Source organism: Melospiza georgiana, chromosome 12 (assembly GCF_028018845.1).
Source record: "Melospiza georgiana isolate bMelGeo1 chromosome 12, bMelGeo1.pri, whole genome shotgun sequence".
Taxonomy (NCBI): Eukaryota; Metazoa; Chordata; class Aves; order Passeriformes; family Passerellidae; genus Melospiza; species Melospiza georgiana.
The window spans coordinates 17,813,548-17,874,495 of record NC_080441.1 but is presented as its reverse complement, the minus strand read 5'-3'; the positions used below and the strand labels follow the sequence as shown (position 1 = coordinate 17,874,495).

General features: G+C 45.5%; 2 protein-coding genes across 2 annotated transcripts; one reads left to right on the top strand and one right to left on the bottom strand.

The window, feature by feature from the left end:
• Nucleotides 1-7,880: 7,880 nt before the first annotated feature.
• LOC131088576 (ras-like protein family member 11A-like) lies at nt 7,881-17,940 on the bottom strand. The gene is made up of 4 exons (XM_058032741.1): nt 17,716-17,940; nt 16,310-16,366; nt 14,022-14,104; nt 7,881-8,882 (listed from the first exon to the last, which is right to left on the bottom strand). The coding sequence occupies exons 1-4, from the start codon at nt 17,858-17,860 to the stop codon at nt 8,415-8,417; spliced, it is 753 nt and encodes a 250-aa protein (XP_057888724.1). The 5' UTR covers nt 17,861-17,940; the 3' UTR covers nt 7,881-8,414.
• A 7,136-nt stretch (nt 17,941-25,076) lies between these two features.
• Nucleotides 25,077-56,313, top strand: LOC131088532 (ubiquitin carboxyl-terminal hydrolase 12-like). Its single transcript, XM_058032662.1, has 9 exons — nt 25,077-25,149; nt 38,983-39,063; nt 43,825-44,038; nt 45,221-45,447; nt 46,635-46,711; nt 47,505-47,588; nt 48,210-48,407; nt 50,504-50,582; nt 53,999-56,313. The coding sequence occupies exons 1-9, from the start codon at nt 25,102-25,104 to the stop codon at nt 54,098-54,100; spliced, it is 1,110 nt and encodes a 369-aa protein (XP_057888645.1). The 5' UTR covers nt 25,077-25,101; the 3' UTR covers nt 54,101-56,313.
• The last annotated feature ends 4,635 nt before the right edge of the window (nt 56,314-60,948 follow it).

Below are 60,948 nucleotides of genomic sequence, written 5' to 3'. Positions count from 1 at the left end.
GTCTGTTATTTAAATCTGTCTGAATCCTGGTGACAAACTGGCCTGAGGATTTCCTGCCATTAAAGGAGTTTGTTTTTTTCATGCAGCTTAGGGACGAATGGTGTTGAGCAAGAGGATTTGTCAGCTGATTCCCTTCAGACATTTGTTATCATTTGGTGGGAAGATGCAGAATTTACTATTCTCAGCAGCAGGCTGATCTACTGAATGTCCCTGTGCTCCTGCCATGGGCTGGGGAGGGAGGGAGGGGATGTCCTTACCTCTGCTCCTTGGGGGGAGTGAATTGGGCATCAGTTGTGGGGTCACTGCACTGATGTGCAAGCTGGGGCTGCAGAGGTGACCTCTGTGGAGACCACGTTCCTGTCACACCCCATCACATGCCAAAGCATCAGCCCCACAAAGGAGCACGTGGTGTCCTTGCTCAGATTGTTTAAGGAAGAAAAACAAGGATTTGGGGTGGGCTGAGTAACTCAGGGTGGAAACAGGGAGGTCGAGACTGTTGTGCTTGGCTTAAGAGGGAGGGCACGTAATGCATTTAATTAAGTGTTTGTGAAATTGTTTATGTTTTCTTTTACTTTCAATCCTTGTATCAATGATTAGAAGTTTATGTTGATGGGCAAGAAATGCAATAATTCTCCAAATGAAAACTTCTTCCCCTGGCAGAGTAGGTGAGAATTACAAGGAGAAAGACAAACGTGGTGCACTGATCAGTAGAAACATGGAGACAGCCATGACTGAGTGTTTTGTCCTCATAGGAGGGCCTGCAAAGGAAATCAAACCAGGTCACTTTTGGTGTAAGAAGTGATGGTTGGTCCAAAAAATCAAATTAATTTGAAATCTGCTTTAAATGGAAGTTTTCTGCACTGGGTAGAGCACTTTGGTGCACATAAGGGACCTGGTTGCATAGGAAAGGTCCACACAGGAAGGGAAAATAAATAACAGCCAGCAGTTTCCCCAGAGGAATCCCATCTCTGCATGTGCAGGGTGCAGGAAGCACTGGAGCTGCACTTTGTGTCCAGGCAGAGCCACTGTGAGAAACTCGAGGCACATTTTGCAACGTGGCGTGGGAACGGTGCCCGGAGCCGAGCAGGAGCACAGGGGACAAGCAGAGGGAGCAGCAGAGCAGGACGTCCCCAAAGTCCCACACATTTACCCATGGTTCCACCACAGCCATCCCAGATGGGCTGAGGCTGCTGCAGAATCCATCTTTTTTATTTCTCTGCATGTGTCTCTCTGGATTTAGCAGCTCACCACTCCATGCTCCCCCTCTCCTCTGCCCACTCTCCCCCACTTTGACCTCACACCATGAAACTGTCAGAGTGAGGAAACAGTTTGAGCTGAAACATTCATTCCACATTACGTGATTCTAGATTAAAGGCAGGAAGCATTTAACCCTTTGAGAGCCTTTCCCCTCATCCTGGGATGCCTTGGCTTTCAAACTCCTTGCAAACCATGTGTAAGTGGGTGATGACAATTGATGTTTTTAGATGTCTGTTCTTGTCTTACCAGTGGCTCTTCCTAGAAGCCACAGCACTGGAATTCAGGAGTGTCTGGACTTTGCAAACTGAACATATTCTCCCAGCCCTACTCAAGATTTTTGATTTTTCTAGTGCTGAGATGTATTTGCAGTGTGGTGAAAATGTGCATTTCCAAATGTACAAAGAGATGAACCTCTGGCTCCATGTGCTTCACTTCATGCCACAGTTTGAGGTTCAGGTTCATTCCATTTCCTTCATTCATTCCAGTTTGAGGTTCAGAAGTGCAAATGGCTAAAACTAAAGCAACAAAAACAGATAAAATGAGGACTTTCAATGATTAGCACTCAGGATTTAGAAACAAAACTTCTTGCTTTATTTAAAGCTGCCTAATAAATAACTCCCACAGAACAGCACTTCCATGTAAAATGTATCATTTCACAGGCCTGACACAAATATGTATTCTGGGCTTTAAAAGCTGCTCTTTTGGCAGATTAGGGCTCTCCTGAGAGCCAGCTCCTGCTCTCCAGCACAGGCTGATGAACACTTGTCAGATATATTTGGTATCTGGTGCTAACTCATGGGTTCTGCACTCCATAGGTGGTCTTGGCAGCTAAAAGGGTGGGGGAGAAGGGCAAGTCCAACCCTCCATCCTCAGTGTTTGCACTGGGAACAGCAGCACCATGGCAGCCCTTCAGGAGAGAAGGGACTTTGACATTGTCCTGATGGAACCACTTGGGCTGGAAGGTGATGAAGATGTGGGGGTTTCACCACTGCTCCCAAGGATGTGGATGGGAAACACTCATGGCTCTCCAGCCTGGACTCTGGGTTTCCTTTTCAGCAGAGCATCCACAGAAAGAACATTTTGGTTCAGTTTCAGAGAGTTAGTTTCCAGTAACCTTCCTTTGGACATTTGGGAGGTTCCTACAGATGTTGGCCTCTGCCACCATTCCCAGATGGAGGGATTGGAGCACAGACTGTCAAGGCAGAATTGCCACCATCACCTCCTCCATATCCAGCAGCACCCCCAGCCTGTCACCTTTCCCAGAGCTGAGGGAGGGTCAGTCTCCCTTAAGGGATATCAAAGGCAGAGAGGAGAGTAATTCAAAGATTGGATTCCTCTTCTACTCCCTGATCCCACTGCTCTTTGCTGACAGTCACAGAACTGCTGGGCTGTGCCTTGTACTATTGGGTAAAGAATGAAGAGTCTTGTTCATTCAAAACCACAATCATGGAATGGTTTGGGTTGGAAGGGACCTTAAATCCCACCCAGTCCCTCCTGTCCTTGGCAGGGACAGCTCCCACTGTCCCAGGCTGCTCCAAGCCCTGTCCAGCCTGGCCTGGGACACTCCCAGGGATCCAGGGGCAGCCACAGCTGCTCTGGGACATCTGGTCAAACACCTTTGCTGAAGAGCAGGAGTTTGAGTTCAGGTCCTCAATAAATGCAAAGCCATGACCTTCATCAAAAACAGGGAATCAAGGGAACAGGCTGTTACATTATTAATGTGAGGTTCCAAATTAGCTTTTTCATCATGGCATAGGAAAATATTGAGTTTTGAAGTGAAATACAATGCAGAACACAAAGAGTGGTGGCCTCTGCAAGAATCTGGAAACCTGGATCACAATCAAAAGTGAAATAATTCAGCTCTCTCTGTGAGAGTTCAAAGGCAGCCTCAGAAAAAACCCAACCTCAGCTTATCTGGTGAGCTTTCTAACCATCAGAGAAGGTACAGAGTGTCTCCAGATTCAGCACAAACCCCCCTCGTATCTTTTCCAAATGACCGGTTACTGATTGTGAGAGTTCTGCATTACTGGCCAGAGAGAAGAAAAACATCCTTAGGAACAGTCTCCACAATCATCCCTCACAACAGCACAGACATGCAGAGTTCCACCCATCAGCCCTGGAAAATGTGCAGCTTCCCCTGACCTGCTGGAGGGGATGGAAGTGTCTGTGTGATGAGATGCAGAGGCTCCGTCCTGAAACCCTTTTGGATAAGAGGGAAAATGTAAAAAATGTATCTTCTAAAGAAGAGAGGATTGGTGTGACAGCTCCTGAATGAATTGGATCCCAGAGTTTACAGTCTATCAGCTCAGCTCTGTGCTTCATATTTGGTGTTTTTCCATCTGTAGGAAAAAGCATTATCATTTAGGATGAACTTTGTCCACTTTATGACAGATAGAATTATTGCACCAGCTACAGATGAAGGGAGACGAGAAGTGGCCTTGGTGCATCATTTTCCATGCTCCTGTTTATTCCAAAATCTTCAATAATGGGCTAAAATCTGACAGAGCAGAAAACCACCAGCTGTTGTGAGCTGCTTTCCCAGTTGCACAGCTGCTTAGAGAAGAGAATCTGTCTGATTAAACGGAAGGGATTTCAGAGAGAGCAGCAAAATGTAAGAACTGAACAGGTTTAAGTAAGCAATGACTCTGTAACATTAATAAGCCCAACACTGTAAGCACAAAACAAGGGGAGGAAATATTGGGCTAAGCCAGTGAGAGCTCTTGGGGAGAAGTGGCAGAAATTCAAAGCACAGAGCTGTAGCTGGGCTTTAAAATGCTTTAGGTAAACAAGGTCAAAAGACTAAGTAGACACTCTTCCTTTGTTATAAACCGTGCTTGGAGTTCAAATATTTGGAAATAAATTTTTGGAAATAACTAGCCTGCAAAAGTATGTTTCTAAGGCAAAGGAAGAAGAATTGCAGAAGGTTTTGCTTGCTAAGTGAAATGAGAACAAAGGCATGAATGGAAAGGGGCAAGGAGGGCAGAGCCAGTGAGAAATTATCAAAGGAAGAGTCTTGCTTTGTCTCCATTAGTGATAGATTGGATCATCTGCTCTAGCCCATTGTCCCTGCTTTGGAGCTTTTAAAGTGAAGCTGGAGAACTTTTTTAACTTTAATTCCGTGGTTTTCCTGTGTGAGCCCCAGAGGAGACAGGCACAGCTCAGCAGAGCTCTGGGAACCCATGAACATGAAAAATTAGCAAGAATTTCATTGTGTTCTGCTGCCTCAGGGCTGTGTGCAGGCTCTGCTAACACAGCACTGGGATTCTGACCCCAAATCTGCTTTGCCAGTGGGCAGAGGGAAATCCAGCAGTAACAATCAGCTGTCAGCCCCCAGCTTGCCTTGGAAAACAATTAGACAAGATTGTTTTCTGGTACAGAGCAAGTTTCTTTTGATGTCTCAGAAAATGATTCCTTCTTCATTTGTACACCTGACACAAATCCTGGGAACAGCCAGGCACCCTGGATACAAATATTTCTGTCTGAGCAGTTCCCTGAAATCAGGACCTGAATTTTCTGGTTTCCAGGTGTAAATGTGGATCTAAACAACAAAGGAGTTTTAAAGGATTGCAGAAGCAAGATGTGAGTTCAGATGTAAATATTTCAGCATCCCTATGCAAATGGGGGCAATTCCTTCATTTCTCCTTGGTGATTCTACCCCAGGGATGCTGAAGTGGGTGCCAGCTTTCTGTGACCTGTGGGCAGAGTAACTCAGAGGAAGGGATGTGGCCAAGAACACAGAAATAACCATTGACAAATATCTCCAGTGGCTCCAAGCCTGTCTGGGGTCACTGTGAGCTGCCAGCCTGCCACTGAGACTTTGCTCAGCACCCAACACAGGTGAGATTGAAGAGACTTTGCTCAACTTTTAATTACAATCCTGTGCAACACAACTCTCTGTGCTTTGTGCATACCTTGAGGGAGGTGTAAGGTCTGAGAGTTGTTGTAGAGAGTTGGGAATTAATTACAAAGGACACAGGGTTGGAGTTCCTCTCAAGTACTTGCTCAGCTGTGTAACCTTGGGGCAAATCACTCAACTGCTTTGTGCCCAAGTAAACCCAGCTGTAAAACCATCTTGAAAACCAGATGGTGCACAAAGATTTAAAATGCTCAGGAGAATGATGAGGGATGAGAAAAAAAATTGAAAGAAGGAATTCTACAGTTCACTGCTGTTGGTATTGATTCCAGCAGAGTTAATCTGGACTAAATCAATAGAACTGAGAGGAGAATTTTCTTTGATATCCAAAAATCACCCCACACTCTCAAACCTTTGTTTTCCCTCTCCCCTCTTGACTTTGTGTCAGTACTTTCTCTCTAGAGGGTTAATTTTAAACCTTCAGTAGAATTCATGTTTTCCCCTGGCAGCCTGAAGTTTCTAATTCAGGATCAGGTTCTACATGACTAAACTTTGATCTTGCACAGGATTATTTTTAGGCACTTAATTCTATAGCATTCTTTTCTCCCTGCTTTTTGTGCTGCCCTTCAGCCTTGCCTCTGGGGCACAGTGAGGTGTCCTGGGGCTCAACTGCTGCACCCCAAATAAAAATACTGAGCTTTATTGCCTTCTGTAGATGCTTAGTCCTGGCTTAAAACCAGTATTTGTACTCCTGGTCAATGAACAAAGGAAATACTAACGTTTCTGTAGCAGAATAAATGTTTGCCACATGTTAGTACCTAAGAGAAGACTTAAATGTTTCAATCTTTTTTGGCTTTAGCCAAAATGTAGATTTTTTTTCCCCCCACAGGAATGTGGGAATACTTATTTTCATAAGGAGTATTTCCTTACATAGGGAATATTTCCAAAGCAGGGTATCTTAGGTTGTAAGAAGGGAAAACAATAAATTTTAGTGTAAATAAGGAATATTTAAATATGTGACACATTGAGAAGCCATTTTATTCACTACTCAGTAAGACCTTGCATGTTTTATTAATCACTAATGAAACTAAAATATTGACAGGTTTGAATTTTGGTGACATTTCTTCCTAAATTAGAAATTATTTGAGCTGAAGGAATTGCAAACAAGTCAATGTCAGCAAAATGTCTTCAGCAAATTTAGCCCTTGTTATGCAGTACTGGAGTGGCAAAATTGTTAATTGCTATTCAAAACTGGTGATCATTTTTCCAACACAAAAATACTTCCATTTCTGTGTGTCTTGCAAACTGTTCTATTTCTTGTTATTGAAACTTTAGACTCAATATTTGAGCCATTGAATCTCTAGATTCAATATTTGAGTTATTGAATTTCACATTCAATATTTGAGCAGTGCTATTATTAATTTGAAATATTGAAATTCCATGCCATAAATACCAGAGTGCCTGGGATGGTTAATGACACTGCTCAAACACCAAATTTTTAATTAAGCATAAGCCAAAGTAAAAATTCCCTGATATAATTTGAGTCCCTTTTTGGATGATCCAACTTTTCCCCTCCTAATACCACTTGAAACTGAATTTAAAACCAGGTGCAGAGCATTTGTGGGAATGAGAGACTCTTAAATGAATCAGAACACAAGACATTCTCAGATGAGCAGCTGTGGAAAACAATAAATAAAACAGAAAGTGAGCTGGAGATAAGGCAAATCCAGGTGATAAAATCATGGCTAGAACTGTCTAATATAGGGAAATGAAAAACACAAAGTACATTTTAAAGCCCTGAGCTGTACAAATACTCATCAGACTCCATTTGCATTTTTGCTGCTCCTAATGAGGAAAAGGTTGATTTAGCTCAGTCTTGCCAGATGAAGCTGCAGCTGGGAGTGTTTTTCCATATCCATCAAACTCGGGTTTCCCTCCAGTGTCCCTGAGTATAAATCACTGAGCTTGACTTCATTTCATGGTCCTTGAATTGCTCATCTGCTCCCTTGAAGGAGAGCTTGGAGCATCATGAATTTTTCATGCTCCAAGCCTGTTGCTCCCCACCTCAGTGAGAACAGAGTGCTGGGAGCTCCCTGGGCTGGTGTTGGTTCCATAAATCAGTTCCTGGGATGCAGCCCCAAATCCTTGGACGTGCTGAGGCACAACCAGACACTGCCACTGGGACTTGTCCTGACAGGCTGGGATGCTCTGGGAGCTGCTCAGGGAAGCCTGGGTTTAACAACCAACACTCAAAATAATCAATTCCCAAAGCCAAAAATTTCAGGCATCATAAAACCTTTTCTTCTTAAAAAATCCCTGGATAACCTAATGGGGTAAATATGTTTTGTGTGAAGGCTTTGCTTCTTTAAAAGTGTTTTGAACTTGAAGTCTAACTAGTTTGGGGGGAAAAAATTAAGAGTTTTAGGTGACCTCCTTGCTCTTGATCAGTGAAGCCCATTTTTTGGCAGGTTTTAAACCACTCTGATCTACTTTTCCCTTTTGCCATGTAAGAAACCTTCAGAAAAATGAGAAATGCCATGGAGAAACTACTGGACATTGTGACATTGGTAAATACAGAATGCTGCCCCAAATTTTGTCCAAATAATCACTTTCAGAAGCAGTCACTGTGCTTTTAAACAAAAATAATCTGAAAAAAATAGTGATTTTTAAAAAAATCTCCCTTTAAAGAGACACTGGAAGGCTTAAGTTTGCAAATGAACAAATTTCTCCCCATTGCTCAGAACTTTTTCTTTCAATTAATACTTTTCACTATTTATTCTCTTCATTTAAATGAATTAATTCATTTATTTTCCAGTCTTGCACTGAAGCAGATCTGGTCCATTTTTCTTGCTCAGTACAGCTCCTGTCACTCTCCTCATGCCCTGCTGTAGTTCACTGCCTGTGTTTGGGAACACAACCATCCCCAAGGGAAGTCACATCTCTTAAAAGTAGGATTTCATTATTCTCATTAACAAAACCCACTTTTTAACACCAAGATATTTGACTGCAGCCCTTTCCAAAAAGAAATAAAAAGATAGAATGAATTTGGGATGATTTCTTTTTTTAAACCACAGTTTGGAAATCCTTGCTCCAGAGAACAAATTCTGCGAGTTCCTCTGCTGAATGAGCAGGGGCTTTTTGAGGAGGATGTGAAGACCAAACAAAAGAGTCTCTCACAGGACCTGAGGGTCTCTCACAGGACTGAGAGTCTCTCCCACATCCTGATGGCTGAATTGATGCCCCTTTTCCCCAGCTTGTTGCCCTTTTACCCAGGGCTCCAGAACACAATCCCTGAGCAGGAACATCAAAGCGTGGTGGCAGATTTGCCTTTGGAAGTCAGAGCCTGCTTCAAACGCCTCTTCAAGTCCTGCATGTTGGGCGACTTGGGCCTGACCAGGTGGAGACCTCTCCTCTTCTCCCCGTTGCAGCTGGAGCTGCTCCTGCTGAGCTCCTGGCACAGCTGCTGGAAGGCCTCGTGCACGCCCTCGCAGCTCTCCCGCGCCGACACCTCGCAGTAGGTGCCGCCCAGCTCGGTGGCCAGCTGCAGCCCCTCCTTGGAGGACACCTGCCTGGCCCTCAGCAGGTCCCCCTTGTTGGCCATGAGCAGCAGGGGGATGTTGGCGTTGGGGTGGATCCTGCGGATGTGCTGGTGCAGCGGGCGCAGCAGGCGGAAGCTCTCGTAGTCCGTGATGGAGAAGGCGAAGACGAAGCCGTCGGCCCAGTAGATGGAGCGGTTTATCTGCTCCTGGCAGCAGATGCTGTCTGTGTCATCCTGCAAAACAGCAACGTGGCATGTGCACATCAGGGATCAGCCCCACACAGAGCTGGATTTGAGCACGGGACTGTTTTCCCAGAAACCTCTCTGGAGGTACCAGGGAAATTCCCGGTGTTGGTAGCACTGTGCTGGGCTGTCCAGCCTGGAGAAATGTAGGGGGATAGAATATAAGAAAATAAAGATAGTGGAGAAAGTAATCTCACCCCTAAGGAGTTGCCCAAGCCATCCCACTCCTTTGCCACAGAGACAGGTTTGCTCAATAACAGCTGCTCGTAAGTAGCTTGCTTGGGTTTTGGGATGGCAAACTTAAATTCATTTTGCTTGGTTTATCTTGCTAGACCATGATGGAAAAGGCACAAGGGTTGATCTTTGCTGTTTATAGCTCAGTTTATTCATTATTATTTCATCTTTCCCTTACAGTACGTACTCTCTATCACACCAATGGTGTCTTTACTATTCCTATACTGGGACTAGTCAATGCTTTAGTTGAGTGTTGAGTGGGCCAGTTATCAAAGATTAGGAACAGCCTGACTTTAACAGGCCACAGCTGTAACCAGTGAGAAGAAGATGCTATAGAAGAGTGGGGTGGTGTTGAGAAGGGAGCTGGAGTCAGTTGGCTGCTTTGTGAAGAAGAAAGAGTCAGTGCTTTGAGGAGTTGCCCATGAGAAACACCAAGAAGGTATGAAACCTTTGTGATAAGGAGACAACAGTATGGAACCCCTGTGATAAGATGACAACAGAGAAAAGCAGATTCCGGGGGGACCTGGTTGTCACCATTGAGCCAGAAATGACACAAATTCACTCAAAGGCTGGTTTGCAGGACAAGAGCATTTAATATGAAAAATCCTCTCTTTTAGAGATAGATTTGACACATTCTACTTGATTGGCTAACTAACAAAACATCTTTATCACAAACAGTCCTTGAGAAGAACAGAAAAACTGAGTAGCAAAACAGCACCTGCAGGTTGTTTACACTAACAAGTTATTATTGTTTCTATGACTCCCTAAAAAGCCTCACAAGTCCACTGTGAGAAAACAAACCCCATTTTCTCTCACTCTGACCAGGCTGTTGCATCCACACCTGGTGACTGTAGCCAAGTGTGGGCCAGGCTCTGCTCCCAGGAACAGAACAAGAGGAAACACCTCAGGCTGCACCAGAGGAGGTTTAGGGTGGATATCAGGAGGAGTCTCTCCATGGAAAGGGTGGTCAGGCATTGGCAGGGGCTGCCCAGGGAGGTTTGGAGTCCCCATCCCTGGAGGTGTCCAAGGAATGACTGGATGTGGCACTCAGTGCAAGGTGGGGATCAATCATGGGTTTGACTCATTCTTCCTTTCCAACCTCACTGATTCCATGATTCTCTCATCCCGTACTGCAGGAAAGCAGTAATGTGGAGTGGAGAGGGGTCAGAGCAAAGTGTTTGAAGAGAAAAGCCAAAATAATGCTTTGGAAAGTTAGTTCTGAATTCTCTGGTACCCAACCAGTCAGAAACTCACACTGTTATTGTGGGCAAAACTGTGACAGGCACAGTAAGAGCACTAAAAGTCCATCAGGTTTGTCACAGCATGACAAGTGAACAGCTGTCCCCCCAGGTGACTTTTAGGGCTTTTTCCAATTCTTTATTCAATGTCTCCATGGACAGAGGCTCTCACTAACTCTGTTTGGTGAAGCCTGCCAGGTTTATCTGCCTTGCAGGTCTCCAGATAGTCAAAGTTCTTTTGAAAAAAAGCAATTGGTTACCAAGAACCAATGACTGGAACTGAAAATCAGCTGAAGAGGAATTGGTAATTTGTGGAGCTGTTTATATAATTTTTTTTTTCTGGTGCCACATTTCTTGAGTCCATCACCCCTCCTATTTAGAGCCCCAACAACACCAGCTCTGGGACTACAAAGCTGAGTGCAGCACTGTGGGCCTGAAAAGAGATTAGCTCACTTGTCAGGATGATGTTATTTCCAGCTAATCCTCTCCTCTTTGTTACCCTGCAGGGACAGGGATAGCCCAGCCAGAGAGGGAGATCCCTGCTGCAGTCTGCTTGCTTTGGAAAAGCTGTCACTCCTGTCAAGGTTACATTTCTGCAATGTTGCAATTTTTAAAATATCCTTTATTTAAGTTATATTTTATATAACAAGCATATTCTGTGTACAGCTCTTCATGAAGCTGGTAGAAATTGTGAATTTTAAGGAGAGTTCCACATCAAAAATAGAGAGCTCAACTTTTTATTATTGTTGCTAAATTCTATCCAAGAAATTTTCATTAACTTCAGTAAGACTGATAGAAAACACATTCCATTATCTATAATCTATAGAATGCATATCTGCCATTCACATTAATTCTAACAGAATTTAGTGCTCAGCACTCTCCCCAAACAGAGCACTTTTATTTAGACCTAAACATGAATGATGAAGCCTACCTTCAGATGGCAGAGGTAGCAAAGAATGAGTAACACTGATCAGTTTTCTCCTGGTAGATCAGACAGTAAAAGAACTACTGACAAACTCTTCTGTGAGGAGGAGGAAGCAGAATTTCTGAAGGGGCAGAGTGTAAATTAGGCTCAAAGCTTTCCCCAGGAGTTCTGCCAGCCAAGTGCCCTTTGTAAATATTTCATTACTACCCTCAGAGACACTGGCTCATCACACCTTGAGTATGTCTTTGCCAGCTCATAGCTAAATCCTGTGAGCAGTGACATTGGTTATCAGCTGCTCCTATCACTCCTCCCCAAACCCCAAAGCAGAATGATGCAGAGGGTTCCTCCCCACAGCCTTGTTGGGAGGGTTAATGAGAGTGAACTCCAGCCAGGCTGGGGCAGCCTGTGGGAAGAAGGGCAATTTGCACTGTTGGGGTCTGGGCTGTAGCCAGTCTGGGGATAATTAGCCACTCTCCATGTCCTGGAAGCCTCTTTTCACCAGCAAAACCCTTTCATGGCAAAAAAAAAAAAAACCAAAAAAAAACCAACAAACAAAAAAACCCAAAAAAACCCCCAACAAAACTAATTGCAGTGGCAAGCTTTGAGAATGGGTTTGGAGAAGGTGCACATTCAGAGAGCCCTAAAAGCAGAAATTCTCCCTCACTGCAGCTAGGCCCACCCAGCAGTGAGTTGGATGGATGGATAATCCCAAGTGGAATGCTTTATTCAGGAAATCAAAGGTTAATGGGCTACTTTTTAAATGGAAATCTCTGCTCCAGAATGAATTTTGAAACACACAGGCCATTGCAGTGTATAGGCCAAGCAGCAATGAATCACCCAACAAAACCACTCATCTGCTTCTGTTTCTCTCTTACAATTTCACATTTCTGGGGGCTTGAATCCTCAGGGTTTCCACATGATTTCCTCCTGGAACACTGCACTCAGCCTGCAGAGTGCAGGAAACTCCCATCCTTAAGGATTTTAATAAAAAATCCAACTTTTTCTAAATCTTAACTTGTTCTGTCACAGTCCCTCCAATTATTGCAGATTTATTATTTGAAGCAAACAGACATAGGGGGAGATAAGGGTGTCTGTGGGAGATCTTGGAACAGCACAGACCTTGGGCTGGGACAAAGAAAATGAAACTCATTCCTAACTAATTTAAATCATTTCTAACTAAGCAATATCAGCTGTAGGCTTGGCTAAATTTTGTGCAGCTCTGGAGTCACTGAACTGTAGGACACAGCTTTAATTTAAACAGGAAAATAGCATCTCTGTGGTCTGAGAACAGGAGTTCAATTATGCCATGGCACAGAAGAGAGAGGGGATTCCCTTTGTTAAGTGTTTATCAGGCAATCCCAGCAGTGCCCAATCCCCCCCAGCTCCTCTCTGCAGGGCAAGCTGGCCAGGCCTTTGTGCTGGTAAATCCCACTTGAATATTTGGAGAGCTTCCACTGCAGCTTTTGTTTGCCTCTGAGTGTGCAGAGCAGATGAGGGCTCCTGCCCTCTGCTCTGTGCACCCTGCACAGCAGAGTGGGATTGCATCAAAGCTTCCCCTTCAGCCCACTTCCAGGCAGAGGAGCTGGAAATGGAACTTTGCAAATTGGAGCTTTGCTTATTCCCTTGTGGGAATTCAGGATGAAGAGTCCCGTGGCACAGAGATGCACAGGTGGCTCTGGGCAGGTAAAACAAGGGTGCAGAGCTGTCCAGGGCAGCCTGACACATGAGGAGAGAGGGTGGTGTTCCCATGCCAACATATTGGCCAAATCTAAGTCTAGTCTGAGGTTAAGGCCACACCTAGAAGCTTAAGCTTGGTGGTACAATGAGAATACCTGATTTAATAATGGAATCTCTGCTATTCTGTAGGTATTATTACTCATGAGACTTCCAGCATTCATGTAACCCCAAATTTCACTACATTTCCTGTTGCTTTGACACTATTTTCATCCTCTTGTTCTGCATGTGAAGCAGATCTTCAAGGAGAGACAGTATTAATCCTGCTTGGAAAAATATTCCTAGAAAGAGGTTCCTGGTAGAATATTAAATCTAGAATATAATAGAATCATCAAATCATTAAGATTGGAAAAGGTCTTTAATATCACAATAGAATTCTAGAATCCTTAAGATTGGAAAAGGTCTTTAATATCACAATACAATTATAGAATCATTAAGATTGGACAAAGTCTTTAATATCATTGAGTCTAACTGTCTAGAGCACTGATAGAAAAAGGAGTGTGATAATTGCTAACACCTTAAAAAAAGGAATTAATTACATTTAAAACCAGGGTAAGGAAAGCAGGGCAAAGCACCACAGCTGGAAATGGCAGCTGTTGTGAAGCCTGACCCCTTGGAAAGAAACACTTCTCCAAATCTGAGAGACTTTGGGTGGGCAGGAAGAGACTCTGGGCAGGTGAGTTTCCTGCCATGCAGGGACAGAAACCACTTGACAGAAAATAAAACAATCAAGCTGTTGGCAAGAGGGAAGCAGATTGTGATTTTACTGCTGTTTAGTAATGTGTTGGTAATAAAATTGGTTTAATTTTGGCTCACTCCTGAAGGAGCCTGATTTAACACCTTCAAGAGCTCATTTTGGTGCAGTTTAAGGTACCTTGATGAGTCTTGGGTTTGAGCCCAGGTGTTTTCCTGCTGCTAAGCAGAGTTAATTACAGATGGAAGTGCTGGCAATAAACATGAGACAGAAGTGTGTGGAAAAGCACAGAGCAGTTGTTTTACCTCCAATGAGACAAAGGGAGTGTCCTGCACCTGCAGAGAGATCTGCTCCCCATCTATGGTGAACTTCCTGGAATACAAAGCACCTGGGGGAGAAGGAAGATGTCAGTCAGGGACGGTACCAGGGAAGCAAAATGACAAAGGGAAGGTAAAATGGGACTGTTGAAATCCAGAGCTCTGAGGTTTAGGATGTGGAGCTGCCTGAGGGAAAGTGCCTGGCCTGGAGTGCTGGTGTGGCTGTTTGCTCAGCAGTGGGGCTGTGTTTGCTGAGGGGGGACATGTCCTGAAGGCACAGCCAGCCTGGGGGTGGGAAGGGTCACTCAGGATTGAGTCACAGACACAAAGTGGGCACATAAACCCCACTCAGGTTTCCAGTCCATACTGTCAACTTTATATAGAAGTGCAGTTCACTTTTATAATCACAAATGAAGACATCCAGGTGTGGTTGGTGAAAGGAGTGAGTGTTTCCTGAGGCATTTTTCTGAATGCCTTTAAAAAAGGAAAGTGCTCCAGTTTTGGGCACAGAATGAGGGATGGTATACAAATCCCCCAGGTGCTCTTGGGGTTTGTGTGATTTAGAGCTTGGTTGAAATCCCCAAAGACTGGACACTTCAAACCTGACTTTGGTTAATCTGGAGGAGCCAGTTCTACCCACCTAGGCCTGATCTAGCTCTGATCTAACCAGCCCTATCCTGGGCTTGAACTTTATTTTGTTACTGCAGCTGAGGTAAATGGCAATGAAAATTTAAGTCTTGGTCTTGTGAACTCTCTGTGGTTCAGAGGTGGCTGTCATCCTCATTTTCCTTTAGAACTTAACCCCAGTCACGTGGGGCTGTGAGGAAATGCTAATCCACAGCTGCTGTGTACAGCCCTTCTGTCCTGCCCCAGCACCATTGTCACTGCTGCCTCCAGAACAATGTCAGACGTGGAGAAATCCACCCACTGGAGAGCAAGGAATTCACATGGACAGGGAGCCCACTAGTGACAGTAATGCCCTCACTTCTGAAAATCAGCTTTGTTTCAAGGAAACAAATGATTTTATTCCAGTGGAAAGGACCCTGAGCTCACAGAGCATTTTCAGCACAAGGAAATTCAGCACTGAATCCCACATTACCATGTTGTGGTTTAATACTGTGAGGGGATCCAGGCCTGGTGGGATTTGGTTTGTGTTTAAAAGCAGCCCTGATTTAAAGCTGTAAAGGTGATTTATGAGAAGACACTGCGCCCCAAGACAAGACAACCCACATTCCCATTGCATGATGCCCTGCAGAACAAAGAGCAGGAGCTGCCAGGCAGTGCCCCTGCTCTGCCCAGGGATGCCTGGCACAAGGACAGGCAGGGCTGAGTGATCCCAAGGGCAGTCACTGCCACCTGTTCATTATTGCTGGAACATTCACCTCTCCTGCAGCATGGCCTCGGGCCTGGGAGCTTAATGGGAAAAGCATGTGGCTCCCAGCACTGCTCTGGCAGCCATCACTGCACAGCTCCCAGCTCTCACTTGATGTACAGCCTCCCAGAGAAGAGGTGACACAAGAAAAGGAGCAAAAGTGCAGCCAAGCATCAGGGTTAACCAGGGTCAGGGAGGGGGAGCTGGGAGGAGGAGCTTCCAGAGTGCATTCCCTCACATCAAAGGTGCCTTGTGCTGCTCCCTCCTCATCCTGAGCTCAGCAAGCATCTCCAAAGTGAAGCATTTTCTGAATTCTGCCCACTTTCACCCCAAAACTGTGAGGTGGCAAATGTAGGGGGTGTGCAGTAGGGGTACAGTATTTTCCTGGAACAGTTCACAGGAACACACCCTCTGGATTAAACAAGGAATGAATGGTTGCTTTGCCTTTCTTATGGAGAGAAGGTTTCAATTTCAAGGTTTCCCTGGTTTTAATAGCCCCTGAAATAAAGGGAATGCACAGAAAAGGTTCTGAACTGCATTTACACTCCTCAGAATTCCTCTGCCTTCCCTGGGGTTGCAGGGGGAGCAGCATTGGGTTTCCATGGTTTAGCTGATGTGTAAGTTGTTCCTTGAGACTGGGTTTCACTATAGGTATGTCCCCAAGCAAACCTTTTACTCTGATCCCTTTCCATCAACTTGGAGAAAAAAAAAAAAAAAACAGCTGAAAGGATCATAAATAATGAGCCTTTGATTTATTGCTTTCATAGCTCGAGGCTATTAACTGAAAATATGCACCTTATGGACATCTAACAGCACTTGGCTTCCCTGTAAGGTGCAGCAGTCACAAAGCAGACAGGATTTCTTTCCCACTCCCTGCAGGGCTGCTGGGCAGAGCAGAACTCACCAGTGTTGGCTTCGTAGTCCCCAATAAATCTCTTCGTGAGGAAGCGCACGACCAGGGCTGCAAAACAAGGGCAGAAAGGTAAAGGTGGGTGCTGGGTGAGAGAGAGCCCTGAGCACCCTGCCCAGCTCCTGGGGCATCCCCTGCAGGAGGGAGGCTCACGAGGAACCAGCTTCACCTCTGCATTGCTCACGTGCTGCTCTGCCAGAGCTGCTCTCAGCTCTCAGCTCTCACAGACAAAGATCTGGGGCCAGCCTGGGATACCCAGCACAGAGTTCTTCACAGCTTGTGTTGGAAATGAGCCCTGGGATTCAGGAGGTTGTTTCCCTGTGACTGCAGGTAAAACAATCTGTCCTTTGCTCTGAAATAATTTAGAAGAGTAACAAGGCAGTAGACTGCGGCTAATCCAGATTTAAGCATTTTCTGTCATGCAAGAAGTGAGGCTGATGGATGGAATGGCTCTTTCCAGCCTTAAAACCTCTCACAAAACCCATTAGTGGTATCTAATCACACCCAGCAAACAAACTCCATGTGCTCTGCACCCTTGGGTCATGCTGCAGCACCCTGGCTTCTTATTCACCTTATTCACCTTAACCTGAGCTGCTTTCTTAAACTCTGATAAGAACATTTTCCTTCTTCTGCATAAAACATTTAAATCCCATCATGGCAACAGTAACTTATACTCCTGTGGTGCTTGGATCTCAGTAGATTCCTAGTAACTTGCAACACCGCTTAATTAAGAATTAAACAAAATATCTTATTCTGCAAGCAACATTATTTTATAATAGATTTCATTTCAAGCAATAATTTTTCTCACAGTGATACTGGGTCATCCTTTAACATCCTTAAATGAAATTGCCTGTGCAGCTGTCTTTAAGAAACTATTTAAAAATAATATGAAGATGTGGCTGCTTCAAAGCCAAAACAAACATTTTGCTGAATCCCGTGGAACCACAGATGTAATAAATCAATCTGCTTTTCATAATTCCTGAAATCATGGACCAGATATTCAACAATGCTCTCTTTACCCTCTTTTCTTCCCCTCTCCTTTGGACAATAATAAAGACACATCTTGTACACTGTGATTTGTCTGCAGAGCATAAAACACTTACAGAAAGGAGGATAAAAGCCGCCTTTTGGGGTGTGGAAATGTAGCTACAGTTAAATAATTTGCTCAAGAGCAGCTAGAAGCATTTGGGAGTACAAAACTCACTGCTGGCTCATGTTGGCTTCTCACGCATCTACAGCAAATCTCAAAAATTCTCCTATGCCTTTTCTTTAAAATAAAAGAAGAAAGGAAAGAAAAGAAAACAAAGCAAATTGAAATAGTTAAGCTAAATTTCGCTAGTTTGGGTGTGTCTGGCAGCGAAGGAGCAGGGAAGGAAAGCGGGGCACACACCTGTCCTTACCTGTCTTGCCCACGCCGCTGCCGCCCAGCACCACCAGCTTGATGATTTTGTTGGGCGCGCAGTCCAGCGCAGGGTACTCCGGGATGGGCAGCAGCAGGAAGTTGGTGGAGTACTGAGACATCGTGTGCTCAGGGATGAGGAGCATGCCAGAAGGGATGGCTGCTCGGCCCGGGCTGCGGGAGGAAAGCAGGAGCGCGGCTCCGCGGCGCCCGTCCTCGCCCGGCTCTGCCGGCAGCCAGAAGCGCTCTCATCCCACTGCAGGCGATCTCCCGAGGAACGCGAGAGCGCCCGGCCTCCCTCAGCCAATGCCTCTGCTCAGACAGCGACTTCGCAGAGCCGAGGGGAACTTTTTGATCGGCCCCCGTGAAAGCTGACTCCGGCAGCCCGCAGCCAATGGCGAGGGCAGCGGGACATTCCTGCCCCGGCCCCGAGCGGGCCGCGCCTGCCGCCCCTCACAGCTCGCCCCTCACAGCCCTCCCTTCACAACTCTCCCCTCACAACTCTCCCCTCACGGCTCTCCCATCACAGCCGTCCCCTCACAGCTCTCCCCTCACAGCTCTCCCCTCACGGCTCTCCCCTCACAGCTCTCCCCTCACGGCTCTCCCCTCGCAGCTGTCCCCTCACGGCTCTCCCCTCACGGCTCTCCCCTCACCCTGCCGCCCCTCACAGCCCTCCCCTCACGGCTCTCCCATCACAGCCCTCCCCAGGCCTGCTCCGTGCGCTCCCCTGACCGGCTGCTAAAATCCAGATTTTGGGGCTTTGCAGCCGTCACGGGAGCGCTCGGAGCGCGGTGCGGTCACGGCCGTGCTCAGCTCTAATTCGGCTGTGAATAATCCGGCTCTGCCTGTCCGAGTCCTTCGCCCTTTCCGCGGCCCCAGCCCCGCGCTCTGTTGTTCTCCCGGCGCCCTTCATTGTGTATTGCCCATGAGACCCCGCTCTCCAGGATAATAAACATTTCCATCCCCCTCAGAGCTTTGGGGCAGCTGTGGGATATTCCAAAATCCCAGCTGACATGCCGTGAATCCCCCGGGATACATCTGATCTGCTGCTTTGTGAGTCCTGAAGGGCGGCAGGAACGTGAGGCAGCGTTGGGGTGGGACCCTGCAGGCTCTGCAAAGGGAATTTGGGGCTGCTGACAGACTGGGGCTGGGCGGCTTCCAGAGGGAAGAATGAGGAGAGAATGGCTTCTCTAGGAAAACTGAGTGGGGTTTTAGGGCAGCTGGCAGGGTCTGTGGGATGACAGCCTGGAAATGAACACTGGCTACAATCAGCTCTCTGGGATAGCGGGGAGGGAAGAACACTGGGGAGGGAGTGACCCAGATAAAGCAGAACTGCATATAATACAAAACAGATGTAAATTAAACTTAAAAAAATAATGTAGTTGGAGCATTCATCTTTGAAAGCCTTCTCAGAAGGGAGCAGAGGCAAGGCTGGGACATGGACTCTGTCAGGCTGTGTGGGAGACGTGGATGGGAATGGAGAGCGAGATAAACTCCCAAAGCTCACGGAGACCTGGGGATGCAGATTCTCTGCAGGCAGGAGATGGGCTTGGCTCGCTCTGGAGAGGCTGCAGCCACCAGAAAGGCTCTCTGTGCCCAGCTGCTCTCATGGGGCTCTCATGGGAACCCACAGCACACACCTGAGCCCTCCCCAGCAGGATCCCAGGGAATGGGAAATCCTGACAGGGCTCTGGATCACTGCCCCTTCCCAAAGGATGGGTGCCCAGCTTCCACACCAGCATCTCACAAGGTGTCAACTGCCCTGAGGAAAATCCAGCCCTGGGGCACAGCAGTGCAGTGAAATCAGCACAAGAATGCCAAGATTTATGGACATGTCCCTTTTGCAAGGTTCTGTTTCCCCTCTGAAACCTCGTTGTGCAGCAGTATTTGTGCAGTGATGCTCTGCAAGCTCCCAGCGTTGCTCCTTTGACTATCCTGGCAGCTGATGAAGAGGAGGAAGAAAGGTCTGGAGGCTGATGCAGCTCATGAAACTGGGAGGGAAATGCTGGATCCTCTGTCTTTTGGGACATGGCTCCTGTGGGAATGGTTTGCAAGTCTTCCAGTGACAATTTGCTTCCAGATTTTTGCAAAACCCCAAACACTGATAAAAAAAAAATATTTTCCAAGAAATTTATTTACTGGCGTGCTTTAATCTCACACAAGTTTTGTAAGAAGAGGCAAAATGAGAGGAAAAATAGGAAAAAAGCTCAAAATCTTGTGGTCAATTAATAGGTCAGCACTTTGAAATGTGCTATTGAGCAGGACAGTGATAAATTTGGGATTAGTTAGCAGCAGTAAGTCACTGTCTGCCTGTCTGAGTGCTGGAACCTTTGTTCCCATTTGCTATTAAAAGCATATGTTAGTGAGTAATATAAAACCATTCATCACAATAGTCCTCCTCCAAAACCAAACAATCATAGATCTGTCAGCTTCTAGGTGGCCACAAGAGCTCCAGCCCAGGAAAAAAAAAAAAAAAGCCTGATAAGTTCAGAAAGACCATGAAGAATATTCTATATGAGCAAAGACATTCCAAGAAGAAAACAGCTCTGCTGGCTTGCTCCAAGAGGGAGGCACGTTCAACTGAAAGAAAAAAAAAGTCAAAATTGTTTTGGGTAACCAAATGTCGTGCTGAGGAACACAGAAAGGAGTCAGAGGCACATGAGGGTGAGCTTTGGCCTGGATGAATGTGAGGCAGACACAAAGAATGCAAACTGTGCTCAAAGGATGCTAAGCTTGGATGTGGCACTCGAAAATCAGGAGTCCTAAGCAGGGGCAAGGAGCAGCTGCTGTGTGAGGAGGGACAGGGAAGCTGCTCCATGTGCTTGCAGGGCTGGATCTGCTGCTGACATGGGAGAGGGGATGTGTGGGGGCAGGAATGTGACAGCAGTGCTGCAGGAAATGTCAAACTGCTGCTTTTGGCAGCTCTGAGGGCTTCTGGTTGCTTAAAACAAATGTAAAAGAGTTTCAGGCTGCATGTTGGAAGCAGAGCAGTGGAGTTGGAGCTCCTTGGCTGATCTGGTTCAATATGAATTTCTCCTGCACCAGCCCTGGCTTCTTGTGCTTCTCCCCAGATCTTGTTCCACCACGTGCAGGAATCTCTGTGCAGAGAGAATGGCTTTAGTACAAATAAAAAAGCTGTGCATTCTCCCAAAGTTTTCAACCTACTCTCAAGCTCCCCTCTCCTCTCAGCTTGGAGAATTTACTTCTGAAATTATTCAAGTAAAATACAGAATCAAACCCAAAGCCGTGCATTCTCCCAAAGTTTTCAACCTACTCTCAAGCTCCCCTCTCCTCTCAGCTTGGAGAATTTACTTCTGAAATTATTCAAGTAAAATACAGAATCAAACCCAAAGCCGTGCATTCTCCCAAAGTTTTCAACCTACTCTCAAGCTCCCCTTTCCTCTCAACTTCGAGGGTTTAATTCTGAAAGGATTCAAGTAAAATACAGAATCAAACCCAGAAGTTTTCAAAAGTGGTCCTTGTCTAATTTTCTAGATTCCCAGAGCAGCCTTTTCAGAGACAAGAAAGATTCACACTGTCTGGGGTTGTGTAACCCTTGGCATGTGGAATAACAATTGTTTTTAAAGGAGATATTCATTGTTTGTGCACAATGGACTTATATTTAGCTAAAAACCCCATGTTTTACATTCTAATTCTCTTGGAAAAACAATAGCTTAAATTAGAGGGGGAATGTTTGCAAAACTGAGAGTGACTTTGGAAACACTTGGATGGTTCTGGAGGTTTCACTTTACCACCCCTTGGGTTGCTCATGCAAAGATCTGTGCCTTTGCATGGTGCACAGAGATTGTTATTTCCACACCAAATTTTTTACAGATTTATTTACTGCTCTGTGTTGCTTTTGGCTCTGTTTGTTAGAAGATTTTCTATTTATATTGTTGTTGGCCCTCCTACACATTTTCAGAGACAAAGCTTGCTAAAAATAAAAGTATTTGCCATGACCATTGTGCCCGTGACAGGAGGATGTCAGAGAGCTTTAAAACTGGCTGTAATGATTCCTCCTGCATTGTACAGAAGGAGTAAGAGATGAGCAGAGCCAGAGAGACCTTGCTAAGGTCCCAGCATGTTGGGGAAATATTTCTTCATCTGCCTAGCTCTGGCAGAAATGATTTTTCCTCCAGAAGTCAATTTGTAACCATTACATTTGCCTCTGGCACATCTTTTATAGAATATATTGATGTTAGGGGGACTTGGGAGGAGAAACAGGGCTGGTTTTGGAGCAGAAATGGGAAATGTGGCTGTGGGGAAGTGCCAGGGGCTGTGGCAGATGCTGAGACAGAACTCGTGGCCGGCAGCTCATGCACACGCCCCTGAAGTGACTTGAACCAACAAGAATTGGTCCCTGCAGCTCTCTCTGCCCCTCTTTGTGGCAAACTTGGGGCCCAAAGGTCACTTATGACTTTTCAACAGAAACTGTCTCTGAAGCACCTTTGTGCTCCCAGGAACTGAACACCTCCAAGCTGGAAAAGGCAAAGGGGGAGGAGATAAGAAAGGATGAAAAATGAGTGTGGTGTGCTCAGAGAACCAGCCTTGGCCTGTGTGCTCACAATTCCACCTTGCTGAGTTTAGATGAATTAAAAGTGCATCTCTGTGCTCCAGCAGTGACCTCTGAAGACATTCAGGGACAAGACCACGATTTTAGCCCTGTAATTCTACTCAGCACCAAGTTGTTCTGATCCTGAGGCTAAAGAGCAAGGAAATGTCCTCAGATGCTGCTACAGCAGCTGTGATAAATCATCTTTGACTCTATTTTGGGATGTAAGAGAGATGAACATTTAAATACACACTTCAGTCTGGTCAAACACTGCACAGCTTCCCCAGTTCCTGCATTTCCTGTCCCTAATTTTAAAGCACTGCCATTCATGGCAGCCTTGTGAGGAGCAAGTGGCCCTTTCACTTTGGGGATTTTTGGGAAGGATTGGGGATTTTGTGCTCCTGGGGCCTGTCCCTGGGGAGGCTGCAGCAGATGACATGGGAAGCCCAGCATGGGTAGGAGAAGATCTCTGCAGGCCAGCAGCTCAATCAGAATGGAAACATCTCAGCCTCATAAAGAAGTTTCTGCTTTGGAAACAGAACAGTTCACCCTTCCCCACAGATATTCCCACAAGATCAGGGCTGGAGAGTGGAAACAGCCTGGGCAGAGCTGGGACTGTGAGCAGGGAGCTCCCAGTGCCCTCACAGGCACTCCCACAGCTCGTGGGGATGAGGGGAGGCTGCAGCCTCCAGGCTGGGCACACCTCTGGGTCAGGATCAGCCCCATCCCCATCCCCAATTTCTGCCTGTTCCTTGCTGCTTCCCAGGGCTGTTCCTTCTGAGGTGTGTTTGCTGTCACTGTGCCCTGCAGGATGGGCTCTGTGGTGCCTCAGGAACATTTCCCACTCCTTCTCCCACTGGATTGACAATGGGCACTGTTGTCATTCACAGAATTCACAGAATCACTGGGTTGGAAGAGACCTTCGAGATCATCGAGTCCAGCCCAGCCCAAACACCTCACCCAACCCCTGGCACCCAGTGCCACATCCAGGCTTTGTTAAACACACCCAGGGATGGGGACTGCACCACCTCCACAGGCAGAACATTCCAGAAATTTATCACCTGTCTGTAAAAACTTTTTCCTGCTATCCAGCCTGTATTTCCCTTGGCACAGCTCGAGGCTGGGTGCTCTGGTTGTGTCAGTGCCTGCAGACAGAGCCCAGCCCCAGCTGAGCACAGGCACCTTTCAGGAGCTGTGCAGAGCCATGGGGGCACCCCTGAGTCTCCTTTTCTGCAGGCTGAGCACCCCCAGCTCCCTCAGGGGCTCCTCTCAGGGTTTGTGTTCCCAGCCCCTCTCTCTGGATGTGCTCAGTGTCCCAAGGTCCTTCCCAAGCTGAGGGGCCAGAGCTGGGCACAGCACTCGGGGTGTGCCCTCACAGTGCCAGGGACAGGGGCACAGTGACCTCCCTGCTCCTGCTGGGCACAGCTCTGGGTCAGGATCAGCCCCATCCTGAATTTCTGTCCATTCCTTGCTGTTCCTGCTGAGCTGTGTTTGTTGTCACTGTGCCCTGCAGGACGGGCTCTGTGGTGTCTCAGGAACGCTTCCCACTCCTTCTCCCACAGGACTGACAATGGATTGACAATGGGCACTGTTGTCATTGCAGTGCTGAGCTCTCAAAGAGCCCTTTTGTCACCGTGCTGGAGCAGGGACGTGGTGTGGAACAGCAGAGGATGCCTGGGCAGCACCACTGTCCCACCCTACACCAAAATCCCGCAACCTCTGCAAGGAGCCTTGGGAATCACAGAGTTCCATGGGCACCTCTGAGGGTTGTGGTGCTCTGGGCTGGCCGTGGTGTCCCTTGGTGGTGTTTTGGTGACACCCTCAGTGCCCAGCCCTGCGGGGACAGTGCCTTCCTCCAGTGTCACAGAGCCCTCGCAGAGCCCAGCCCAGTGGGGCTTCCCTGAGCCCTGGAAACCATGGGATATCCTGAGGGAAGGGGCCCACAAGGATCATGGAATCACAGACCCACTGAATGTTATGGGCTGGGAGAGACCCCAAAGCCCCTCCAGTGCCACCCCTGCCATGGCAGGGACACCTTTCCCTATCCCAGGCTGCTCCAAACCCCAATGCCCAGCCTGGCCTTGGGCACTGCCAGGGATCCAGGGGCAGCCACAGCTGCTCTGGGAAAACTGTTTCCCATAATGAACCCAATTCCATCCCAATCCTTTTCCCATCCCTGTCTGTTCCCATTCCCATTCCCATTCCCGATCCCATTCCCATTCCCATTCCCATTCCCATTCCCATTCCCATTCCCCATTCCCGACTCCATTCCCCATTCCCCATTCCCATTCTCATTCTCCATTCCCATTCCCCATACCAGATCCCGTTCCCGTTCCCATTCCCATTCCCATTCCCACTCCCGTTCTCATTCTCCATTCCCATTCCCACTCCCGTTCCCATTCCCATTCCCACTCCCATTCCCGTTCCCATTCCCATTCCTGTTCCCTATCCCATTCCCATTCCTGATCCCATTCCCATTCCCACTCCCACTCCCATTCCCATTCCAATTCCTGTTCCCATTCCCATTCCTGTTCCCATTCCCATTCTCACTCCCGTTCCCATTCCCATTCCCCATTCCCATCCCCATTCCCGACCCCTTTCCCATTCCCGATCCCATTCCCATTCCCGACCCCATTCCCATTCCCTTTCCCGACCCCATTCCCGTTCCCATTCCCGATCCCGTTCCGCAGCCGGTCCCCCCGGACCGAGCACGCCTCGGAACGGTGGTTTCGCGGCGCAGGCGGCGCTGTTTCGGCGGCGCACGGCCCGGGCCGGTTATCGGGTGCGCAGGTGGCGCTGTCAGTCGCGGCCCAAGATGGCGGCGGCCGGGGGCGGATGGAGGCGCTGGTGACGGTGCGGAGACTCGCCGCCGTCTGTACCATGGTGAGAGCCCTGGGGCCGCCCGGCCCGCGCCGCCGCTCCTCGGGGGCTCCCGGCCTTGTGCCCGGCGCCGAGCGGCGGGGAGAGCCCGCGCTGCGCGCCCCGGCGCCGTGCGGGCAGTTCAGAGCCACCGCTGCGGGAGGCCCCGCCGCCGGCACCGGGCTCGGAGGGGCCGGGGCGGAGCGGCTGTGCCCGGGCAGGGCGAACGGAGCGCGGGTGCCGGCCTGGCCGGGGCTCGCAGGGCTTTGGGATAATGGGGTGAAATCCCGGTGGGAAAGGTGCCGGAGGCTCGGCAGGAACGCGAGCCCGGCGCTCCCGGTGGGTGTGTCTGCGCCGCCCGTGCCCTGAAATGTTCTTCGGGTCGGTGGGTGCTGCCTTTCGCAGAGAAAAGGAATTATCGAGCATTAATTGGCCTTGTGCCCAGGTCGTGTCGGGTTGTTGTGATAACTGAGTTCATTTTAAAGCTCGTTCTACTCGTTTGTCAGAGCTCTGCAGTGGCTCCACGTGCATGCGTGTACCGGGACCGGGCAGAGAGGCAGGCTGGTAATTGCATGATTATGCAGAATTCTTAATGAAGCTCCGCTGCTGTGTAAATAGAGCCCGGAGTGGCCGGGCTGGCGCTGGGCACGGCTGAAATACCCGAGCCCGGCCGTGAAACAGCAGCGCTGAGCTCACAGAACCTTCTGGGAGGAGCTCCGTGCTCCGAGCCCGGGCTGCAGGGGGTGCCCACTGGAGCAGTTCGGTGTTCACAGTCCCCTCTCCCTCTGCAGCCTGCACACCGGTCACTGGCTCTGTTTTACCTGTGTGGGACAGGAACAGGATTTTCCTTCTGTTCCGTGCAGGTGCTGCCTCCCAGTGTGAGTCCAGGCCCAGCTGAGCTGAGCCAGTACAACCTGACCAAAATGCCCAGCTCCAAACGGAGCATTTGCAGCCTCACACCCTAACAGGAGGCATCAACCTTTGCTTCTCAAATCCCTGGCCTTGGAGACCTCCCTGGAAGTCTTTGGGAGAAAATTTCCCAGAACTTTATCCTTCCTTAGTGTCACTAAATGGGTTTTTTTCCTACATAATTTGTATTTTTTAATTGCCATGACAGACCCAGTGAGATGAAGGCCATGAGAGGTGAGTCAGGAATTTGCTGGGGAGTTCTGCACCCAGGGGCAGAGATTGACTCAGTCCCTGGAATATTTTGGGTGCATTCCTGGGAGCAGCTGGGACTGAGAGGGCAGAGCATTTCCCTGGGACTGTGCAGCCACACCTGGGCACATCCCTGTGGGCTTTTGGCATTTTTGCTCCTGATTTTGGTTGGGAGAATGGATGGAAGCTGGGCAGGTTCCTCCCATTCCCCTCCTGAGTTTCTGGGAATTCTTTTCCAAGAACTGCAGCAGATTGTCCCCGTTGTGTTTCAAGTGGAGAATTTGCTGTTTCAGTTCTGTGCAGAAATAATTGCATGAAACTGTCCTCCAAATTTCTTAATTAGTCATTTAATCAAGTGCTGTGGGATCTGTCAGCATCAGTGTTTAGGTGCATGTGTAGCTTGGCTAAACTTACTGTCAATATTAACATTTATTCCCTCATCTAGGCCAGGAAATTAAGGTCTGGGTGCTGGATTTTAGAACTGGATCAGTTTATTTGCATGTCCAGCAAGTAAAAATACTGTTAAAAAAAAAAAGGTAGATGAAAAAGCTGAGCTTTCTTTTTTTTTTAGTAAAATATGCAGTTTTTACCAGCATTTCCAGTTGTCATCTGTGCTCCAGGCTGGAACAGTGAAACCCAGGTTTGTGACATTGTCAGACCCTTCAGCATCACAGGGACTCCTGTTCCTGGCTGCTCCTCAGCCACCCCATTCCTCTCCAATGTCTCTCTAAAAATGAGATCCCAAGCTTGAGTTCATTCCAGCCAGGGATGAGGCTGAGCTTGGATCATCTCCCCTCCCTGAAATCACTTCTGGAGGATCAGCTCTGCCGTGCCTCAGGGTGGTGGCATTTCCTTGGTGGGAGCACCATCCCTTTTCCAGGGTTTTGATGCCTCAGGGTTTAGTTTTTCTATTTTTCACATTCTGTGCTGCTTTAGTGTGGGGGTCTGGGTTCATATTATGGGATGGTGAGCATAGGGAGACAAAACAATTCCTGCTCCAGCTGGGCACCACGACAAATGATCCAAATCTCAGCCCAGGAGCACAAACCCCGTGGGCTGAGAGAGAAAAACAAGCAGGGTGGGACTGCAGGGGCTAAAGCTGGAATGGGACAATGAACTACAACATGGAAATGGAGCAGAACTGATCACAGTGAGAGAGCCTGTGACCAGTCAGGGATTTTTGTGACCATTTTGGTTCATCTTGGGTGCACCCTGGTATGGCCCAAGGTGGATCCATGGAGGAGATCCTTTTAATACATCCCTGCTTTATTCTTTAACTCTGCCCAACCTCTGCTCAGCTCAGCCTTCCCAAGGCCTCAGTTTCACCACATCCCTGTGGCAGCTCCAGTCTGGGCAGGACTGGGAGCTGGGAGGGAGCAGGGCTTGTTCCCTGGGATGTGATTCCTGGCTTGGGGAGGCTGTGGCACCACGGGGGAAGCACAGCCATGGCCAGGAGCCACTGCCCCAGCTCTGCCTCCCTGGCACCAGCTTTGTGTCCCAGCCCTTCCCTCTGCTCTGGGCTTTGGGGTTTTTCCTTCTGCTTGCAGGGAGCTGCAGGATTGAGGGAAATGGCTGCAGAGGTGGAAGCAGAGAGCACTGCTGAGGAATTTTGCTTAAACAATCTACAGTTGCTGTTTCAGAAGTGTCTAAAGGGGAGTCTGGGGTGCACAGGTGGGAATGCTCTCTTGGAGAGGGGGGCAGAATTCCTTGGGTCTCACTGCATCCTCTGACCCAGGATGTGTTTGCTGTGCTCTGAGGCAGTTGTAGAACTGAGTTTCTCAGTCAGAACTTGAGGATTTTGTTGAATTGACAGAACTTTTGGAAAAGCAGACCAGAACTTGAGAAGGGAGCAAGGTGCAAAGGCCAGAGCTGGGATTTTCCTCCCTGGCAGCTTGTGAGGAGTCTGTAGCAAGCTGTGAGCAGAATTTTGTTTCTTTTAGGCAATTAGGGCCACTTCCTCTAGGTTCATGTCTAATTGTTGGTCAAACCAGTAGGACATGCCTGAAGAACTCCAATCCAGGCTACAAATTGGGGGTAGCCTTACACAGTCTGAATCAGGACATAATTATTGACTTCAGTGCTGCAGGGGAGGTGGCTGCAGCATTTGTAAGCGCCACATTTCCATTTGCCACCTGAATAATTTACAGTGGGCAGCTCAAGCAGAGCTGTGGTGTCCCTGGTGTGGAATGTCACCTCCCTGCTGTCACCTGTAGCTGTAGGACTTTGCTTTGGCTCTATCAGAGAATTAACATTTATAGCTTTTATTTTTATCACTGCAAGAAGGGAGGGTGGAGCTGGCTAAGCAGATTTCTGTCTCCAGCAGTGCTCTGCTTCTTGACTGACTTGTTAAGCTGAAAGAAACCAAATATTCATCTTTGCACTTAGAGCCCAGCCTGAGAATAACTGAGAATAATTGTTTTGGGGGGAAAAAAAAATACACAACCCTTTACAAAGTAGGGAGGAGGTCACTTCAAGGTTTTCCCACATGCTGTTTGTGTTGTGGTTTAATGCTGTGTGTGATGGGTGTTTGTTGCTGCACATTTGGGGCTTCTGACAGTTTGGGGCTGGAAGCAAAGGAGGCTGCAGTTCAGGTGGACCACACAGGTCCCCTTGGAATGAGCTTTGGGATTTTACAGGAGTCCTGAACACCTGAAGGAGCTTTTGTGCTGTTCTGGTGCCTGCTTTGATTGTCTGTAAACTTTTAAAATGTCATTCTTTAATGACATTTCTCTCAGGAAAATGAGAGATCATGAGAGCTCCCAGCTGTGTTGTGCCATGGGCACTCCATAGTTCATTAGTTCAAAGTAGACACTGATTATATTAGAGAACTTCTGCTTCAGTTCATGTGAAAATGAAATGTGAATACCTGGGGAAAGATGCAAAAATAACAGAGTGTAGCTTGTTCAAGATGTGCTCTGTTACTCAATCTCTGTTGTTTGGTTCTTTAATCAGGATTTAGAGCAAATGCTTTTATTGGAATTCATCTGTTTGCATGCACATCACTTGCTGTCTTGTTGCCATTAAAAAAGCAATGGCTTTCAGTGCTTGCTCCAGCAGATGTCAGTTTGGGGGATTCCTGCACTTGCTGCCAAAAGAAAGGGCAGCACTGTGCATCATTATGGTTTGTTTGTGTGTTGTATTTGCTATTTTCAGCTCCTTTTATAGTGAACACTTAAAGTGGGCTTGTAAAACAGATGGGGAGAAACTTTGTTGTGAAAGGACAAGAGGGAATGGTTTTAAATGAAAAGTGGGTTAATTTAGACTAGAAAGGAAGGAATATTTTTCATTAAGGATGGTAAAGCACTGGCACAGGTGCCCAGAGCAGCTGGGGCTGTCCCTGGATCCCTGGCAGTGCCCAAGGCCAGGCTGGACAGGGCTGGGAGAAGCCTGGGACAGGGGAAGGTGTCCCTGCTGTGGCAGGGGGTGGCACTGGATGAGCTCTAAGGTCCCTTCCAGCCTAAACTATTCCATGATTTATCCACTTAACCCCTCACACACTGAGTTGTGAATATATCTCCTCATTCAGATCCATTGATTTGGCTCACAGCTGAATTTTACTGCTCTGTGCCTGTGTAATAGCTGAAGTTATAAATGAAATATTAACCTATTTATAAATCTTTGCTCTCCCTCAGCATCCACTTCCTCACCCTCCACAGCATTGTCCCTGCCCTGTTTGATGTGTGAGGCTCCTGATAAAATCTCCCTGCCAGCTCACAAAAGAACAATGCTGGTAAACACTGGGCCCTGCACAGCTGGGAGCTGTTTGTGTTTGTTCTCTCAGGGAGCTGCAGAGTCCCTGAGAGCTGAGCTGGCAAAGCCTCCCCTGCTGTGTGTGTTACTGGGTCACTGCAGGAACACAGGGGCACCACGAGGCTTGGGGGGGGAATCAGGGGCATGGGCTGGGAGCTGTGTGTGGGATGTGGGAGGCTGAGGGGACTGGGATGGACTGGGAGCAGTGCTGATGTGGGAGGCAGTGGCTGAGGAGACTGGGATGGACTGGGAGCAGTGGTGATTTGGGAGCTTTGGATGAACTGGGAGCAGTGGTGGTGTGGGAGGCAGTGGCTGAGGAGACTGGAATGGACTGGAATGAACTGGGATAGACTGGGAGCAGTGGTGGTGTGGGAGGCAGTGGCTGAGGAGACTGGAATGAACTGGGATAGACTGGGAGCAGTGTGATGTGGGAGGCAGTGGCTGAGGAGACTGGGATGTACTGGGAGCAGTGGTGATTTGGGAGCCTGGGATGGACTGGGAGCAGTGGTGGTGTGGGAGTTAGTGGCTGAGGATTGGATGAACTGGGATGGACTGGGATGCACTGGGAGCAGTGGCTGAGGATTGGATGAACTGCAAACAGTGATGATTTGGGAGGCAGTGGGTGAGGAAACTGAGATGGACTGGGAGCAGTGTGATGTGGGAGGCAGTGGCTAAGAAGACTGGGATGGACTGGGAGCAGTGGTGATTTGGGAGCCTGGGATGGACTGGGATGCACTGGCAGCAGTGCTGATGTGGGAGGCAGTGGCTGAGGATTGGATGGATTGGGAGCACCATCCAGGTTCCTTGGAATGAGCTTTGGGATTTTACAGGAGTCCTGAATGCCTGAAGGAGCTTTTGTGCTGTTCTGGTGCCTGCTTTGATTGTCTGTAAACTTCTAAAATGTCATTCTTTAATGACATTTCTCTCAGGAAAATGAGAGATCATGAGAGCTCCCAGCTGTGTTGTGCCATTGAGTTGGGGAAAGTGGGCACTCCATGGTTCATTTGTTCAAAGTAGACACTGATTATATTAGAGAACTTCTGCTTCAGTTCATGTAAAAATGAAGTGTGAATACCTGGGGAAGGATGCAAAAATAACAGAGTGTAGCTTGTTCAAGATGTGCTGAGGACAGTGGGAGACAGTGGCTGAGGAAACTGGGATGGACTGGGAGCAGTGGTGATTTGGGAGCCTGGGATGCCCTGGGAGGCAGTGGCTGAGGAGCCTGGGATGGACTGGGAGCAGTGGTGATGTGGGAGGCAGTGGCTGAGGATTGGATGAACTGGGATGGACTGGGAGCAGTGGTGGTGTGGGAGGCAGTGGCTGAGGAGACTGGGATGAACTGGGATGGACTGGGAGCAGTGCTGATGTGGGAGGCAGTGGCTGAGGATTGGATGAACTGGGATGGACTGGGATCAGGGTGATGTGGGAGGCAGTGGCTGAGGACACTGGGATGGACTGGGATCAGGGTGATGTGGGAGGCAGTGGCTGAGGAGGGGAAGCAGCTGCTGCCAAAGCTCAGCCCTGAGCAGTGGTTCTGCTTTTCCTGCCCTTTCTCCCCAATCCTTTCCAGGTGTTTTCTCACTGGAGCCAGCTCTGCTGTCCCTCACAGAGCATAGATGAGAGGGTTTCCCAGGAGCTGGGCCCTGCTGTCCTTTGGGAGTGTGGATCCTGAGGACCTGGCAGGAGCAGCTCCTCACAGAATAAACACGTGCTTGGAGGGGTTTACACAGCACCCTGCTCTCCTTGATTTAAACACTCCAGTTAAGGCTTCCTAGGAGGAAATTCCTTTGGAAATGCAGCACTTTGGAGTTTCCCTGGGTGCCATGGCAGCAGTCAGGGTGCTCTGTGAGCTCTCCTCTCTGCTGGAAATGGACACAGCCTTTCCAGGATGAAGATTCTGTGGCATTTGGAAGGTGGAGCCTTGGATGGTCTGTGACACTGCTCCTTCCAGGATTATCAGTTTGTTTGGAGTGCTTATGCAGGCAAAGTGCTGCAATCCAGGGCTCAATTTACAGTAATTTGTTATGCCTGGAACACAGACAGCCTTCCCAGATCTGTGAAAAGGGATCCTTTCAAACCAGAGCTGACAACTCTTTTTATCTGACTTCAGTGCTCCACAGCCCCGAGTTTTAAAGGATGGGGAGAGCAACATCTAATCTGTGTTTACAAAGCCATACCGGTGTGTTCTATAAACCTGCAGCAATACAACCTCAATCTGCTCCAGTTCCACTTCCCCCCAGGGTAATTTTAATAGTCCTGAAGCTGGAACTATTATCTCAGCAAATACAGCAAGTGCAGGCAGATTCTACATCAGCTCATGCAGATTTCTTTCCTGCAAAAACAGCTTTTTTTGGTTTTTTTTTTTTTTTTTTTTGCCTACTTGTTCTTTTTTCCCCCTTTTTGTTTTGATTTGTTTATTCACTCTTAAACAACTCCTCAGCAGTTGGTTTAAGCAGCTCCTCTAATCTGGAGTGCTGCACCATGGTGTCCCTGGGAGCCTTTCTGCACAACCTGAAAGCTGCTTCCCAGCTTGCTTCAAACCCTCAATCTTCTGCTACTCTCATTTGTTCAAAGCTAAATGAGTAATTAGAGAGCAAGTTGTGCACCAGGCATGTTCTGGACACTGAAATCCTGTAGATTTTTCCCTTTTTTGTGTTTTTTTTTAAGGGAAATGTTTTTTTGCAGGCTGGTTCCAGTCCAGGAGTTAGAATGGTGTGGAGTCCAAGCCAAATATCCTCAGAGATTTTATTTCATCAAGTTTTTACTCCACTGATGCTCCACAGCTCCTGGGTGTGCATCCAGCTGCAGGGAAAGGATAGAGATCCCCTGAGTTATGAGCCTTTAATTCCTTCACTTGAACTGAATTAGATTCATTGCAAAGAGAGAAATGCATAAAAATCAGGTAATTTGAAATTAATATTTAGTACTGAGCTAAAATAATAGTAATTATCCTTAAAGAAAGGCTGAATCTTCCAATTTGCATTTATGGAGAGGGCTTTAAATTGATTATTAAAAGTGAACTAATGGAATTAATTCGTCTTGGGTGTATTTTAGACAGGCCAGAACCAGCTGAAAGGTGGCGACCACCATAAAGAGCTAGAGTTTTAACAGGATACAGTGAACAAATAGAAATTTTCTGAAATTTTGGGACACAAATCCAGATTTTAAAAGTTCTCTTCTGACAATCTGCAACTGTCCACAAATGAGGTGTAAATGGAGCATCTGTTGGGGTGTGTATATTTGTGTGTGTCCATCTAAAGTAGTGGAGTGCCCAAAATAAGACTTTAAGAAAAAAATAGCAGACAGCAGACTTTAAAAAAAATTAAAATTAAAATTGACTTCTTGTAGATTTTGGCAAGATTCATTTTGAAAAAAGACCAAGCTGTAAGTTTGTAGTTGTATTTTTGAAAAGGTTGGGAGGACTGCACCATTTCAGTGAATTCCCTTGTACTTGAAGCAGCTGCTGCATCCCTGTTGAAAACCATCAACTAGAACCTCATGGGGCAGTTGTTTGACAAGTCTTTCTGAATTTCTGTGTCTGTTAATGGCACCAGAGAAATCTTGAGTATTTTTTGTCATTATAGTGAGCCAGTGATGGTTATGGAAAGGCTCTAAACCCACTGGCAATTCAAACCCTGTGTAATTACAGCTCCTCAGAACTTGTCAGGGTGACTGCCATGAGCTCTGAGGGCAGTGGGATCTCCCCTCTCCTGACTCCTTCCCTGCTCTGTGGGTTTTTCCCTCATTTTCCAGCTCACTGTTGGCTGAGCAGCAGCACAGCACTGACCTGATTGTTCTGACAAGAGCTCAGAATAGCACTGAGGGTCCTGCCCCAGAGTTGTGCTAATTTTGGTCCTTTTCTCTCTGGAGCTGCAGCAGCAGCTGCTCCATGCTCTGGTCCCCTCACAACACCCTTCTCTCTGCTTTTCTGACCATCCCCACATGGGCAGAGTGACCTCTGAGCACAGAGAGCAGATATTTGGGAATGGAAATGGGGATTCCAGCCGAGTGGGAAAGTGTGAATTCAGGGTGAAAAATGGGTTGTTTGTAATAACAGTGCACTAGTGGTCAGCCAGGGTTTGTGGTGGGGCAGGATTTCACTGAAACTCAGTAAAACTCATATTGTTGAGAAGGAGAGAGGTTGTAGCTTGAAGCAGGAGCCATGAGGATGCTGGAAGTGTGGAATTCTCAGCTGACAGCAGCTCCTGCCCTGAGCTCTGGGGTTGTTCATAATCACTCCCAGCTTTTATCATCCACAGCTTCACCAAAACTCCTCAACTCAGAGCCTGATTGCAATTTCTGCCATAAAGATAATTAAATATAATACAGACAAAAGTGAGCACTCCTCTGATTCCTGTCAGATAAGTGAACGCAATCTTTTGTCTGTAAGAATAATTACAAATCCAGTAAATTTAAGGTCACCAAGTAGTGAAACTCCTGTTGTTTGATACATTTCTGAAATCAATTAAATCTAGGCTATGCAAAATACTAATTTTCTTTGCAGGAATAGGATTTTTTTTTTTGCTAATGCCTCATTATCCTTCTCTGTGATCTCCTTTTGGTGCTGCAGTGGCTAAGAAACAAAAGTCTACTACTATTTATTCCATTTGCATGGTGCATTGAACTGGAAATAAATCTTCAAGACTTCTCTAGTGAGCAAAAATCACTCAGAGCTTACAAGCTGGAGGAATTGATAGATCTCTCTTCTGGATTTGATGGGTTTTTCAGTTAAAATTTCAGGAATACTGTGGGATCGCTGCCTCAGCATGGCTTGGTTAGACAGCTCCCTCAGGTAAGGGGGTTTGAAACTGCTCCTTTCACATCCCTTTTCTTTAAAAATTCAGCCAAACTTTCCTTGATTGTTCTCTGGGTAGATATTAGTTTGCCTTAATGCTGTTTTCTCTGTGTCTTATCCAGCTCTGAGCATGGAATAGAATCCCAGAATCCTTCAGGTTGGAAAATACCTCCAGGATCATGGAGCCCAAAATGACAATCCCTACCTTGTCACCAGCCCAGAGCACTGAGTGCCACATCCAGCCTTTTCTTGCACTTTTAAATCAGGATATTGGTGTGATGTCCCTCACTGTGTTGGTATGAAAAAGTGAGGAAAACTTGAATATTACCAATTCCTTGTGCTTCAATATTTGGTATATTGGATTTTTTAAGGGTGTTCTTTGTCTTTTCAGCCATGAAATGTTCATCACCTTCTTCTAATTAGCTGATATGCACAAAGTGAAATGACTTCAGCTGTGACAGGAAATATTTTATTGTTGTTCTTTGGGGGTTTTCTTGGCCATTTGTAGCTGTGTGTATTCCTGCTGAGGTGGTGATGGGCCAGGCAGTTTTTCATTTTCCTGTTCGACTGATAATTGCAGAGCTGTGGAAGCACAGCCCGTTCTGTGAGTGGGCTGTGAGCAGGAAAGGGGAGCTCTGAGACAACACTTGAAATCCAGGAATTTCTAGAAAATGGAAAATTCTTCTTACAAGTGCTGAAACTTCCTTTGTCACCTCCCCCAGCACTGTGGAACACTAAATCCACATCTCATTATGTAAGTCAATCACTATTACCACATGGTTAAATGAGAAGTTTTCTTCCTGGGGTAATTGTGTGTTGCAGAAATTTGGGCTTATTCTGCTCACAGAGCTGAGTTTTATGGTCCTGAAGCAGAGCAGCAACTTGAGAGCATTTCCTTGCACCTCCCACAAGTCAGGGATGTACTCTGGGGTTGTTAAAACATTCATTTATTTGCCCTGCACCAGCAGTGAGAAGTCAGTTCTAATCCCCTGCATTAATCTTTATATTCAGCTGTATTTTAGTTTTTTATGGTTTTGCTTAGCTGTTTTACACCAAGCAGGCTCAATTGCTATGGATGAGGGATTTTTTCGTAGCATTTCTTGTTGCTCCCACAATATGTGACATAGTTTAGCAAAACTCTATTGATTTTCTGATGGTTTTAGGTGTGCAAAGTACCACAAGATGCAGAACACTTTGGCTGTGGCACCCCAAAGAGGAGAATTAATTCATTCCCCAAATAACAAAATACATTTCATGTTATGTACACATGCCACTTTGGTTAGATTTTTAATTCTGGACAAGGTGTGACTTTTATATTTCCAGAATCGTGAAGTGAGGATTGTTTCTCATGTTATTCCTGTGGCAGATGGAAAAATCTTTTAACTGGGTGGACAAAGGGATGTGACACCTGTCAGGGTGACAGCAAAGCCTCATTGCAGCAGGACATGGCTCAGGCTGGAGCAGGTTTCAGTGCACTGGGTTAATTGGTATTTGTTAATTGAGTTGCAGGGATCCCTGGTTGGGAGGAGCTGGACTTTGCCTGCACTTCTGGACCTTACCCCAAAACGTGACTGGGGCCAAGTGGTGCCCTCACATAAAGTGAATTTCCCCATGTCCTTGTTCAGTTCTCCTGGCCATTGACTCCGTGGTGAATCATCTGTGCTGCTGCAGGGGAGTTCTTTTTCCATGGAACACTGGGCATTGCATTTCCTGGAACTTTTTCACTGCTTAATTTGCAAGTTTGCATCTTAAGAGCTATTTATGATTCATCTCTGATTTTTTTTTTTTTTATTCCTCCCACAAGTGCTTTGAGTCCTGTTTTGGTTTTTTTATGATTTTAAAAATTTAAAATATTCTCTAGCAAGAAACGTCAGAATCATCTCAGAATCCCAGAGTGATTTGGGTTGGAAGGGACCTCAAAGCTCATCCCATTCCATGGACAGGGACACCTTCCACTATCCCAGAGTGCTCCAGCCTGGCCTTGAACACTCCCAGGGATGAGGCATCTACAACTTCAGTTGGAAATAATACATTAAATATAATGTAATTTATTAAGGAAACCTTAATTTTTAATCTGCCTCTGCAGTTAATTTACCCAAATTTATAAAGTTTGGGCAATAAATACAAGGAAACACTTGGGAAAAAACTCACCTGTGACCTGTCAGGTTAAATGGATACAAGTTGGTGGCCTGGTTTATAGTAGGTTATTCAATTCTTTATATCATAGCTTTAGTCAAAATTACAGTTCTTATGGTTTTATTTATTTGTTCAGATATTTATTCCATGTGTTGCTTTCCAGCTGCAGCATTTGGGCTGTCAGGTTTCACTGGTTTTGGAGGTTTGGTACCTCCTTTAATGGGCTTGTCTCCAGTGTTTCCCTAATAAAATTCTGGAGATCATGGAGAGGGTGAGGAACCTCCTGAGAAATTGAAACTGAACTTCACAAGCTCTCAGGATTTACAGATCCTCCTTTCCTAATCTCCAAACATGCAGCATGGAAGAGCAAAACAACCTCAGCAGGAGCCAATTCTGATTTCCAGGCTGAAAATTCCAGAATTTTCCCCTCCTGTGCATTTCCATGAATTTTGGAAATGTTGAATTTTGAATTTTACAGCATTTCCCAAAGGCAGTGTGGATCAGAGCAGTGAAGAGCTGAGGCAGCCCAGGACAGACCCCTGCCAGCAAATCCTCCTTGCTGATGGTTCTCCTTTTATTTTAGGTTAGATTTGGGTTTTATTGAGGGGAAATATTGGAGGAGAAAGAGAAGCAGGGAATGACTGCAAGGAAACAAATGAAAGGAGCTGCCTGGAGTGGCACTGATGCCTCAGAAATGTTGTGTGTAATTGCTGCTGGAGCAGACTCTGCTTGTAAATCTGTCAGCACCCTGTGAGTGTTTGCTGGGGTTTGGAGTTCCCAGTTCTGAGCCTGCCTCATTTTATCTGCTCTGAGAAATGTAACTCACTATAAATCTGATGGGGGACATCCAACTACAGCTGTTAAACCTGATTGTTTCTTGCTTTCTCTGTTGGTTTTTAGGAAATTTTGAGTTATTTCTCTGTTAAAAACAATCTGGATGGAGCTGTCCTTACAGTCTCTGTTTGTGGTTTATATTAATGGGGAGATGATGGAAATGTTTGCTCAGGAATTGAAAAGCATTGGTAGCTTCAGGGGAATAAATGAATTGAGTTTTGGAAGAAATAAATTGAGTTTTCCTGGGCTGTAATGTTTGGTTGAAGGTTTTTCTGAGGTGTCTGAAGGTGCCTCACCTGTGCAGGAGGATTTTTGTTTGGGCAAGGTTAGAATTGGAGTTACTTGAGCATTTAAAACAGAATTAGGAATCCAAAGTGTGGATTCTGCACAAAGAAGCTCAGGAATGTTGGAGCATCAGCAAGAGGCATTAAAGAACAAGATGGAGAGGAATGAGGGAAGGATCCAACCCCAGATATTCCCATCCATAAGGAGCTGGTGGATTGAAAATGGAAAGAGATGAAAAAACCACTTTGAATATGAAGTGGAACAAGTTAAAATTCAAAATAAAACATTGGAATGCTTTAGTTGTTGCTTTATGTGCCAGATAAGAGCAGTGGTGGTTTTCAGTTGTATCCAAAACAGCAAATTCCATCCTCATTGCACTGTGGAAACTCAAGGATGTGTCAAAATGCACTGTGAGCTTCATACATTGCCTTGAAATTAAAGGTAACCAAGGCAAAGCACTTTCAGGTGATCTGTGATAAAATTCTTCCTTCCATTCTTCTGGGGATTTGTAAAAAAAACTCCATTTGTCCATAGTATTTTGCAAAATAAACCTAGAAAAGGCAGGATAAGTTTCTTTATTTTTACAGTGCATTCTTGACTGAATTAAGTTGCTGATTCTAGATCACTCTTGCCAACCTGGTGTTTTAAGTGAGAACAGTTAATTGTGGTAATTTCTAAATAAACTCACATGTAGCAAACCCTTCTGTTAGATCAGATCACTAATTTTGGCTGAGGGAGTTGAGATTTTAAATGACACCTTGTACATTTGTGATAATAAAGCATCACATTCATTTAACTCTGACAAACTACTGATTTTCAATGGAAATAAATTATTTCCTAAGCTTTGGGGTTTTTTAGGAAATTTCTGTTTTCTCTAACATGAATTTTGTTTTTTGTAGGGCGCCAATGCCTCTGCTTTGGAGAAAGAGATTGGTCCAGAGCAGTTCCCTGTGAATGAGCATTATTTTGGCTTGGTCAATGTAAGTGAATTTTCTATGCTTAAAATGCTGGGGTTTAATTCACATCCTAATTTGGAGCTTAGCAGGATTCTCTGAGAACTTGATTGATGAAACTTCTCACTTGGAGTGGGACTGAGCACAGACACCACATCCTGCAGTGTGCTTATTTACCAAAATAGCATTTCATCTGAAACACAGAAAAATAAATGTATTTCTTGTAAAGTCTCTGAGAGAACTCTTCTTCCTCCAGTACATTTCTACTTAAAAGATTTTAATATTTAGCTGGAAAATTGGAAATAATAAATTGTGTCCATTGTTCATATGCTGTTCCAGAGCAGATTTTCCACTGATGCTGCAGTGCAGGGGAGGCTTTAAAATTAAAATGTGTTACTTTTTAGTTCTAAAAACACTCCTCTCGTGGGAGGAGTGGAAGTTTTGTGCAGGAGATGAATGACATGGACTGGGTGGATATTTCCTTCATGTTGTAATACTCCTTCTGGATTTTTGGTGTAGCCATGAACCCTCCAAAAAGCTGAATTTTTGCAGTTTGTGTGGCTGTGGGGCAGCAGAGCTGTGCAGAGGATGTTGATCCTGGTGAGTTTAGAGCAGCAGAGGTTCTGTGGCATCCTGTTCATGATGGGAAAATGCAATTTTGGCAGAACTCACTAGAAACAATTATTCCTGTTGTGTTGAGAGCTGGGAGATGCTCCATGTCTTCACCCACCAAGTAAGGCCAACTAAACAGTATTTATTGATCTCATTAGAGACCCAGTTAATTGACTTTGTGTGGGTTTCTAGCAGTTTACATTTCAAACACCCAGCTGTCCAAACACCCAGAATTCTGTTCCCTTCATGGGGTGTTGGTGGCCATTCCAGAGCTGCTGAGGTTTGCACCATAATGGCAAAAATGGAACTGTGACAGAAATAGCAGAGCACTGAATGGAGTGAGGAGGAAAAACAGCATCCTAAAAATAACCAGAATTATTAGAACTCATCCATTCTCTGTTTTGAAGGACAAAACATGACTAACACTGTTGTGCTTCATTTCATGCAACTGGTTTCTTGAGGGTGGTGTTTTCACACTGTTGTTCTGCTGAGCTTTTTCTGAAGTTATTTCTGGTTCTTTCATGATTTGGAATTAATGGGAGCATTTTAAGGAGGGCAGTTTCATGGCTTCAGCATCAGTGCTGTTAAATGTGTCATTGCACTGCAAATACAATCAGGTGTTGAACTCGTGGGCAGTGGAGGCCAAAACTTTGGGTTGAATAGTTATTTAATTATTTATAGTATAGTATATTAGTATGTTTTATATAATGTTCTATATTTTATGTATATAATATAGTATATTTTATAAATAGTTCTTTAATTTTTGGATCAGTGAGCTAAAGCAACCTGAATCTGTTAAACTGTGTCTAAAGCCACTGCAGAATATGTGGGAAAATGTTAAAATAGTTTATATTTACTAAAACCCAAGAGGTATGGAACAATGGTGTCATTCCAGAATTTCATCTCAATTTTCATTTTAAGAAGCTCCTATCTTCAAATAAGCTTTCAGACCTAGGATGCCTGTTTTGTGTTGTGTGCAGATTTATTTAGCATGATGATTCTTTGTTTTTCTAGGTCACTAACAAGCATGTGAGTGATTCTCTCTCCTAATTCATGTGTTTGTTTAGTTTCCATATATATTTTCCTCATGTTAATAAGTTTTAACTGTCGTTCTCTGTTGTTTGCATATGGTGTAAATCAATGTTACTGGAGCTATAATCTGTAATCTTTTGAGCTGTATGAATGAAGATGTTCATCTTCTGTTTCAGTCCAAGTGATTATTACCTTGAAACCATTCTGCAGTGATCATACCAAATTTGGGTGAACAGTGGCCATGTCTCAGTGTATCACCTAAAACCAGTCTGCTCTGCAGACAGATTTTTATGCTTTTTTGGTTTATTTAAAATATGTTGCTCTTGGGGTGCAGAACCTTGTTACCAGAACATCTGGGGACTGCAAACCCAGAATTTGTGTCCCTTTTTTGAAGCAGCAGCACAGTAGATTGCAGAGCAGCAGCTCTGAAGCCATGGTTTGTGCTTGTGGGTGATAAGCTGATATCCTGGTGTCCTCCTTGCTCAGCCAGGGGGAGCAGCCCCTGCAGGGCCTTATCTGTGCCTGACACTGCCTGCACCCAGGCCAGATGCAAACCAGCTGCTCTGTGCCTGGCCCTGCATCATGTGCTGCTCAAAACATTCTGTTAGGAGCAGGAAATATTGGTTTTATTATTAATTTATAATAGGTTTTGCCCCTGGGATTGGCTCAGGGTGCTGGTAATGCCAAGGCTGTGATCCCTGTATGGGGTGTTCACTTTGGAGTTGGACTCAGTGATCCTCAGGGGTCCCTCCCAACTTAAAATATTCTGTGGAATTCATTATTTATTTATTTAGTGTCCTTGCTACCTCTCCCCTCTCAGGATGATGAGTTGTGCTGTGTCTCCACAAATTTTGATTCTTTGCTGAACCCTTAATTACTTTATTACTTATTCCCAGTATCCTGTGAGTGATGTCTCCTCTCCCTTGCCTTGCTGTCACAAAGGCTCAACCTTTACCCCCCATCCCAACCAGTATTTCCCCCATCCCAACCAGTGTTTCTTCCCCCATCCCAACCAGTGTTTCCCCTTATTCTAAGCAGTATTTCCCCCATCCCAACCAGTGTTTCCCCCATCCCAAGCAGTTCCCCCCATCCCAACCAGTGTTTCTTCCCCCATTCCAACCAGTGTTTCCCCATCCCAACCAGTGTTTCCCCCATCCCAACCAGTGTTTCCCCCCATCCCAACCAGTGTTTCCCCCATCCCAACCAGTGTTTCCCTCCATCCCAACCAGTGTTTCCCTCTATCCCAATCAGTGTTTCCCCCCATCCCAACCAGTGTTTCCTCCATCCCAACCAGTGTTTCCCCCCATCCCAACCAGTGTTTCCCTCTATCCCAACCAGTGTTTCCCTCTATCCCAACCAGTGTTTCCCCCCATCCCAACCAGTGTTTCCTCCATCCCAACCAGTGTTTCCCCCCCATCCCAACCAGTGTTTCCCTCTATCCCAACCAGTGTTTCCCTCCATCCCAACCAGTGTTTCTTCCCCCATCCCAAGCAGTTCCCTCTATCCCAACCAGTGTTTCCCTCTATCCCAACCAGTGTTTCCCTCTATCCCAACCAGTGTTTCCCTCTATCCCAACCAGTGTTTCCCTCCATCCCAACCAGTGTTTCTTCCCCCATCCCAAGCAGTTCCCCCCATCCCAACCAGTGTTTCTTCCCCCATTCCAACCAGTATTTCCCCCATCCCACAACCAGTGTTTCCCCCCCATCCCAACCAGTGTTTCCCCCCATCCCAACCAGTGTTTCCCCCATCCCAACCAGTGTTTCCCTCCATCCCAACCAGTGTTTCCCTCCATCCCAACCAGTGTTTCCTCCATCCCAACCAGTGTTTCTTCCCCCATCCCAAGCAGTTCCCCCCATCCCAATCAGTGTTTCCCCTTATTCTAACCAGTGTTTCCCCCATCCCAACCAGTGTTTCCTCCATCCCAACCAGTGTTTCCCTCCATCCCAACCAGTGTTTCCTCCATCCCAACCAGTGTTTCTTCCCCCATCCCAAGCAGTTCCCCCCATCCCAATCAGTGTTTCCCCTTATTCTAACCAGTGTTTCCTCCATCCCAACCAGTGTTTCCCCTTATTCTAAGCAGTATTTCCCCCATCCCAACCAGTGTTTCCCCCATCCCAAGCAGTTCCCCCCATTCCAACCAGTGTTTCTTCCCCCATTCTAACCAGTGTTTCCCCCATCCCAACCAGTGTTTCCCCCATCCCAACCAGTGTTTCCCCCCCATCCCACAACCAGTGTTTCCTCCATCCCAACCAGTGTTTCCCCCATCCCAACCAGTGTTTCCCCCCATCCCAACCAGTGTTTCCCCCCATTCCCAGCCAGTGTTTCCCCTTACTCCAAGCAGTGTTTCCCCCATTCCAACCAGTTTTTCCCATTCCAAGCAGTGTTTCTTCCCCCCACTCCAACCAGTGTTTCCCCCCATTCCCCAATTCCAAGCAGTTTCCTCCCCATCTCAACCAGTGTTTCCCCCCATTCCAAGCAATATTTCCCCCATCCCAAGCAGTTTCCCCCACGTTCCAACCAATGTTTCTTCCCTCCATCCCAGCCAATGTTTGCCCCATTTCAACCAGTATTTCCCCCCGTCCCCCCCATTCCAAGCAGTTTCCCCCATTCCAAGCAGTGTTTCCCCATTCCACAACCAGTGTGTCCCCTTATTCCAACCAGTATTTCCCCCCACTACAGCCAGTGTTTCCCTCCATTCCCCACATCCCAAGCAGTTCCCCCTATTCCCCCCACTCCAACCAGTGTTTATTCTCCCCCTTCCAAGCAGTGTTTTCCCCTATTCCAACCAGTGTTTCCACCCATCCCAACCGATGTTTCCCTCACTCCAAGCAGCATTTCCCCCCATTCCTAACCACTGTTTCCCCCCATTCCTAACCAGTGTTTCCCCCTATTCCAACCAATGTTTCCCCCCATTCCCAACCAGTGTTCCCCCCAGTGTTTCCCCCATCCCACAAGCAGTATTTCCCCCATTCCAAGCAGTGTTTCTTCCCCCCCATCCCACCCAGTGTTTCCCCAATAAATGATCTCTGCCAGGTGACTCCTCCAGTTTCACTGTGTGACATTCTTGATGAACTCTTCCTGTGATTCCTTTTTGGCAGCCCTAATGCAAAGGCTTTGTTCTCCCTGTGTTCTGTTTCTGACCAGTTCGGCAATACCTGCTACTGCAACTCCGTCTTGCAGGCCCTGTATTTCTGTCGGCCCTTTCGGGAAAAGGTTTTGGCCTACAAGGTGCAGCCTCGAAAGAAGGAAAGCCTCCTGACCTGCCTCTCTGATCTCTTCAACAGTATTGCCACACAAAAGAAGAAGGTGGGAGTCATCCCACCCAAGAAATTTATTTCCCGCTTGAGGAAGGAAAATGGTAAATGAGGAAATGGTTTTTAAATGTGTTTTTAAGGATGTAAAATGTTAAATTCAGGGAGGTTTTTTTTGAGTAAAAATTGTCAAGTTTGAACAGGTTTCTTGGAGATTTTTGTGGTGTGAAGTTCACCACCTGTGTGCTTGTCCTGTCTCAGTGTCTGTGTTTCTGGACTTGCACATGTCCAGATATTCCACCCTGGCATGGTGCTCCCTAGAGGAACAAAGCACCCTGCAGGTCATTGCTCTCATGAACTCTTACAGGAGACCCAGCTGTGATGGTGTTCACAGGGGTTCTTGGATGAGGGAAGAGATGAGGATCTGACTCCATGTTTCAGAGGCTTGATTTATTATTTTATAATACATATTACATTAAAACTATACTAAAAGAATGGAAGAAAAGGTTTCATCAGAAGGTTAGCTAAGAATAGAAAGGAAAGGAATGATAACAAAAGCTTCTGTCTCGGACAGAGAGTTTAAGCCAGCTGACTGTGATTGACCATTAATTACAAACAACTCTATGACACCAATCCCAGATGCACCTGTTGCATTCCACAGCAGCAGATAACCATTGTTTACATTTTGTTCCTGAGGCCTCTTAGCTTCTCAGGAGGAAAAATCTTAAGAAAAAATCTTTATAAAAGATGTATGCAACACCGAGCCACTCACAGCCTGTTCCCTTGCATTTGTGGCAGGATGAATTCCTTAGGATCAGAACTGGTGGTAATTTCTCAGGGCTGTTTGGTGAGGACATTTCTGGCTCATTTGATTTTTTGACATTTGATTTCTCCTCTCTGCTTGAACTTGAAAAGATAACAAACTTCCAGTAGGGGATTTTTGCCCCTTGGTGCTGGACTTAATGAATCAGTGGCCCAAGGCAACACATCTGAATTTCTTTATTCCTCTCCCTTTCCAAAGAAAAGAAGGAAAAAAACTACAAAAAGCCCCAAACCAATCATGGTTTCTTCGGTTCTAAGAAATGGTCAAGCTAAGTTTTCTTAATGATATTTTTCAGCTGTTTGTTTCTTGCAACCTGAAGATAATCATTGAGGGAACAACAAAGTACAATTCTCCCCAAACTCACCAGAGCTGTGTAACAGGGGAGAGGAGGGAAGGGAAAAACCCACAGTGACCTGGTGTAGGAAGTGTCTGTAGTTGTTCACTCTCCTCCTGTCTCTCTTTCCAGAATTATTTGATAATTACATGCAGCAGGATGCACACGAATTCCTGAACTACCTACTGAACACTATTGCTGACTTGCTGCAAGAGGAGAAGAAGCAGGAGAAGCAGAATGGGAAGCTCCAGAATGGCAGCATTGAGAGTGAAGAAGGAGACAAGGCTGATCTGACGTGGGTCCATGAAATCTTCCAAGGAACACTAACCAATGAAACCAGATGTCTTAACTGTGAGGCTGTACGTGCACCACCAAACCACTCCTCCTTAGCTTTCTCCCAGCTCCTGGATTGGTTTCCCTAACACTGAGCACCCTTTTTCATTCATTAGGCTAGATGAAATTGCACTGTCTCTATTAAAATATGGAGCATAGCCTATTTTAGGACTCTATGTTCAAACCAGTGCTCATTAAGGTATGTTGCCCAGAAAAAGCCCAGTGTTTTCCCTGTTTCTCCTCCCTGTTTCCATTGAGGCAGCTGCACTTGGCTGGCCCAAGCTGCCTTTTTGTCTCCATGTTATTCCCTGTGTCAGTGGCTGAGTTTATATTGTGTTCCTACATGAGAGTTGCTCTTAATTTAACTCTGGCATGAACTGAGTTGCTTGAACTGGAATTCTGTGCTTGGTGCTGGTCCTTGGCCACTCTGTTTGAGAACAAAAAAAGTGGCATGAAGTCTAGAATTAGAACCACAGCACCTTCAGACCAGAGATTTGTAGTTTGTCATATGCTCTGATTTAATAGTGCTAAAAAAAAAAAAAAAAGAAAACCCAGATGGGGAGAGAAATAAAAAACCCAAGAAGTGATTACAACAGAAAAGACTGCTCTTGGCATTTAAAATCTAAAGTTATGGCTATGTGATGAGGAGAAGCTCTAAAAATGACATTAATAGGATTCTGTCTCAAGGTTTTTGCAATGAAATGTGACTGTTCCACAAATGGAAGGATGGTTTTCCTCCCTGCTAACCCATTTAATTGAGGAGCCATCTGCCTGTTTCTGCCTTGCCTCTGAGTATTGACTGTTACACCCTGAAATGCAGCAGAAAGCTGCAGCAGGCTGCAGAGAAAATGGAATGTGGTTAAAACCTCTCCAGTGAGAGCTCTGGGTGGTTAAACCTGGCTCTGCCAGTGAAATAATCAGAAATGCCTTCAAGTCTCAAGGGGGAAGAGATGTTTCATGAGGAAGTATTTGGGTTTTTGTGCTTTTTTTCCATGGGTTTTTGGCTTTGTTTTGTTGCTTTTTTTAATGCTCCTCTTCAAATTTTAACACCACATCAGACTATTTAATCACTTGTAGTTTACCTCAAGAAAAGGCCTCTTTGTGTGCGTGTACATTTATTTTTAATCACATTGCACCACTCCAGAATTGGATAAAAGAAATCTGCCAGCTCTAAATTGTTACCAAATATCTCTTATTATTATTTTCTTTCAAGGTTAGTAGCAAAGATGAGGACTTTCTGGACCTCTCGGTTGATGTGGAACAAAATACATCAATTACACATTGTCTAAGGTAAACAGAATTCTTTGGGAATGGAAAAAATACCTGCCCTGGTCAGAAGGAAAGAGCCTGGATTAGTTATTCTCTGTAGGCTTTGACATGAGGTAAAATATTGTGAGTTTTGGAAGGTTTTAGTAGTTAATAAATACTAGTGGCAGATAAGATTGATTTTTTACTTTCTTTTATGGAGATTTGAATTTGTTACATCACACAGCCAGGCTTTATCAAAAATAAACATGCACTGTTTGTTTTCACAATAAATTCTTGATTATTTTCATATTCTTATTGAATTTCAGTGCCTGGCCCTGGTGTTAAGGGTCAGCTTGGTTTTTCCTGGTAGACATTTGCTCCATGTGTTTGTCTGCTGGATCCAAGGCTTATCAGCTGCTTGGATATTTAATTAGCATCCAGCATCTGGCTATTTAATAGCTGATAATGGATCTCTAATTGCTGGGAGCTGAAGGATCATCCAGACTTTGCTACTTAATGACTGGAGATGTGAACATTTAATTTCTGCCACTAAAGAAAACATGGAATGGCTACTGATGGAAACAAAACTCAGTCACCTTCTTGCTGTTTATTACCTTTCCTAGCCAGAAAATAGGCAGTTAATAATGCAAATTCCAGATTTTTCCAGCTGAACATTGATGGTGCATCCCAGGAATGAGACAAATACACATCAAATTTCTCTGGGAGCACCATGAAAGGAGCTTCATCCTCTGTGTGTTGTTTGGGGTTTTTTTCAGCATTTTCAGCCTGGATGCTCTGGAATATCCCTGCTTATGCCACTCTCTGATTTCCACAGGGGATTTAGTAACACTGAAACTCTATGCAGTGAATACAAATACTATTGTGAGCAGTGCCGAAGCAAACAGGAGGCACAGAAGAGGTAAGGGCCAAACATTCAGCCTGAGGGAGATGTTCTCTTTACATTTCTGGGCAAATTCTGGTGAATTCAGGCAAAGAAAAGGTGAGGTTGTCTAGGTCTGTGTTTGGTGAAGGAGAAGTGAAGAGACCGAGTAACTTCATGGCAGCCTCGTCATGAGGAGATTCATTCTGTGTTCCTCCCTGAAGAGTTTCTGTCTGCTCTTTCCAGACATCCACATTTTCCCCATTTAGCATTAATCAGCTTAAAGCTACTGGAAAACATCCCATCTGCTTTGTCTGGGAGCACTGGGTACAAAAAATCTTATTTCTCCCCTCAGACTTGGTCACAGCCAGAGCAGCAACACAGATTTATTCCAGCTTTCTTCCCACTGATGGGTGAAAAATTGATGTTTTCCTGCAGTTGTTTTGCATTCAGATGTCAGTTGTGCTGTTAATAATTTGGAATAAATGTTGCCTGTTCTCACTAAGAGAGCAAAAAAGATTTTTTTATACTATCAATATTTTGGATTCTATGAGATTCGTTTTATGGCGCTTCCTCATAAGGAAGATATTCTTGAACAAATCTTTGTCTGGAGTGATTTGCTAACCCTTACCCTTTATTTCCCACATTTCTGTGCTCCAGAATGAGGGTGAAGAAGCTGCCCATGATCCTGGCTCTGCACTTGAAGAGGTTCAAGTACATGGACCAGCTGCACCGCTACACCAAGCTGTCCTACAGGGTGGTGTTCCCCCTGGAGCTGAGGCTCTTCAACACCTCGGGGGATGCCACCAACCCTGACAGGATGTACGACCTGGTGGCCGTGGTGGTGCACTGTGGCAGGTACCTCTGCACATCCCCTGCCTTGCCCTGCAATTCTGAGGGAATCTCTCATCCCTCTGCTGCTTTATAACACTGCTTGGTAATGCAGGAGATGGTTGGCTGGTAGTATTTTGGTTTTTTAAAAAATGTCTGTGTTTTTACTAGGTTTTTTGCTATTTTAAATTTTATGTTGCATCTTTTACTGTCTCTTTCTCTGAGTTTGGATTGAAGGCACTTGAAGAGGTAGTTCATGTTCAGACTCAGGTGTTTATTATTTCTTATCAGTAAAACAGCCTCAAAACTATGAGTTCTGCAGCTTTTCATTAGTAGGCACAAAATAGCTAACTGTCTCTTGTTACAAGGTCTTTTAATACTAAACTCTCCAATTAAGAAATGACACCTGGATTATTTTCCCTTTTAACCCAATAACTGATCCCTAAAAGTCAGCAATGCAGACTTTTCTGTCCAATTACAAAACATCACCCAAACCCATGAAGAAGGAAGAAGGTGAAGAAGAACAACCTGCCTCCACCCTAAAACCTCCATTTTGCTTCATATTTATTTCTATATTCTAAAATCCCAAACTCTGAGTTTTCCACCCTGTGACACTACACACTTCTAACCAACTCCACACCCACAATCCCAGTGCTATCAATCAATTTTGGAAGTTTTCCCCACAGTCTCAGGTCAATGCAGTGTTCTCTTGTGGCCCTGTGCCTTTCAGCACAGAAAACTTAAAATTCTCAGCATCCAGAGTTCCAACATTTTACTATTTTAAATTTTACTTTACAGGTTCAGATTTGTCATTTTGTGTCATCAGCACAGTGGCACATCAGACAAGTTCTTTCTTTGAGCTGTAGCAAAGAACAATCATTAAAAAAACCCAAAACAACAAGACCCCCACCCCTAACTCGGCTTTCCAGGAAATCTAAATGGAACAAAAAGAAATCTTGGAAAAACACCTACTGGAATAGAATTAAATTATATTTTTCATCTTGCTGCTGCCCAAACCCTTGACGTTTCTTTAGAAGCTGGTGCCATCATGTGGAATAAATTGTGCACTGCTGGGTTTCTAAAATATCCTTATTTTCTTAATTAAATTTTAGTTTTAGCAGCTTCAGTTCTGGTTTTAAAAGCAAAGAGGAAAAAACTTCTAAGCATTTTAGGAGAAAAAGCCCTCATGGAAGGGAAAGAATATTTCTAACTGCCTTCAGGAAGTGTGAGTTTTAAAATAACCAGTTATTACAGCACATAAATGCTTTGAAATATCTTTGTGAGGAGAAAAATGCTAATAATGCATAGATTTATTATAAATAAACTTCATATAATTCTAGAAGGTTTTTGTTGTGCAGTTATAGTTATATATAATTTTTATTATTTTAGGATCTCATGCAATGCATTTTCTTGTGTAGTTTTTATTTATCTACACTTACATGTTTGGATAATGGTGATTAATAATTCAGATTATTAAATTGTTTTCCTTTCTTTCCTCAAACCTTTTATCCTATATGGGGCTTTTAGGATTCCTGTAACTCACCTGCTCTCAGTTCTTACCAGGAATTTACCAAAGGCTTGAGAAAAACGAGATTTTGTGAATATTTTGAGTTCTCAGAACTTGTTTGAAATACTTTGCACATAGGGTTTTACTTCAGTTTAAATTTAAATTAGGTTTAAATTTAAGTTTAAATTTAGTTTTATTTAGTTGCCCTAAACAAAGGAATTCCATTCTGTGAATTGGAAACTTCCACCAGGAAAGTGGGAAGAGCTCTCCCAGAAGTCAGGTTAAACCACACTGAGAACTAAAGGAATTCCTGCTGTGAAATAAAATATTTCAGAGCTGATTTAATTCAAAACTTCAATTTTAAGTCAAAATACTCAGCAGTGCTGAATGCAACACAACAGAGATTGAAATATTTTTAATTTGCTTTTTAAAATCTATGAATGAGGATATGAAATATTTACAGCATCGTGTGTTTTGAACATTTTAATTGGAGCAATTTGGCAAAAATCAAAAACTTGCCCAGAGGAAAGCTGGGCAGTGGAGCTGGGAGAGCAGAGGTGGTTTTGGGGAGGGCAGTGGCTCCTGGTTGATAAATTTGCAATTCCTTTTCCTGCAGTGGCCCCAACCGTGGGCACTACATCACCATCGTGAAGAGCCACGGCTTCTGGCTGCTCTTTGATGATGACATTGTAGAGGTGGGTAACAAAAGAACAACAAAACACCCCAAAACTCTCATTGCAGCCCATTTCTAGGCTCCTCTCCATTGCTAACTTGCATTTCCTTGCTGCACTTAAGAGCCTCTCGCTTTTTTTGAGTCACTTTTCAGCCACAAATGGTAATAGAAAAATATTTTTAGTGATGATGTTGAAACAGCTCAAGCAAATTTTTCCTTTTCTGCCAACATATCTGTAAAGGCTGATATCCACAATATTTATACATCCGTGGATTTCACCTAATTATTAAGCAAATATCAAACAGCATAGAACAAATGCCACAGCAGAGCTGCTTTTTGTAAAGATGAAAATGCTTTGTTTGTCTTGGAGATCCCGTGGTCAAGGCCTGATTAAGTGTCTAAGTAGCAACATCCATGCTTGTGTTGAAATAAAAATGTAGGACATTCCCCATTTTTAATTGTTTTTGATCTTTGCATGGCTTTGAGCATCAGGGGTGGCTCCTCAGTGTGTGTGGCTGTGAGCAGTTCCCTTTTTCCTATTTTTTATATTTTTGGGGTAATTTTCCTCTGTTTCTGTCATAGAAACAGAAACATTTTCCAAGTACAGAATTTTGTCACCTAATTTGGAAATAGTGTTCGCCCCAATATTTTAAAATGCAAATGTTATCTGCATTTTCCATCCAGGACATGAACTTCACATTTTAAAAGATGTAAAATAACCATCCTCTTAGTCTGTATTTGTTTTCTGTCAGTCACTTCTATGTTGAATCTTCACTTTTAGTGCAAAACCAAATTTCTGTTTATCTGCAAGCACTGTTGACATTTTCATAGATGTGCCAAAAATGGCTTTTATATGTGCTGTCTGTTATTGGGCAGTAAATCCAAGGAGCTGTCGTGTAGTTCTTCTCTTCTGGGAAAAAACCCACATTTTTTTCCTTTATGTTGCTTTTCTATCTTTAATTCTGGCTTGCTTTTGCTTTTCAAGTTCATCTTTTATAGAATTTTTTTTAAATGCTGTAAAAAAAAAAAAAAAGCTTTTTGGAGGTTTTAAATTCTAGGTGTGGCCACCTAACAAAACAGGTTTGAAAAGGTGAGTGCAAAGCTCTTGTTCACAAATATTGCAGCTGAAAACCCAGGAAAAGCTTTTTTTCCCCTGAAATACAAAAAGCTTTCTTGCATTTTTGGCAAGTGATGTGAGTGAACAGCTCCAAACTGCAGACAGGAAGGAGTTTGTCCTCATTACCCACTAAATGTCAGCAGTGGGGAAGGCAGATTTATTTGTCTGTTAGGATTTCATGGGAGGGCCAACTCTCAATTAAATTGGAGATTGATGATCCCCAAACATCCTGCAGCATATGGGGGAAACAGCAAATCCAGGGGACAGCTCAGTCCAAGGGGGATCCTGAGCCAAAAATGGGCAGAGAAAGCTGAGCCAATGATCTGGGGCTGATTTGAGTTTGACATTTGTCACAGAGCAGCCAGTGCCAGAATTTACCTGGAAACTCCATCCTTGGAGCAATCCACACTGAGGGCAGGCACAGAATGGCTCTGCTTAAAAAATCCCTCAGGAATTTGAATGCTGGGCTGCATGTGGTTTAAAGAACCAGAATAGATGTCTGGAAATGAGCAAATCTCAGTTCATAACAAACATTTTTAATGCCAGGTGAGGTTGCAGAATCCTAAGAATTGTAGCTTTAGAGTAACAGCATCCACTGGTAGTTACTCTGCAGTTACAGCTGGGTTAAACTATATCTGGTCAGTAAGAATGGGAAGAATAGAATCTATATCATCCCCTTTCAGCTCCACTCTGTTTTTTGTGCATAGTGAAATTAAAGGAGGAAGTCAGTTTTGCTGTGCTGAAACTAAAAATATCTGAGGCATGAATTAATATGGATCAAATGTTTGAGTTGCATTCTGGATGAGTAGTGGAAATAGGCTTGATTGCATGGCAAGTGAGCTGGCACTTAAAATAAAACGTTTGACTTGTCTGCTAAATATACTGCAGGAGCAGAGGAGTGTTCTTTCACTAGATTTCTGTTAAAATGTGCCTCTAACAGCCTGTAGTAACGTTCTGTTAATAAATGGTGTGAAAATGCAGCAGCCTCAGCAGGGGATTTCAGCTTCCCCTCACTCCTTGAATGGAGAAAAGACAAAATCTGTTTGGGGGGTTTATTTCCCGTCTGATTTTTTAAGAAAATGTGTTTAACAAGGCCCTTCAAGAGAGAATTTCTGCAGTTGATGCATCCTCTGAAAACTCCAATCTGCTTTTTTTTTGTGCTGGGAAAAGGCTGCTCCCAGCTCAGTGCTGTTTGGCAGTGCTGCTGAGCTCGTGGTGATGCCAAAATCTGCTCAGGGAGCAGAGATCTCACCTTCTCCAAGTGGCTTCTGCAGCTTTCTTTTTTTTTATTTTCTTTTCTTTTAAGGTGTAATCACAGGTTGGTCTCTGCTCCTCCTGAGCAGGGCAGGTGTTCAACCCAGAGCTTCTTGTGTTTGCAACATTTTTTTACTTCCTCAGCTTTATTCCTTGGGAATAGAAGGAAACTTGAGGCTCATCTCCTCCTCAGCCTCTCATTTCTGTGCATCCAGAGTCCTAAAGGGATTAAAAAACTCCATCCCAGTGGAGTGCTGAGCAGCACAGGTGCCTGGGAAAGTTTTATTATTTATTTATGCTCACTGATGGGAAGCCATTTGTGCTCAGGACCTGAACCACAACATCTTTAAAAACCCTTTAAAATTCCCTCCAGTTGCTGCTTGGAGTATGAGAGCAAAGCAGCTTTTCTGCACATAATCCCATCTTGAAATACAAGCAGATTTTAATTCTATTAGTACAGCAAATCATAATTTTTCTTAAGATACAAACCTTGTGATAATACTCCAGGCTTTGCTTGGTAGGAAAGCTCTTTTATGACCAAAAATCATAATTAGATGAGACCCACAGAGCTCATTAAGCACTTGCAGGACTTTTCTCCTTAAAGGGGTCACAATAACATAGAAATCTAGACTTATTTTAGCTGAATTTTCAATCTACACATCTGTACAAAAACCTTCTTACCCGATTACTGACTTTTTTTTAAATTATAAAATAATTTAATTATGAAAATACTCAGGCAAGGTACCACCAGCATGAGAAAAGCAAGTATAAAAATGTCATGTAGTCCTTTAAGGATCCATTTTCATGGATCACTTTTTTGTAGTCCAGTTTAGGACTGCACCCCTTCTGAAAAGTTTATTATTTCATCCTCATTTCCTGTTTTTTTCAGTAGTCAGTAAAAGTTATTAAGTGGGAAAAAAATGTTTTGTTGGATTGAATGATGTTGGAGTGTCACCATGTCAGCACTGCTTGGTTTTCCCAAGAGCTGGGAATAATGGTTTATCTGGGAAGAGGCTTTTAGGGTGGTGATATGATTGAAACTAATTAAAACTTCCATTCGTTTTCAGAAAATTGACGCCCAGGCCATTGAAGAATTCTATGGGTTAACATCAGACATTTCCAAAAACTCTGAGTCTGGATATATCCTCTTCTACCAGTCCAGGGACTGACAGGAGACACAAAGGATGGACACAAGGAACAAGGGATCAAGCTATGTCCAGGTGGACGCTGTGTGCCAGCAGAGCAGCTCCTCGTGGTGCTGTAGGACCAGGACAGACCCAGGGGAGGGCAGAGCTCCCTCCTCCCCCTTTGGAGGATTAGTGCTGAACTGCCCTAACAGGAAGAGCTTTTGTTCCAGTTTTCTTTCTGGGCTTTTTTTGGGTTTTTTCTTTTACGTGCTATCTTCCAAAATCTGTGTTACCTCTACTTGAAACCCGGCTGCTTATTTGTTCATGAACTCAAGAAGAGATTTCAAAGTAGCATTGTAGGATTTTTACCATTTGAAGTTGGCCTGAGGCTATACCTTGGTTTCTGCCATCGTTTTTCTGTATTTTAGCAGAATGATTTCAATATTCAGTGTCAGCTGAAGGCGTATTTTAGGATATGAGCAGCAGCTGCTTGCTGGATATTTTTGGTGACTCAGACTTGAGAAGCAGTACAAAGCTAAGACATATTGGAAATGTCAAGTCTGTAATTTTTATAAAGAAAAAGCAGACAAACCCTTCTCTCTGCAGCATTGTAAACCTCTCCATTGTGCATTCTCTTGGGTTTAGAGAACACTAACAGCACTGCTTCTTTTTGTACTCTTCTTTGTGCTGTTCTGTTTCTCCTGCAGAAGGCAGAGAGGTGTCTCCACAGCCAGCCTCTCCTGCTGTGCATTTTCCTTTGCAGGCAGCAGTTTTGCCTCCAGTTGCTGCAGGTTCCAGGGGAGCAGAGCAGCCCTGAGCTGTCAAAGACCATCTCTGCTGTAGAAAAGTTGGGAATTCCAGCCTTTCTTGGAGCTGTTGCATAAACCAAAAGTGCCCTCATTCTGAAGCAGGATCTGTTCCACATTTCACTCAATTCCAAGCAAACTGATGCAAGTTGCATTTTGTATCTATGCTAATCCACAGAAACAGCACCAGTTGGGAAGGGTTGGCCAAGGGAAGGTGTTTAGGGAACTAATCCAGGAGTTCTGAGTCTTCAGGGTGATGAACAGTGGGAAGGAAAACCAACCAACCCAGCAGACATTACCTGGTCAGTGTTGAGCCATTGCTGGTGATGTTTGTCTCCATCTGGGAATCATAACCCCCCTAAAATGCTTCTGATTGTTTTACCTCTCTAGGCCTTGCTTCCCAGGGGAGATGGTTGGTCTGTTGAAGACTGAAATGAAGCAATTATCTGTTATGTGTGTATATTCTAATCTCAAGGATAACTAGGAGGAAAAGACTAAAGAAGTTGGTGAGAAATCTCAGAAAATCTTGTGCAGGTTTCCTTTGGAGAAGTGCTGTTGCTGTGCCAAGGCCTGTCACAGCTGGCTCCAGCCTCCCAGTGGGAATGTGTCCTGCTGGGTCCCTGAGCTGTGTGTCCTCAGTGTGGCTGTCACAGCCCCTCATCTGTCCCCAGTGCTTGTTGTTCTTGAGGATCTTTAACTTATGCAATTCTGTGGCTTGTGCAGGATATTCGATATTTTACCAAAACACTGTCCTCAGGAAAGCAGCATCTCCCAGCTCCTCGTGCTGCCTGTGTCTGTTCCTTCCTCTCATGACCACAAAGGTGATGTTTAGCAATTAACTCCTGCCTTCAAAATGCAAATGAACCTTTGCCATTGTATTCCAGCTGGGTGCAGCTTCCATTCTCCTGGCACATCTCTTCCAGAAGATAAAATATGGACATTGGGTTTTTTAATTCTTTTTTATTATACAGAGTACTGTCATTTTAAGAGACACATTCAACAGCAGCAAATGTTCTTGTCATCTTGTTCTGTTGTGTGACAATTGTTCCTGGCTAAGAGTCTTCTCCCCTTCTCCACACACAAGCTGTGAGTCCTCTCCTGGTGATGCCACCAGAAGACTCTCATCACTGAGTCTTGCAAAAAATGAAAAAAAAAAAAAAGAGAGCACTGAGTTAAAAATAATCTAAACAGTAAATACAAAAAGTAATGTAGTACACTAGACATGTATTTTGTATATCTGGTGATACCTTTTTACAAATAAAATACCTGACTGAGAGATAATATTGAAAGATATATACTATAGATTAAAAACTGCTCAAAGTGCACTTTTGCTACAGATTTATAAGGAGACTAAAAGGAATTAAATGGGAAGAGAATGGTGTGATGTTACTTCTGTATAATAAATGACCCCACCTGTCTCCAATAAAGGTCATTATGATCAAACCCACAGCACCCAGAGGTTTTTCCTTGAATTTCACTCCTTAACCTCTCCCAGCCTGCTGCCTGGCTGAGGATCCTGATCCTGCTGTGTTTGCATCCCTGTAACCTGTGCAGGAATGGGTCAGAGCAGGAGATGTGAATAATTCATTCAGTGTCAGAGATTGGAGCTGCTGTGCTGGTGCAGCAGGGAGAGGTTACCCAGGGCCTCTGTTCCTCCTTCCCCCATCACCCTGGAGCTCTGCTCCTGCCTTCCCTGAGATTTCTGCTCCCTCTTCCCCCTCTGTTGTGCTCCCTGAGATTTTGTTGCAAATATCTTCTGACTGATCTGGAACAGAGACATTTAAAGGCAAAACCAGGAGCCTGTGCTTGGAGCTGTTGAGGTTCATTGCAGGACAGGTTTTCATTTTGTTGTGGTTCACTGCAGTTCACCTTAGTACAGAAAAATGGGAGCCTGTGAGTAGGAATTTATGGGAATACAATGCAGTGGGAGCAGGTGAGATTGGAAGATGGCAGCTGCACATAAAACCAGGTTGTAAATCCCAAATGCTGTCTGGCCCCTGTCCTGCTGGGTCACACCTCAGCAGGAAATAAATAAGTTGAGCTAATTTTAACTGCAGTGAACATGAGCTGGACTTGCAGGAAGAGCATTCCCTGGAAATTGGGAGAAAACAACCAAACCCAGAAGGGCTGAAAGCAAAGTGGTTTGAGCTGGTTTGAGCCACCAGGGCAGGATGGAGCTGGGATTTGGGAGCTGGGTTGGTCCCTGCAGCTCTTCTCCAGAACCTCCACTGGAGCGAGGGTGGAGACCATCCCATGCTTATTATTTCTCTATTAAATGATGTTTTGCTTCAAGTTCCACATTTGTGGAGAGGCTCCGCAGCCCAGAGGTGCTCTCTGACCTGCTGGTGGTGCTCAGCACATTCTGGGTACCAGCAGGAGCTTTTAAAGACCCGGTGCCAGCTCAGTTGAGGAGGCACTTTAAACAAATCCTATTTGATGGGTACAAGAAAGAAAATGGACTGACAAAACCCCCTGAGACGAGTCAGGCATTTAGCAAAAGGAAACAATCCCTGAAATGTAATTAATTCCCAACGTGTGAAGTGCTGCTGGCTCTCACTAATTAACCCCGGGGCTGCTGCTGCTCCTGCAAACCCGACCTGGCTGGGGCATCTCTGCAGGATCCGGGGGGCATGAGGTGTCTGGAGGGAGAGATCAGGATGGGGAGGGTTGGAGATGGAGCAGTGGAGGGTTGGAGATGGAGCAGTGGAGGGTTAGGGATGGAGCAGTGGAGGGTTGGAGATGGAGCAGTGGAGGGTTAGGGATGGAGCAGTGGAGGGTTAGGGATGGAGAAGTGGAGGGTTAGGGATGGAGAAGGGGAGGGTTAGGGATGGAGAAGTGGAGGGTTAGGGATGGAGAAGGGGAGGGTTAGGGATGGAGAAGTGGAGGGTTAGACACAAAGCAGTGGCCCTGGGGTGGTGCCAGGGTCGTCCTGTCCTTGTGCCCTGCAGTCAAAGCTGCAAAGGGAAACGCTTTGATCTTTGCACATCGTTTGTGGCAGAATGAATGGCCTCGAAGTGACGCTGGGGCACTTCAGGTGAGATATTGGGAATCAGGAATTCCTCCCTGGGAGGGTGGCAGGCCCTGGCACAGCTGTCCCTGGATCTCTGGCAGTGCCCAAGGCCAGGCTGGATGGGATTTGGAGCAGCCCATCCCCATCCCTGCCATGGATTGGGATCATCCTTCAGGTTTTTTCCAACCTCTCCCCTCCCTCGTGGGATGTTTGGATCTGCTGCAGTGTGGGGGATGTTTCTGCACCCGCAGGAGAAGGAAGGATGAATTAATTACAAAAGCAGCAGCAGCAGCTGTTAAATGTTTGAGTTGCTAATAATGAGTGCATTAGTGGTTGTCAGTTGTTTTAAAAGCTCCCAAATACAAATAACAACCACAAATACAAAACACTGCAGTGGTTACAACACTTCAGCTCGTGTAAAATCAATTAAAAACATTCAGTTAGTCCCAGCTGGGTCTTCCCTGGTGATTTCCAAGTCCCAGGCAGGTTGAGGAGAGGGCAGAGGGGTGAGGATGGGGTTTGGGAGCTCTTTGGGGTCGGGAACATCCCAGACCTACCAGAATTCATTTTGTTTTCCAGGTGGTTTTTAAATGGAGCGAGCTCCTTTAGCAGAACGTGTTGTGTGAGGAATTTTGATGCAGAAAAGTGACATTTACTCGGATTTAAGGCCTGGAATTAGCAGGGCCAAGCCATCAAGAGCTGAACTGAATCTGGGGCTCTTGGGAGGCTGAGCCCAAATGCAGCTGAACTTTGTGTGTCCATGAGCTCGCAGGTGGAGTTCAGCAGGAGCTGAGTTTGGGAGTGATTAAGTGCCCTAATTAGCACTCAATTAAGTGGTTTTGTTTCCTTCTCGGAGGAGCAGCCACAGCTACTGCAGCAAATCATTGCCAGCAGAAGGCAGGGAAGTGCTGTGGGGAATGGAATGGAATGGAATGGAATGGAATGGAATGGAATGGAATGGAATGGAATGGAATGGAATGGAATGGAATGGAATGGCATGGCCCAAAGGAAGGGAAATCCCATCTGTTGGTGCTGCTCTGCATGCCCAGCTGTGTCCAAGGACACTTGGGAGCACAGGGTTGCTCTCTTGGGGATCTTTGTGGGATAAATCCCCTCACAGCCAGCAGGGAAATGTGTTCAGCCAGGAATCTCACACTGTTTGGGTCTGTTTGTCCTTCTGGATGATGTGAAAGGATTGGAATATTTGGATATTTTGGAAGCATCAGCTGCACAGCAGGGTCCTTGCAGGTCATGGGAACTGTGGTGGAGGGAAGTTTCCATCCCTGCATCCCAGAGAACCCCAGGATGGTGAAACCTGTGCAGGTCCAACCCACACCTGTAAAAATCCTCTCTTTCCATCAGCTGGACCAGCTGAGGTGAAATCCTTCAGAGTTTTGCTCCATTTGGAAGCTGCTCCCACCCTCAGCTCCTCCTCAGCAAATCCTGAGGGAATTGCAGAGGCAGCACGTGGGGGTGATCAGGGACAGGGTTATTCTTGGCCATCCTCCCCAGGTCCTCTTTTTCCTTTTTGCTTTTTTTTGAACGTTAAACTGCTCATTTTCAGATTTTGAGTCACAATATTTCTCCAAGCAAAAGGCCACGAGTCTGGAAAAAATCCAGTTTATTCCTTCCGAATTCTCTGCCATCATTTCAGCCCAGAAGAGCCAAAGCAGAGCTGGGACCTGCTGCTGCTGCTGGCATGGGGGGACAGTGCTGACACCTCCAGGGTGCTGAGGGTGCTCATCCCCTGCCAGGTGTCCCCTGAAAGGTGAGGACAGTGTGGGTTGGTGATGATCAGGAAGGGGCATTATGCCAGCAGACAGAGCAAAAATGGAATTATTTTATTATTATATATTGGGTGGGGTTTTGTTATTTTATTTATTTCTTTTATATATAATTATTTATAATTATATATACTCACCTCTAGGGAGTAGTAAAGTGAAAAATGGAGATTTTACTCCTTTTTTCCCTCTGGTTTCACATGGATGTTATAAAACTGAACCTAAGCCCAGGTTTAAATGGAATTTCTTGAACCCCAGACCCAGCAGAAAAGCCAAGCTTTGGTTTTATTAAGGTTTCCACAGGAGGAGGTTGCTGGATTTGGGAAAACCAATTTCTCTGTGCTTCTTCCCCGCAGTGTGAGCCAAGTGCTCCAGAGCAGTGACTCGGGGACAGGAGGATTCCCGGGAGAGCTGGACACGCCTTATCTTCCAAAAATATCTCCAACAACCTCAAACCCTCTGAAACAAGGTGGGGAGGGCAGGACGCGATCCTGGGCTGTGGGCAGGGATGGAGCAGGGAACAGGAGATGTGTTTGTGCTGGGAACAGGGAGGGACAAAGCCAGGGGACACTGGGCTGTGCTGGGGGACAGCGGCTGCAGGAGCATCCTCTGGAACGGGGGGAAAATGGGAAAGGAAAGCCAAGAGCTTGGGGGCACTCTGTGTGTGGTGGCTGGTAAAAATAGCTTAGAAACTGTTGGAAAATAGTTGATGGATCGTTAGTGCTGTTAGTTTGGTTGTTATATGGTACAAGGGATTTAAAAGGCAGTTATATGAAATATGATACTCAAGGTGCCATGACGCGCCTCAGTGAAGAAGCCGGAGTTAAAGCCAATAAATAGACAGGACCAGTGTGGGGGTGTCGAGCTGCCTGGTGCTCCACTTCAAAGCTGGGAATTTGTTCCCCAGGATTTCTGGAAGCCAATGTCCTTCCTGCCCAGTGAAGTGCACCATGAGCCAGCCTGGACAGAGCTGTAATGGCCACTTGAGCACCTTAAACCTTCATGCAAGTGAAGGATCCAAACAGAGACCAATCCAAAGGGACAAAAAAAAACAGGATAAAAAGGGGCTCCTGACCCACTGAATGTGTGCTGCTGTGTAGCATCCCATGAATTCTCCCCCTTGGTCAATCCCCAAGCCCTCAGCCCTGGAAACATTAACTGCTTACCATAGTCATCCCTCCCAAAGGGGAAAAGAGTTGTGACCGTGTTCACAGGGGTCTGAGGATGAGGGAAGAGATGAGGATCTGACTCCATGTTTCAGAAGGCTGATTTATTATTTTATGATATATATTA

Coding starts and splice junctions, on each gene's coding strand:
- LOC131088532 (XM_058032662.1), top strand. CDS start 25,102: ATGGAGGCGCTGGTGACGGTGCGGAGACTCGCCGCCGTCTGTACCATG. Junction 39,064..43,824: donor ATTATTTTGGCTTGGTCAAT/GTAAGTGAATTT, acceptor GTTTCTGACCAG/TTCGGCAATACCTGCTACTG. Junction 48,408..50,503: donor GTGGTGGTGCACTGTGGCAG/GTACCTCTGCAC, acceptor CTTTTCCTGCAG/TGGCCCCAACCGTGGGCACT.
- LOC131088576 (XM_058032741.1), bottom strand. CDS start 17,860: ATGCTCCTCATCCCTGAGCACACGATGTCTCAGTACTCCACCAACTTC. Junction 16,367..17,715: donor CAGCGGCGTGGGCAAGACAG/GTAAGGACAGGT, acceptor CTTGTTTTGCAG/CCCTGGTCGTGCGCTTCCTC. Junction 14,105..16,309: donor GGACTACGAAGCCAACACTG/GTGAGTTCTGCT, acceptor CTTCTCCCCCAG/GTGCTTTGTATTCCAGGAAG.